At 37.2% G+C, this 72089-nt stretch overlaps 1 protein-coding gene across 5 annotated transcripts; it reads right to left on the bottom strand.

Annotated features, from left to right (window-relative positions):
- Positions 1-21105: 21105 nt before the first annotated feature.
- NUDT9 (nudix hydrolase 9) lies at positions 21106-58014 on the bottom strand. 5 transcript variants are annotated; one of them, XM_044680479.1, is made up of 10 exons: positions 57658-58008; positions 49445-49468; positions 49289-49299; positions 48025-48261; positions 46522-46617; positions 45176-45262; positions 35259-35370; positions 30599-30745; positions 28195-28279; positions 24337-25188 (listed from the first exon to the last, which is right to left on the bottom strand). In XM_044680479.1, exons 1-10 carry the CDS (start codon positions 57730-57732, stop codon positions 25013-25015), a joined length of 1050 nt encoding a protein of 349 aa, XP_044536414.1. In that variant the 5' UTR covers positions 57733-58008; the 3' UTR covers positions 24337-25012. The 5 variants fall into 5 exon arrangements, with proteins under 5 accessions (XP_044536415.1, XP_044536414.1, XP_044536416.1 ...); XM_044680481.1 differs by lacking the exon at positions 46522-46617; XM_044680480.1 differs by lacking the exons at positions 24337-25188; positions 49289-49299; positions 49445-49468 and adding an exon at positions 21106-21231 and having other exon boundaries at positions 48025-48264; positions 57635-58014.
- Between the last annotated feature and the right edge of the window lie 14075 nt (positions 58015-72089).

Genomic DNA, 72089 nt, shown 5'->3' with positions numbered 1-72089 from the left:
TTCTTCAGCTCACTTTACAGAGAAAGAAACTGAGGCAAACAGAGTTAAGTGACTTGCCCAAGGTCAAACAGCTAGTAAATGCCGGAGGCCATTTTTAAACTCATAAAGAAAAGTTCTCCTGACTTTAAGCCTGGCATGTGAACCCCTGCATCACCTAACTGCCCATCAAAAACATGTATAACCATAAAAAGAAGTAAGTTAATAGAACTCTAATCAAAGCAGAGCTATCATGACTTTTCTCTGAAACAAATGATATCTAGAAAGGCATATTTCTTTCCCCCAGAATATACCTCTTTCCAATTTCCTTAACCAGAATAAAAACAAGGAATGTGGTGACCGCATCTGTCCCTGAATCACAAACTAAAACTTAGCCCCAAAACTAGTTGTGAAAACAGCAAGATATTAAAAAGTCACCCTCACCCAAACCCAACCTATCCATAAAATATAAAGAAAAGAAATAAACTTGGATAATAAGCAAACAACAACAACAAAAAAGATCCTGACCATGAAGAGCTCCTACCATAATAGAAAAGCTCAGCACACAAACTCATGACAAGAGTTAAAGAAACAGATTTTAAAGATATCAAAATAAAGTTTTTAAAAAGCAAGTAAGAAGGGTACAGAAAAAATAGAGAAAAGAAATGAGAGCGAAAAGTGCAAAAATACAAGAAAATTATGAAAAGATTTAACAGCTTGAAAAAAGAGGTACAAAACTTCACTGAAGAAAATAATCTCTGTAAAATTAGAAATGACCAAATGGAAAAAGAAGTACAAAACCTTACTGAAGAAAATATTTCTTAAAAATTGGAATCAAGCAAGTGAAAGCTAATGATCCCATGGGACATCAAGAAACAATAAAACAAAATCAAAAGAATGAAAACTATAGAAGAAAATGAGAAATAGCTCATATATTGAGAATAAACAATTTAAGAATTATTGGATTTCTTAAAAGACATACCAAAAAAAAAAAAAAAAGAACTCAGGGAGAGCCAAAATGGTAAAGAAAAGGCAGGATCTCACCTGGTATCTCCTAAATTACCTCCCAATTTTTAAAAATGCTTTGAAATGAATTCTGTAGAGGCAGAACTCACAAAAGGATAGGAAAGACAAATTTCTATTCAAAGACAAGCTAGAAAACCAACAGGAAAGGTCTATTGTACCAGGGTGAAAATGGAATGTGGTTAGCTCAGACAATGTGCCAGCAAGACAGCAGCAGGCAATCTAGGAGCTGGCCTTGGGGGTGAGGTGGGGGGAATGAATAGGCACCAGTGACTTCCAGAGTTCTCAGCCCACAAATGATAAAGGGATTGGAAAATGAATTAGAAGGAGATTAGAGGAGCCCCTTTGCCAGGTGCAGGACTGTATTTCATTCCCTATAGATCATTACCTGTGGGGACAGCCTGATGGGAGGCAAAAAGCCTGAGACTCCATGGAGCAAAGCTGTGGAGGACACAGACCCTCAGTAAAATTGAGGCCACAGTTCAGCTAAAGTTAGACACGTAGTTCACTCCTCCCCTGAGATCTCAAGCCTCTTCCACTGTAATTGAATGTTCCTACAAAAATCACTGATGTATGCATTCTCTGGGAATCTGGGTTACAAATTGACATATTGATTTATTAGCCTATAGAAAACTCTGTGTGGACTCAATGAGGTAAACTAGGTTACATGGTACCACTTTGTCAATTATTTACCTTCATTGTGTTAAGTGGAAATATGCAAAATCCCCAGCTTACCTTCTCCCCATATAAAAATAGATGTGACTTTCAATAAAGAGCTTCTGGTTGCTAAACGTACTTCTAGCCCTCCTGACCCCCAATTGTTTCTGTGTCATTTTCCTTGCCACATTCTGGGGACTTTAGCTGATTCTGACAATCTGGCATTTGACAGAGTTGACAATTACCTGAGATGAATCATAGTCTCAGGGTGAGGAAGAGCATAGCACAGGTCAGGAAAGTAATAATAAATACAACTCTCCTTAGACCATACCACTTCAGAAGAACTGAAAACATATGGACACCCAAAAGTAGCTCTGAAAACAGCTGCACAAAAAATCTGAACCTTAGGACCGTGGCCTATCCACACGAGGAGCAGAGCCTAATTAGAGTTGGCAACTTGGTAAAGTTGGCACACACACTCAAAAAAATGTAAAGAAAACAATATCTTAAAAATAGAGTAGGATGAAGAGTAAAAGAGGTACAAAAATCTACTGAAAAGAATGCCTTAAAAAGCAGATTTGTCCATGGGAAAATGATGTACAAAAATTCACTGAAGAAAGGAACTTCTTAAAAAGTAGAACTGGTCAAATGGAAAAAGGAGGTACAGAAGTTCATTGAAGAGCAAAAATTAGAATTGGATAGTTGGAAACTGATGACTCCATGAAATAATCAAATGAAATCAAAATTTTAAAAAACAGAAGAAAATGTTAAATATCTCATTAGAAAAACAACTAACCTAGAAAATAAATGAAGCAGAGATCATCTAAGAGTTATTAAAGGCAGCCATGTAGATCAGTGGATAGAGAGCCATGCCCAGAGATGGGAGATCCTGTCACTCTTCTGCCTTGGAACCAATACACAGTATTGAATCTAAGTTAGAGGATAAAGATTTTTAAAAATTATGACCATAATCCATGATTCAAAAAAAGCCATGTGGGAGCAGCTGGGTAGCTCAGTGGATTGAGAGCCAGGCCTAGAGATGGGAGGTCCTAGGTTCAAATCCGGCCTCAGACTCTTCCCAGCTGTGTGACCCTGGGCAAGTCACTTGACCCTCATTGCCCACCCTTGCCATTCTTCCACCTATAAGCCAATACACAGAAGCTAAGGGTTAAAAATAAAAAAGAGAGAGAGAGAGAAAAAAGCCATGATCTAAGAGACTAGATATCATCTTTCAAGAAATGATCAAGGAAAACTGCCCTATATTCTAGAACCAGATGGTAAAATATAAATTGAAGGAATCCACTGATTACCTGCTTAAAGAGATAAAAAAAAAAATGAAAATTGCAGAGCTCCTAGGTCAAGGAGAACATATAGCAAGCAGCCAGAAAGAAACAACTCAAAAACCATGAGCCCAGTCAGGATAACACAAGATTAGCAGCGTCTACATTAAAGAACTGAAATATAATATTCTGGAGGGCAAAGGAGCTAGAACTTTAACAAAGAATCACCTACCCAGAAAAATCAAATATAATCTTTCAAGAGAAAAAATGAATTTTTGATGAAATTGGGGACTTTCAAGCATTCCTCATTAAAAGACCAGAGCTGAATAAAACATTTGTCTTCCAAATATGAGACTTAAAAGAAGTGTAAAAAAGTAAACAGAAAAATGAAGTTATTCAATAAGGTTAAGCTGTTTACAGTCTAACATGAGAAGGTAATACTTATAACTCCTTAAAAACTTCATTATTGTTAGAACAGTTAGAAAATATATACATATATATATACATATATATATACACATATATATGGAGAGAGAGAGAGAGAAAAGGTATGAGCTGAATATGAGAGGATGATATCTAAAAAAATAAAAATAAGGGATGAGAAAAAGGAATATACAGGAAGAAAGAGGGAGAGAGAGAAGTTATTTCACTTAAAAGAGACTTGAAAGAGTTTTTAGAGTAGAAGGGAATTTGGGTAAGGTAAGGGGTAGTGCCTGAATCTTACTCTAATTGGAATTGGCTCAAAGAAGTAATAACCTACACACTCAGCTAGATATAGAAATTTATCTTAACCTACAGGAAAATAGGAGGGGAGGCAGATAAGAGAAGAGTGGAGGAGGGAGAACTTGCTAGAAGGGAGGGTGGATTGAAAGAGGTAGAAGTCAGAAGCAAAACATTTTTGAGGATAGAGTGAAAGGAAAGAGAAAAGGCGAGAGTAAAACAAAAGCATAAAAAGAGGGAAAATAAGATGTGTGGCAAAACACAGTAGTTATAATCTGTAAAAAAAACTTTTACAGGCAGTGTCTCTGATAAATGTGACATTTCTCAAATACTTAGCGAACTGAGTCAAATTTATAAGAATATAAGTCATTCCCCAATTAATAAATGGTCAAAGAATATGAACAGGCAGTTTTATTTTATTTTATTATTTTATTTTATTTTTTAATTTTTATTTTGAATATTTTCCCATAGTTACATATTTCATGTTCTTTCCCTTTCCTACAAACTCCCCTAACCCCCCTTTAGACGACACACAATTCCACTGGGTTTTACATGTATCATTGATCAAGACCTAATTCCATATTATTGATAGTTGGACTAGAGTTATCGTTTAGTGTCTACATCTCCAATAATATCCCCATCAACCCATGTGTTCAAGCAGTTGTTTTTCTTCTGTTTTTCTCCTCCCACAGTTCTTCCTCTGAATGTGGATAGTTTTCTTTCTCATAAGTCCCTCCGCCTTGCTCTGGATCCTTGCATTGCTGCTAGTAGAGAAGTCCGTTATGTTCGATTGTACCAGTGTATCAGCCTCTGTGTATAATGTTCTCCTGGTTCTGCTCCTTTCACTCTGCATCAATTCCTGGAGGTCATTCCAATTCACATGGAATTCCTCCAGTTCTTTATTCCTTTGAGCACAACAGTATTCCATCACCAACAGATACCACAATTTGTTCAGCCATTCCCCAATCAAAGAACATTCTCTCATTTTGAACAGGCAGCTTTTAGATGAAGTAATCAAATGCTCTAAATCACTCTTGATTAAAGAAATTCAAATTAAAACAATTCTGAGGTACCACCCCACACCTCTCAGATTTCTGATATGGCAAATATTGGAGAGGATGAGGGAAAATTGAAACACTAATGCATTGTTGGTGGAGTTGTGAACTGATTCAACCATTCTGGAGAGCAATTTGTAACTATGACCAAAGGGCTATAAATCCATGCGTATCCTTTGAACCAGCAATACTATGTATCTCAAAGTGGTTAAAAAAACAAAAAAGAAAAGGCTCTAGGTATACAAAAATATTTATTGCAGTCCTTGTGGCAGCAAGAATTGGAAACTGAAGAAATGTCTAGCAGTTGGGAAATGTCTAGTATATGATTGTGTTGAAATATTGTATTATAAGAAATGGCAAACAGGATTCTTTCAGAAAAACCTGAAAAGACCTACATGAAATGAAGGAAAGTAAAATGAGTAGAAGCAGGAGAACATTATACACGGTAACAGCAATATTATACAATGATCAATTATGAATAACATATCTATCCTCAGCAATACAATGATCCAAAACAATTCTGAAGGACTTATGATGAAAAGAACTAATGAAATCTGAATGCAGACCAAAGTGTATTTTTTTAACTTTATTTTTCTTGGTTTTTTTTGTTTGTTTTCAGTCACAACATGAATAATATAGAAATATGGTTTTCATGACTACACATATATAAACTATATCAAATTGCTTGCCTTCTTAAGGAGGGGGTTGGGAAGGGAAGGAGAGAATTTGGAATTCAAAAAATTTTTAAATGAAGTTGTTTTTACATGTAACTGGGAAAAATAAAATATTAAATATTTTGTTAAAATAGTCTAAACATATCACAAGTTTCTCTTGGATAAGCACGTTTGTTATAATTTTTCATATTTAAAACAAATTATATATACACGTATATTATATTATTGTTATGTTATATATTATGTTCTATATTTTAAGTAATAAAAATAAATAGTTACTCAAAAAAAAAAAGAAATTATAAAAGAAAACTGTCCATATATCTTAAAACTATAGATCAAAAGACAAATTGAAAGAATCCAGCAATACCCTCCTCAAAGAGATCCCAAAATGAAGATTTTCTAGAATATTATATGGGGTTTCCTTGGCAAAGATTCCTGGGATGGTTTGCCATTTCCTTCTCTAGTTCATTTTACAGATGAAGAAATTAACAGGGCTAAGTGACTTGTCCAAAGTCTTGTAAGTGTCAGAGGTCAGATTTCAATGCAAGAAGATAAAGTCTTCCTGACTCCTAGCCTAGTATTCTATTCAGCTACTATCTTGTAGGGTTAATAATATAACAGTTTATGGCTAAACTATTGGAGAGGAATAAATAATATCAACAGAGATAATAGCGCCTACTTCCCAAAGTAGTTGGGGCGGCTAGGTGATACAATGAATAAAATCCTGGGCCTAGAGTCAGAAAGATCTGACTTCAAATCTGGCCTTAACCTGCCACAAGTCATTTACCTTGTTTGACTCAGTATCCTCATCTGTAAAATGAGTTGGAGAAGGAAATGGCAAACCACTCCAGTATCTCAGCCAAGAAAACCTCAAATAGGGTCAAAGAGAATCAGACATAATTTTAAAAATGACTAAATGACAAAATTCTGGGTAGCTTTGAAGATCAAAGGAAATAATATTTATAAAGCACCTTTTAAACCTTAAAATACAATCCAAATGCTAGATATTATTATTATTATCCTTAAAAAGATCATTCTGATTATGCCACATGTTATAAAATTAGAACCTTAGGATAACGTGGCTGAGAAGGAATAGTTAAAAGAGAAGGAACGTGTTTGGGATGGCCAAAGACATTTGAGTGAAACAGACACCAGCTGTCATCACTACTTTTCTGGAAAGTTGTTTTATTTTTCATTTTATTATAGATAAAATATATCTGTTTTATTTTTCATTTTGTTATAGATAAAATCTGCTTGCAAATGCAAAATTGGATTGACATTAAGGCTAATGTGTTCATAGAAGTTAAAGTTTTAAAGTGGGTCATATCTCCCTCTTGTGACCATTTCAGGAATACATATACTCTTCCTATCCAGAGTAAAACAAGAGAAAATGGGAAAATTTCCTCAAGTCAGTGGTTCATTGTTTAAATTTTCTGTTTGGGAAATAACTTTTTTATTAAATCTTCAAAAACCAATTTCTAAAAATATTTTCAAAGCAAATGAAATAATTCTTACATAGAGATAGTGTTTCTCAAAGAAGAGGCTGAGTTGGGGTGGAGTAGGAATTAGAATTGATTTATGAGAGATCCACAGGCACTAAAAGAGAGGCAACAGGGCAGAGTGGATAACAGCAAGACATGTTCAAGTTTTCCCTCTGACACATGGTAGCCTCTAGACCCTAAGATGGCTAAAGTAATTGAGAAATTCAGGAAACGTTTAATAAAATAGTAAAAATACCATACAACATAGTAATGTTAACTGGAGTTTTCTAAGTCAATAAGCCACCAAAGGGATCCATTTCTATTTTGACACCACCATAGATTAGAAGATACAGAAACAGTCCCAATTTGCTCTGGTGATTAGAGCTTCTTCCCTTAAGGAATGACCTATACGAGTGAAATGACAGATATAATTCCTTTCCTTTTCTAATGTTGACATGTTCCTTTCGCCTGCAGATACATGGGAAGGATGTCTTCAATTTACCTTCTCTGTGTGTGTGTGTGTGTTTCTCTCTCTGTCTCTCTCTCTCTCTCTCTCTCTCTCTGTCTCTCTCTCTCTCTCTCTCTGTGTCTGTCTCTGTGTGTCTGTCTCTCTGTCTCTGACTGTCTCTCCTCCCCAATCCTAATCCTAATTGTAAACAAGTTAATATGGCCATAGAAGGGTTTGGTGAGGAATATGTCAGGGTAGTTACAAGAATAATTTATTTTCTGATCAGACACTATGCAAAAATTCATGGCTGGCTATGAGATGCTGGAAAAGACCCAGAGGTCTGACCTGAAAGCATAGCCAGAAAAGTATTACAGGTTTTGACAGAATAGATCCTGACTGTGGCTCATAGGAAGAGACAGTAATGACTAGTTCTAAACTGGTGCCCCATTTTCTCTAATCCTCTTACCTTATAGCGTGGGGAGGAGGTCTAAAAGTGACAAATAAATCCTTTGATAGAAGCCCCACAAAAACTGAACATGTATCAGGACATGAAAATCCCATAAACAAATGCAGAAAAGCATAAATATTAAATATAGGGTATCCCTTCCACATTGTTACTTTTCCCATTGTAGTTTCAATATATCATGAGCCATCATAAGAAATTAAATGGGAATTTGGGGGGAGTTTTGCAGAAGCTACAGATACATTTAAAGTCCAGCTGATGACAAAGAAAAAGTTTGGAAACTCAGAATTGCATAAAACATATGTATTTAAAAATATGTAGGATATCAACATAGTTTATCTTTTAATACCATAAAAATACAAAATTAATTTCTTAAAATAAAAATAAAGAATTAAAGCTTACAAAAAGCAAGCAAAAACTAGAATTATAAAGATATCTTTAAAAGTTTAATAACTCAGAAATGCAAAAAATGTATGTACTATTACATTACCTCACAGTATGCATTTTAATGTTTAATAACATAAATGAACTGATACATAATTTTTTCTCAAAATTAAATTTGTAGTTAAAGAACTGTAGTTCTATAGATTGATTTGGGAATAGCCAGCAGGTTTATAATAATTTTACAAAGATTTTCCAAAAATCAAAAGGATGCCATGCCTCTAACTTCCACGGTGTGGAAAGGATACCTGTACTTTTTTTTTTTACAACATACTGCAAGGAAAATTGCTTTCAATAAAGGGCATGAGAAGCATAGATTAAAAATTAATTGGAAACTAAATAACTTAATCCTAAAGAATGAATGGTTCAAAGAACAAATCATAGAAACAATCCAGAGATAGCAATAATTTCATTAAAGGGAATGACAACAATGAGACAACATACTAAAATTGGTGGGATGGAGACAAGCAATACTTAGGGGAAATTTTATGTCTCAACACTTTCATCAATAAAAGATAGAAAAATTAGATCAAGTTGGGTATACAACTAAAAGAACCAAGAAAAACAACAAATTAAAAACCCATATTTGAATACCAAAATAGAAATTCTGAAAAATCAAAGGAGAGATTAATGAAATTGAAAGTAAAAAGAGATAGTAGTGAGAAGCAAAAGAGAAGGTGAAACAAGGTAAAAAAGAGAAGAGTAAATGTAAGAGAATAGAAGAGAGGGAAATACATAGCAATCACAGTTGTAGATGTGAATGGGATGATTTCACCCATAAAAAATAAGAGGATAGCAGAATGGATTAGAAGCAGAACCCCATAATAAATGGCTGACTAGAAACTAAAAGATACACAAAGAGGTAAGCAAGGGGCTAGAGCAGCTTCAGCCTCAGATAAAATTAAAAAATATAGTAGTAATGTGATCTCTGATAAAACAAAAACAAAAATGGACTTAATTAAAAGATATAATCAGAAAACTACATTTTGCTAAAGAGGTATCATAGAAAACAAAATAATATCAATACTAAATATATTTGTACAAATAGCTTAGAATTCAAATTCCTGAAGAAAAAGCTGAATGAATTATGAGAGGAAATAGTAAAAACTGTACTAGTGGAGGACCTCAGTTTACCCCTCTCAGACCTAGATGAATCAAACCTAGATAAATTAAAAAAAAAAAAAAAGAAAGAAGAAAGAAGTCAAGGAGATGAATCGAATTTTTGAAAAGTTAGCTATGACAGATCTCTGGAGAATACTGAAAGGAAATAGATGAAATTCCTCACCTATTCATGGCACCTTCACAAAAGCTGATCACATATTAGGGCAGCATTGGCAAAGTACTGGCACATGTGCAGAGCAGGCATGCAGGGAGCTGCTCCCTCTTCCCGGCACCCAAGAACATTTTTTGCATGCCCTTTCCCTCTGTCCAGCTGCCCAAAGTGAGCATTTCCTCTCTCCACTCTCTGGGGTAACATGGGGGGACTCACAAGCAGCTCAAAATTGCACACTGGGCATGCAAACTTGAAAACTTTGCCAGCACTGTATTAGGGTATGGCAATCTCACAGGCAAATAAACCCTTTGTCCAAAAACAAAAAACGATCTTCCTTAAGTTACCTGTTAACTCTTATCTTAAGGGGAGAGGGACAAAGTCTTTTGAAAAATTTTAGAGGAAAAAAAAACTATTGTATTTTTGACAAGCAAACTTAAAAAGCTACAATATAGCTATCCTTTCCAGACTTGTCATTTACAAATCTGATATAAGCACATTGTCTATGCTTGTATCCAAGTCACTGATAAAAATGTTTAATAGCCTGAGGCCAAAAAGTTCTTCATTAGAGATTTCCTTACAAAGATGATAGCAATCTATTAATGACTTCTATTTCTACATTGTCTAGTCTACTTCATCTTTTCCGTAAGAATGACCCACAATGTAAAATGCTTTACTAGAATTTAAGTTAGAAATAAGAGAAATGGACAGAAGATAAAATGAACAATCTGGGTTACAAAATAATAAAAGTTTATGCATAAACAAAAACCAATGCAGCTAAAATCAGAAGAGAAACCACTACCTGAGGGGAAATAGAGAGGAATAGCAACAAGTTTTACTGAGTCCAAAATATTCTGTCTTCTCTGTTGTCCTGACTTTTCTCTATCAGGCTGGATGGACATATGTAGACAATTTTCTCCTTCCTCTTCCATTTTTTTTTAAACCTGTACCTTCTATCTCTGAAACAGTACTGTGTATTGGTTCTAAGGCAGGAGAGAGGTAAAGACTAGCATTGGGGGTTAAGTGACTTGCCCAAGATCACAGAGCTAAGAAGTGTCTGAGGCCATATTTAAACCCAGGACCTCCTATCTCCAAGTCTGGCTCTCTATTCATTGAGCCACCTAACTGCTCCCTCTCTTTCATTTTTCCATTTCAAATTCTGGAAGACATATACACACACATTACCAGACCTTTTTAGATGCACTCCATCTTTTCCCAAGAGCTTGTTATTTCTTTATCTTTAGACCCTGGTCCAGGAAGCCATATGTCATTCTCAAACATCTTTCCACATCTACTTCTTTACTGAAGTCCCTGTTTTCAATCTGCAACACTGATGAAAATACTTGTGCTTTAGCAGTCCTTAGTTTCCTGCCCAGGGTTTCAAAAACCTTTGCAATGCTTTATAGAATCATTCAGGGTAATCACCATCAGGCTTGATAGTTTCAAGAGGCTCTTGATCATATTCAGGATATGAACCCTGGAAAGCCAGCATGCATCATGACTGTTTACATCAGGTTAATTATATGTGACTGTCTTGGTGTCCCTCATCAGTGAGTCTTCAACAACTACAACTCAGGTCATCTTTTTTTTGAAAAGCCCTGTAGAGCTCATCATCATTTCTTAGAACTGCATATTACATAACTCTAAAGGTGGCCCCTGGTGAGGTCTTAATTATAATAGAAGACCATAAAAATGTATAATTCTTATTTCCTAAGGGAAGTGAAATCAATTTTAAATATGAAATAGATTTTTAAACCTCTCCAAATTTCTATAATTTATCATAGCTATGGATACATGAAGGTGATATACTGATAATTCAACAAAGTACATTATTTTCTTTCTATTCTGAAATTTCCTCTGTATTCCTTTCTACCTTTATGATTCTTCTGCCCAAAAAAACTCAGGACTTCTCTTCTAGATCTAGAATTCTGAGGTTCTAGACTGTTCTATTCCTTCCCTAAAAGTTTCCAAAATATTTCTACATCTCACAAAAACTCAAGCAGCCTGATTCTTCATTGCATTCTTATAAGCCTCCCCATTATGGACAAACATTTAAGTACTTCCTATGTGCCAGCTGTTGTGCTAGACTCTGGGAATACAAATACAAGTAAGACAGTCCTTGTCCTCAAAGAAATTATATTCTATCAGAATGTAGTATATTAGCAATGAATACATCTGAAGTCCCTTGTAACTCTAAAATTCTGATTCTAGAACATGACATGAAACTATCCAAACATGCTAACTTACTCCATCTGATAACACCATAAAGGAAATAAGAAATATGAATAAGAATAGGTCTTTTTTTCTTATACCTTCTTGTATTGACTTTGAAGTGACTCAGTTCCCTCTGCAGATGTGAGACAAGCTCAAGAACACCCTTATGCAATTTGATGAATTTGGACTTGAATACTTTGACTATCTAAGGGAGAAGCAAAGGAAAAGAACCTGAGGAAAGAAAAAGAATTTCATTTCTCTCTACATTTTCCCCTTTCTCCTCACCATCATGAGATACAGATCTGAGAAATATCTCAGAAGTCACATGAGTCCAGCTATCTCTTTTTATAGATGAGGAAAAAGAGGACCAGATAAAATGAAGTGACTGGTCTAACGAAGGTCACCCAAGTGGCAGGGGATAGGACCTCTAGTGCCAAATTACCTCCTGGCTCCAGCTTACCTTCCGCTACATCACCAGCCTCCATTGAAATTCTCACCATGGAGCTTGATGCACAAAACACCCAGCAAATCCACCCCAAGCACACCCTGAGGGAGGACCAGGAAGAGAGTGCAGGGAAATGGTTTCAGACCCAGGTTTGGTGCTGTCATTTACTACTAGCCATGGGAAACCTTCAGCTTCTATTAACTTGGAATAATCATATTTATACTACCTCACAGGTTCATTGTGAGAATTAAATGGGTTAATATATGTGAAAACTTTGTAAGCTATAGAGTATTATGTAAATAGATCGATAATAATTTTCATGATTGATGTACCACATATAAATGCTATGAACTTATCTTTTTTCCTGGTATGTTTCGGGATGGTTTTACATAACAAGATTCTACAAAAGGTCTACCTTCAACCCAATGCCTCCATAACCAGGCTGAAATTCCCAATACTAGAGACATTAATGGATTAAATAATTTAAAAAATCAAATGGATTATATAATAAAGTAAAAAGTACTTATTTCCTTGAGATTAAGATTGAGAGTTAAAATTCACATATGTGGAACTATTTATGTGTATATAAGTGTGCACATATGTATTTGTGTATGTATGGGCAGCCAGGTGGTACAGTCAACAAAGTATCAAGTCTGAAGTCAGAAAGACTGATCTTCTGAATTCAAATCTAGCCTCAGATACCTAATAGTTGTGTGACCTGGACAAGTCACTTAATCCTGTTTGCTTTAGTTCCCTCATCTGTAAAATGAGTTGGAGAACAAAAATGTTAATCCTCTCCAGGATCTTTGCCAAGAAAATGGGGTTCCAAAAAATCAGACATAACTGGACAACAATAACAAATATATAACCAGACCTTGATATAGGGAACTTCAAAGATGGACACTCCATCCAACAATATAGTTTGACAGTGGCTCTTCAAATTATAATGTAAGAGAGTTTCTTGGCGCCCTGAGGGGAAGAGAAGAGATTTCAGTCACATAGCACATATTCATCAGAGGTAGGTCTTCCTGCCAACTCTCTAGCCTCTGTGTTCCATATAAATGTTCTCGGCTTTTAGCTGAGATCTCATAGAGGTAGTGGTCTTCACTTGATTATTTCATCCATTTAAATGTCTCTGGCAAGGGAATTTGAATCTCATGGGAAGACATTGTGGAATGGTCCAAAATCCCAAAGCCTTCTCTACCAAGTGTTATTTTGGCTATCCTTGGTTGTAAAGTTGTGTTATTATTCCAAAGGAAGAGAAATCATTCAATCCTTTCTTTTTAATTTACCTGGATTAAAAGAGGCTTCTGGCTGGGGATTGTTTGACTGAATCTGCTAAGGGATTTTTTATACCATTTAGAGATGTATCCTGTGCTTTGGCATCCCAGGAAGCTTGATCAACACCTTGTTGCCAGTTAATTAATAACTGTTAATTACCTTACTGCAGGCTCATTTCTCTGGTATGTCAACTTTATATGGGGAAGGGGTGAACAAATAGAAAAATTTCAAAAAGTCATTGACCAGCTATTAGCTAGAATGAACATTAAAGATAATCTAGTACAAGTGACTTCTTTTACATATAAGGAAACCAGACCACAGAAAAGGATGCAGGATTACTAAGTGATAGAACCAAGACGAGAGCTCTGATTCTTAGTCTGGTGCTTTTTCATAATTCAGAGGTTCTCACAATAGAAAATATTGCCTGTGGGTCTCAAGAAACAGTAGAAATAGCCTATATTTCAAAGCCCATATTTAACTCTTTCCATCAGAACTTCTCTGGTTTGTCTCCATACTTAGGATATAAAGAAAGTGACTATTATCAGGGGGTGGAGTACTTGTTCTGTAGATGGGCCGGTCTAGATGTGACTTGAAGAAAGAATTTAATAGATATATTTAGAGTCTCTTCTAGAGAGCTGAGGATGATGCAACAGTATATTAAGCTGCTTTTTTTTGTAACAATGGCTTTTGCATTTAAGCAAAATTATTAGAATACAAAATATAGATACTAAAGTCCATAGTACTGGTGAAGTCAAAGTGAGATCCATAGTCTATAAGTTGGTTATTTTGGTTCAGACCTTTAAAAATAATTCATTCCTTTCTCCTCTGTAAGCATGGCCATTTATATAGAGTAATTAATCCACAGAAATAGCTTTGAGTGCTCTTTCCATATTTACATAATTAGGAAAGATTAGTTTAAGCATATGTCAAGCTTCTTTTTAATTATCAAAAGGAGAAAACACTAGCCAGGAATTCATGTCTAAATATGATAGATTTATTATTACTGATTTATCAAAAGGTAATCTCAGTTTCTTTCACAGGTCCAGTTGACTCCAACTCTGGGCAAATGGACAGGGAAGGGCAGGAAGTTGGTCTACACAAACCACGATAAACAGTATTGTAATGCAAGGTGGCTAACAGAAACTTTTTGCATCTGTAATTTCTAACGGTCACAAAAAGTCAGTTAAACATCTTAGAAAGTTCAGAAAGTCAGTTGGAACTTAAAGCGATAAATAGAGGTGAAGTTCCAACTGACAGGGCTTTTGCCTTCTGGCTTTCGCTGTGGCTGGAGGCTTTTGCTTTGGCCTTTCGGCTTTGGCCTAATTGCTTTGGCTTTGACCTGTGCTTATTTTGTTTTGGGGAAATTTGGACCCATCTCATTTCTCTGGACCTCTCCCTGATCTCCCGTCTCTATCCCTCCCCTTCCCTGATTTCCTTTGGGTTCTGGTTGGAAGGGAGGGCTTAGTGATGGAACATTGTGGGTTTTAGTTTCTTTAGATAATTGGAGTATCCTCAAATAAATTATCCCTAGATTTGATAAGGACTTTATTTAAAAGGCAGTCAAATCTTCCTGCCTGGGAGAGCCGGACTCTGTCTAAACCTCTCTGCGACCCATCCCCCACCCTCACCCCTCTCCCTAGCAGCAATTAGAAACCCTGAACCCCCTCCCCTCCTGACTGACCCTGGTATTAATAAATCCCCACTTGTTACCTATTCAAACCCTATGGTGAGTCATTGTGTCGAAAATTAAGCCAAGGAACAAAAGGAAAGAATCATTTTCCTTTACTTCTTGAGACAACTGGGGCATCCATCTTGACAGGAAGTACCTCCCCTAGACTTCCTCCAGCCATCAGTTTGACTGGCAGGGAGGGGCCCCCTCGAGCCCTCCCTCAGGAGACTTTGAAACTAACAAGAGAAACCCTCCAGTCAAGCCTAAACGTTTCTTACTGGCCCTGGTTTCCTCCCTGGATTCTCTGTCTCAAGCCTCTGGGAATAAACCTGTTTGAGCTGCCTCTCCTACATACCCCATTTCCTTTATCTGCTATATACCTTCCCATACCTTCATTTCCTCCTCCAATCACCTTATAATCCCTTATTCCCCTTTATCCTTCCTCACACCTACTCTACTCAGCTTATTTACTATTATTTTTTGATAACAACAGGAATTACCAAATGACAAATCAGTTAAGAGTACAAATCATATTTGATTAGGAAAAGGGAAAAAAACTCACAGATCTGGGCTGCCATTATCTCTAAATTTAGTATGGACTTTTATGTTTATACATGTCCATTCCTCTGCTGTGTCTTGGGAAAACAAAGTTTGGGTAACAAGATAAACTGCAGCTACTTTATCATTGAATAAAAGCAACATGGTTTAGTGGATTGAAGTCGTCTTGGAGTCATGAAGACCTGGATTCAAGTCCTGCCTTTGACATCTATTAGTCATGTGACCCTGAACAAAACTACTTCACCTTTTAGTGCCCTAGGCAGCTCTCTAAATCTCTAAGACTATACGTTACAAAAGAGGTGTCCATCTGCATGAGTGGGGAGATTCCACCCCTAGCATGTTAAAAAAAAGTAGAAAACTAAGCATATTTTATAGGAATATAAATTGGTATTCTAAAATATAGTAATGTTCCAAACTCTTTTCTTTTTTAAGCAGAAGATACTGATGAAAATCTTTTATTTTGAAAGTATGGACTTAAACAATTGAGCATACTATTCTAATCAACCACTAAAACCAAGCAGTGAATCAAATGAATACTTTCATTATGCTGGAGTAAATAGTAAATGCCCAAGAATCATCCAGGTGTCACTAGTGATATTTAAAATGAATTATGTGCAGCTAGGTGGCTCAGTGAATAGAGCCAGGCCTAGTGATGAGAGGTCATGGGTTCAAATCTGCCCTCAAATACTGCCTAGCTGGGTGATCCTGGGCAAGTCACTTAGTCCCCACTGCCTAGCTTTTACCACTCATCTGCTTTGGAAACACTACACTGCATTGATTCTAAGACTAAAGTTAAGGGTTTTATAAAAATAAAAATTAAATTATGGAAGTAGAATCTAAGAACTTAGTAACAACCACTTATAAATACAAATTGTTATATATTGTTTAGTTTAGGCCTGGATCTTAACTCTTAGAAATCTCATACTCTGTACCAGTATGTAGGTGATAGAATAAATAGTACCATACATAAATACACACACACACACACTCACACACACAATCTGTTTTTCATAATCCTCATCAAACTTTGTGAAAATGAGCTAATTTATTTTATGATTAAATTGTTATATTGCCTAATGAAATATCTATACACACATTCAAGTTCACTATTAATTAAGTATTCATTCAAATGACCTCTCCAGTAGAAAGGGAAAAAAGAAGACAATAAAAAAACCACTACAAGATTGACTTTATTTTGTAGGTTCTACAGAACAAGTTATGTTTTGTTGTTGTACAAAATTTTTTATCTTATGTTCCTATTGGCAAAAATGAAATTGCAATCATGAAAAACTAACTGTAATTAATGAGATTATCATAGTATGAAATGTCACTCAATTTCAGACAACCAGAAAAGCTGTCAAAAAAGCATCAATCAATCAACTACTATTTAGTAAGTGCCTGTGTCAAATATTCTGCTTAAGTGCTGAGGATACAAATTTTAAAAATAATAATGTTTATAATAACACTTTAAAGGTTTGTAGGGCATTTTACAAATGTCTCATTTTATGGGAATGCTAATCTCCATTTTAAATATGAAGAAATTAAGGCAGACAAAGATTAAGTGACTTGCCTGTATCACACAGCTAGTAAATTTCCAAAGCAGGGTCTGAACTCATGAAAGACTTTCGGGACATCTCATATAAGCATACATAAGATAAAGAAAAGGAGAATAAATACAAATAAATACAAAATAGCTAAAATTCTAGAGAGGGCATTAGCAATTGTGGACAAGCATACTATCACAGCAAGTTTGTCTACAATGCTACAAACGCCTTCAGTTATTTTTACCAACATACATTTTCTGTGGTTATTCATAATAGGTGGGATCTCTCAGAAATTTCATTTGAAAGCTAATTATGTAAAGTTTTTCATCTGGACTTTGTTTTCTGACAACTTTAATAATTTTTAATATTTTCTAGTTTTCCCTGAATCACTCTTCCTAAGCACAATCATTTCAAGTTAATACTTTTCAAACTATTGAATGAAGTAGATAAATAAATACCCATTATTTGCAAAAGGAAACTATTTTCCTTCTCCATTATTCCATTTGCTGGTAAAATATCTTCAGATTTTTCACAACTCTGCTTATTCATCCAATAAATATGTATTAAGAATCTAACGTGTGCCAGGCATGGCATTAAGCACTATGATGGACACCAAAAAGGCCCAAGTCAATAAACATTTATTAAGCATCTACTATATGCCAGTCCCTGTACTAAACTCTGGAGATACAAAAAAGAGGCAAAAGATAGTTCCTGCCCTCAACCAGCTTACAATCCAATGGAGAAGACAAGAAGCAAATATGTACCAACAAGCTCCATATAAAATAAATAGAAACAATTAACAGAGAGAAGGCACTAGAATTGTTTCCTACAGAAGACAGGATTTTAGTTGGTACTGGAAGGCAGAGATTAGAAGGAAGAACATACCCACCTAGAGAGCCTGAGAAAATGCCTGGAGCTCGGAGAAAAGAATATCATCTGTGGAATAGCAAGGCCAGTGCCAACACATGAAGGAGTATGTGTATGGTGACAGTAAGAGATAAGAAGCCTGGGAAAGTAAGAATGGCCTCGCTCAGGAAGTGCTCTGTACAACCAGAGAAGACTTTGTATTTGATCCTAGAGGCAACAGGAAGTCACTGGAGTTTACCAAGTGGAGTGAGGGGTGACACATTTGGACTTATATTTAGGAAAATCATTTGGAGGCTGAATGGATGCTGGATGGGAGTGGAAGACACCTGAGGCTGGCAGACCCACCAGTGAGGTGATGAGGTGATGATGGTCTGTAGAAGGGTGGTGGCAGTATCAGAGGAAAGATCATATTAGAATTTCTGGCTGCCACATCACATCACTGACTCAGTCCCCTAAACCCCCTGGATCTTTTTTCAGAATCAGTATTTATTCATTCATTAACTTACCCACCTAATTTAAATTTGTGGTATTTGGGGTAACTAAGTGAAAGAATTTACCCTTATGATTACTGAACTTCATCTTGGACTCAACCTGGCAGCTAAATGGCAAGATGGATTGAACACTAGGCCTAAAGTCAAGAAGATCTGAGTTCAGATCTGAACTGAACTGTTTGCCTCAGTTTCCTCATCCACAATAAGCTAGAAAAAGAAATGGCAAACTATTTCAGTATCTTTGCCAACAAAAAACCCAAATGAGGTCACAAAGAGTCAGGCATGACTGAACAACAATAGATTCAACCCAAAGTTCTAGCTTGTCAAGAACTTTTTGGAGTTCTATTTTAGACATGTTTAGATTTCTATAAGACATCAAGTTTAAAATGTTCAACACGGTGGATGGTATAAGATTGGATGGAGCCCAAAAGAGAGTTGGGGCTAGATATATAGATCTGAAAAATCAAAGCTTTGCTAAAGTCTGGGTAAACTATATCCATATCATCTTCCTTATCAATCCTGTCAAAAAAAAAAAAAGGGTGGGGGGATGAAATTAGTCTGGCATGAATTCTTGACTTCTAAATATTTACCAATCATCTTCTATTTAATTCTTCCAAGATTGTTCCAGGATTCTCACTGTTAATGTTAAGCTCACTGGCATACAATGTGAATACTTGGTTTCCTTCCCTTTCTCTGAAAATAAGAACATTTGCCCTTCCTCCCTATTTTCCATATCATTCACAGACCACTAATATTGGCTCACTCGTCACAACTGTTGGTTCTTTCAGGACACTAGAATGTGGTTTCTCTGGGCCAAGATGGACAAAGCTGAGATACTTATGTATAACGCTCCAGAGAATCTGCTTGACAGTGTAGACGGTGCTCCCCTGGGAACACAGCCACACTTGGTACTGATTTGGTTGAAGCTGTAAGCATCTCCTGCAAGCAGAGAACTGGCAAATAGATGAGAATATAAGAACCATGGCATCTCAGAAGCTGCTATTAATCTAGGCCAGGAGTGACTGAGAGGCTTCTCTACATCCCCAAGTCCATCTTCTGCTTCAAGACCTCTGATGAGGGGAACTTCCCATGGCAGCCCATTCCACTTTTAAAAGCACTCCAAATAGAGATCATAAACAGACTTGTACGAAAATATTTATAGCTGCGCTTTTTGTGGTGGCAAAAAAACTGGAAAAGGAGGGTATGCCCTTCAATTGGGGAATGGCTAGACAAATTGTGGTATATGCTGGTGATGGAATACTATTGTGCTCAAAGGAATAATAAACTGGAGGAATTCCATGTGAACTGGAAAGACTTCCAGGAATTGATGCAGAGCGAAAGGAGCAGAGCCAGAAGAACATTGTACACAGAGGCTGATATACTGTGGTAAAATCGAATGTAATGGACTTCTGTACCAGCAACAATGCAATGACACAGGACAATTCTGAGGGATTTATGGTCAAGAATGCTACCCACATTCAGAGGAAGAATTGCAGGAGAGGAAACACAGAAGAAAAACAACTGCTTGAACGCATGGGTTGAGACGGACATGATGGGGGATGTAGACTCGAAACTACCACACCAATGCAACTATCAACAATTTGGAAATAGGTCTTGATCACATTAAAACCAGTGGAAATGTGCATCGGCCGTGGTTGGGGGCGGTGCAGGGGGTGAAGGGGAAAGTAAGAGCATGAATCATGTAACCATGTTAAAAATGAATATTAATGTTAAAAAAAGCACTCCAAATAACATGAAGTTTTTCTGGTGTTAGAAAAAATAAATCAATTCCTTTTCAAAATTAAGGGAGAAAGGAATGTGAGAAACACTATGCATATTTATTAACATATTTATCAGGGATGAATTTCAGAATAGATTTAGGTACACAAGGTGTACAATTCTAATTTGACTCTTTGAATCAGAGGTTAAAAGCAAGTTCTGTCTTTTCAATAAATACAATCAACTATTTGTGTGTTTTTGTAATAAACTTAGTCCTTAATGAAGATTTCTGGAAAATCAAGAAATTCATTTTTTAATAAAATTTATCCACAAGTATTTCACTCCCTTCCTCCCCTCCCCACAAAAGGCAACATTCAGGAGACAGACATGTTGATACAAATTATGTCTTTCATGTTTCCACCTTTCAGTTCACTCTCCGGAGGTATCACTGACAATTTTTCAAGTATTAAATCTCTAGCTGTTTATGATGTTCTCTTCATTCTCTTCATTTTGCCATTCATTGTTCCATGTAGATTTTTCCAAGTTTTTTTTTTTAATTAGCCTGCTCACTGTTTCTTATGGTGCAGTAGTATTCCATCACAATCATATATCACAGTTTGTTTAGTTATTCCTGATTGAAGGGCATCCCCTCCATTTCCAACTCTTTGTCATCACAAAGAAAGCTGCTATAAATATTTTTAGAACATATGGATTCTTTTCCTTTTTCCCTATATCTCCTTGGGAAACAGACTCAAATAATTCCAAATTGTTCTCCAAAATGCTTGAATTAGTTCACAACTCCAACAGTGTAGGAAATTTTATTTTTAATGAAAGTTTAGGTAGAAAAATAAGTTATAACCTTTCTATCCAGGTTGGGTGAGGGAGAAGCACTGCCTTGCCTTGGACATCTGGATCTTCTTTCATTGTTCTCTTTGTATTAGAAGCCTGCAGGAAGCTGGGAATGAAATTCATAGGTGTTTTGTTAGGTAGAGCTTTTTCCTAGGACTTAGGTATATTCATTTTATATGAATGAATCTCTAAACATTTTAGTCATCTTTTTTTGTTTTAAATCTGACAAACAGTAGAGGATATATAAAAATATTAAGAATAACAGAGAATTGCATAAAAATCCATAAAGTCCTATCATGTATGCTTGTTTGAAAAAATAAACATAACTAAATTCAACACTTTAGGTTCATTAGTTGTCTTGCTTCTCTGCACTTCCTTCTGAACTTGCTTCTCTCCCCTTCATTTTTAAAATATTTCAGTAACCCATTTTTTCTTTTTGGCTTCATAATTGCTGATTCCCATTTTCATCCCTTCTTACCCCTTGTGACCACTGTGGAGAAATCACTATAAGTATTATCAAGAAAAGCAAATCCATACATTTTTCATGTGCACAGTATTTCTGTGGATTTTTCTGCCATTGTTTTTAAAAGGAATTTTTTTCTTATTTGTATTAATCTGACTTCCTATAAAGACTTAAAAATAACACTTGAAGATAACTAAATGAAAACTATTTACCTCCAAAAAAACCCAACCCAAAACCATAAACATTGTTCATACTACCCAAATTAATCCTAATAAGCCATCAAGTTTTCAGGAGTTAGATCTTCCCAAAAGAAGACTAATAAATTCATTGTAATTAAGTAGCAGTCTTGCATAATTCTTACCCTATGATAGCAGTAAAATATTTTTCAGGAAAAGCAGAAGGCAAGAAAACCATAATTCAATTAAATAATTGCAATAAATCCAACCTTTACAGTCTATTTCTGTTTTCAGAAATAACACAGAGCATATGAAATATAAAATACAAATTAATTATTCTCTAAATGAAATTGATAAAAATTGCATTATATCTGGTAAAAGCCTGAGTTTTTACAGTTTTGCAGAAAAACTGAAAAGAGCTTTTAGTTCTAGACCATTTTTAAGTAACTCAAAATCAGGTTGTATCAACACTGGAAAATGAATACATGTAGAAAGGAGGTATAAAAATGAGCTGATAGGTCATAAATGAGTTTATAACAACTAAACTACTTCTTTTCGAAAATAAATGAATCAATAAAATTTGATTCATTAAAAATTACACAAATGCTTGCCCTGAAGGCCTTGAAAAAGAGGCATAATGAAATATTTATTCTATGAAAATGGATTAGTGGATAATTATTAAAACTTAAGCAAACTAAGATTTGCTGTTAATGCAGTTATGTTTGTTAAAAAAAATTAAGAATTACTTTTTAAGTGTTTGAAAACACCAAAAGGGTAAATGTCTGGCTATAGTCCTTCAGGTTATTAAGGCATTATCAAACTATAAAAAACCTTGGTGGTGAAAATGGGGCAGTTACAGTTAAAAAAAAAAAACTATCTGTAACTGTCGTTGTAGTTATTATAATACATAAGCAGCAAACGTCTTATCTTTCAAGTACTCTTTCCTTTCTGTCACAAATCCTAAAAGATTGATAGCTCTGATTTATTCCTTCTTTTTTATTAATTCTAATTAGTAAACTACTATTAATTAATCACTTAAGTGATAATTCTAGTGGGATACCCCCAGCATATTACATTACAACTGATTTTAAGAACAAGAAGCTTTATTTAGTAATAGAGTAGAGGTAATTATGCTCTAAAATGCTCTAGTTTCTTCTTAAAATAATATTTTTATGTTTTGCAAATGAATCAGGAAATTTAAACTATACTCTTAATCTAAATGTGATTTACAGTAGAAAAACTATCATTTTGCAATCTTAAAGAGCTCAAAGTAAAAACTCCACAATCTTAAAAGTATAAAGTTCTCTTCTGTTCTCTGTCCCCCCAAAAAAAGTAAAATCAAACTGCCTTGTAACATTCTAAAAACAGCAGCATATAAATACCTTAACAAGTGCCTATTTCTTGATCAGATATTACTCATTAATATTCTTTGTTTGCCCGAATTTACCCAAATAATAGAGGCTAAACGGAACCCCTCAGTTGTCTTAAGAGTAATTTTATTTTAAAGCCTCTCTCCAACACTATAAAGAAGTGATCTTTTCCTCAGACAAATGCAGGTAGCCTTCTCACACCACCAATGGCTGCTTCCAAGGTTTTTAGGCCCTTTCTGTGGTAACCACAATGCATAGAATCTCTATCAAAAGACCCTCTATAGCATATTTTCCCCTCCTTCTTAAATTACCCAAAATCATTCTCTTTCACTCAAGTCCTAAATTCTATTCTGGACTCCTTTTCCTCAACATCATATCACATGAATTGAACTAGTAGAAAAGAGGATGAATAGCTTTTGTCTATGATCAAAGGTAGACAATTATGCATTAATATCCTCATTTAGAACTAGGATTACATTTCCCAGTGTTTTAAAAGGTGGTTAGTAATCCTTTAAAATAATACAACTATATGGTTAGGGATAGAATCTGTAATCTCATTGGCATTCAGCTAGCTTATGGCCTAAACTATATTTAAAATAGTACTTACAAGAAGTTATGTTCTAAATTTCAAAAAAATTATTACAACTATATTTTTGGCAACCGTTGAGGGCTACCTGTGCTGTGAATAGTGTAACTTGCTTCTCTTCCTACAGCTTTTAAAAATCTCTATTTGTAAAGTAACCCTTTGTGGATTTACCACAACCACTTTGATTTTGATTCCAGAGATTGTTATTTCAGAATATATATCAATCAAATTTTTATTTCACATTATTAACATTCTTAAGTCTTTAAATTTCTCTCAAAAATTGAATAAACCAATCTCGAAGACCTGACTTTAGTCCTTAATTGATTTCAGTTCCTTATTAGTGAGGCATCCTGGTCTAGTGGATAAAGTACTAGAGTTGGAGGGCTAAAAAGACCTGTGTTTGAATTCCATATCAGAAAGACATTACTATGTGATCCTGGCAAGTCACTTAATCACTCTGAGTTCAAGTTCACTCATTTATAAAATGATAATAATAATGATAGCTAAAATGCTAAAAATGTAAATTTATAATTGCAAATCCATTTTAGTAATTTTAAGATTGGTTCATCATATATTTGTGTAGAGTGAAATAAAACATGAGATCAATCTAAATTACTCAATTTCTGGACAAGTCTTTATTGAGAAGAATTTTCTAAAATGGAAACAATGTGAGCTCTGGTTCTCATTATTCACGAAAAGAATAACTAAATTTTTTTCATAAAATTGATCCTTTTAAAGTCGAGAATGCCCCAAAAGGTGCAGCTCTTAAAAACAGCTTCCACATGATCACCCAAAGCTAAATTTGAAGTAGATACAAAAGGAATTAGGCTTTATAGGAGACTCTCTAATGATGTTGCTCCTTCTAGAGCACATGGTGTCCTAAAAAAAGCAGCAGTACTCCAAGCTTCAAGTGAACAACAAGAGGAAAAGAGTGGCAAGGGAGAACGACCCAACCAGCTGAGAAGAAAGTGGAGAAGACGGTCATCAGGCACATATGCGTTCAGTCATTTCTTTATTTAGGTCTGCAATTCTTCAAAAAGCAGCAGTAATTTAATTTGGTTTAAGCCATGCCTAAATATAACACGTACAAAAGGCTACTTTTTATACTCCTCTTCTCATAGCTAGAAAGCTTTTCTTCTCTTTTAGCATTCCACTCTATTTGCATTCAAACACAATTTCAGAAATGAATAAAACCACCATCAAAATAAGTGACCTGCCCTTTCTAATTCATGCTGTGTTCTCCACAACTGTTCATCTGAAGACCTGAAATATACACGGAGGTTCTTAGGCTATCATCCATGGCAGCCAGCATCTGAGTCCTCACTCCAGTGAGCTCCACGTTTCTCAGCCACAAGTTTGATGAACTGGGAATGGCTGGCATAAAGCTTCAGTTTATCACTGATGTCCACCCATTTCACTTTCCCAGCATCATCTCCTGCTTCCAGAGCCAGATTATCCATTGTCTCACCTGATGATAAAACAAAAACTATCATTGAAAAAAAGACAAAGTATTTCTTTTTTTAAATACTACCATATCTTTCTTCAAGCAATATTCCCAGAATTAAACTTCAATGCTGGGTAATAATGTGTGGTCAACAGCCAGTTTTCTACAGATTAGTTAACTCCCAACTGCCTAAAACACAGTACATGGAAAAAGTGCTACTGGGGCCACGAGTTCAATTCAAATCTTGCTCCAACACTATGTGTCCTTGGGCAAGTCACTTCACTTCACTGGCCCTCAGTTTCCTAAACCATTACACTTTAATGAGGGAGAAAAGTATATATTATACAGAATAAAGTGAATAAATACAAATAAAACTATAAGCCACTGATTCTACAATCCTTTTTAACTAAGTCCTTAAATAAAGATAAACCAATTTGTTTCTAAAAGTATCATAATAAAGTGGGTCAACTAGGTGGCTAAAGAGCCAGGCCTAGAGATAAGAGGTCCTGAGTTCAAATCTGGCCTCAGACACTTCCTAGTTATGTGATCCTGGGCAAATCACTTAGCCCCCATTGCCTAGCCCAGTGATAGGCAAAATATTCCCCACCGGCCAGACCAGGCTGTAGTTTGCCCATCGCTGCCTTAAGCAATTCCCTAATCACTACATCTGGATATGGGACTGTAATGATTAGGGAATTGCTTAAGGCAGTGATGGGCAAACTACAGCCAGGATCTAGCCCGAGGGGAATAATTTGCCCATCACTGGCCTAGCCCTTACCACTCTTCTGCCTTGGAGCCAATACACAGTATTCATTCTAAGATGAAAGGTAAAGGTAAAGGTTTTTTTTGTTGTTTTTTTTTTAAGTATAAAGAACAGATCCAAGACATTTCTGAGGGACTTATGAGAAAGAACGCTATCAACATCCAGAGAAAGAACTGTGGGAGTAGAAATGCAGAAGAAAAACAACTGCTTGATCACATGGGTGAACGGGGATATGATTGGGGATGTAGACTCTAAATGATCACTCTAGTGCAAATATCAATAATATGGGAAAAGGTCTTGATCAATGACACATGTAAAACCCAGTGGAATTGCACATTGCCTACAGGAGGAAGGTGGGAGAAGGGGAGGGAAAGAACATGAATCACATAACAATGGAAAAATTGTCTTAATCAATTAAATAAAATTTAAAAATAAAAAATAAAATAAAGCATAGAGAACAAGCACTTTTCTATTTAGGTTATCTGTATACTCTTAATTATCCTTCAGAATCAGATTGAATAAGGAAAACTGAAATGATTCAAAAATGTCATTTTAAAGTAATCTCTCCCCTCCTAAATGTTTCTAGAATGCTAGTTCTTAAACCCTGTTTTGGGTCTTGTATTAATCTAAGAATCTGATGAAGCTTAATGACAACCGTGATTTTTGTTGCTTATATTATTCAATGAAGGAAATGTTAGATTTCAGTTAGAGGTTAGTGAAAATAACAATGTATATTTTTTCCCTATACAAGTTTACAGACCTTTGAAAACTTTCTATGAACCTGGTAAAGAACCTTTATTCTAAAGGCAATTTATCTGAATTTTTTATTTGACCCTATCACATTCTACCTTTTCTCATATTTATTTGTGTATCTATATCTCTATTTATACACATTTGTGTTTCCCTTCCCTTCCCAATATTACTTTATATTTATTTTGTTTATACTAAGTATTTACTTATCTAAGTATTATTTTCCACAACAGAATATAAGCGTCTTACAATCAGGAATTATTACATTTTAGTCTTTATATCCCCAGGGCCTAGAATAACACCGATACCTGGCATGCATTTAATAATGCTTCTGAATGAAATTGATTTATGTTGTAATTGCTTTCTCTGGTCTAATTTTCTAATTACAATTCTAAAAAGTAAGTAAAAAAGAGGAGGTAAAATGGGAAGTCTGAAAAATCAAGTTAGTTTTAATCACAAAACAAAGTATTTACATTTTCATGTGACAAATCCACAGAAACAAAGAGCAAAGAATCTACTCTTTCCTTCAACACATTTTTTAGAATTACTCCCTTTATTTGTATATTTCTTTGTGTCAAATATTTGCTTCAGCAACATGAGCCATTTTGGTAAGCTTGGGAAGAAGTCATTTTGATAGAAAGTAAAGCTCTTGGGGTCAAGGACTATTTTATTTTGGTTTTTGTATCTAATGCCTAACATGATGCTTGCCACACAGTAGGTGCATAATATTTGAGGATTAATGACAGTGGCACTTGTTATTCTCTAGGAAGATAAAAGCAATTAAGATTAACATTTTATAGCATAAAGTACTTTTCACTCTTTAAAGTATTTTATATGCAATGCCTCATATTAGCTTAAGGCTCATTAGAGCTAAAAAATACCCCAGTTCAGTAAATAAGATAGGTATTATCTCTAAACAAAAGATAAACAAAGGTCCAAAAAGGTTAACTTAGCTTTTCATGGTCATATAGTATCAAAATTAGTACTTGAAACAAGACTATCTGATCCTAGTCTTTCCAGAATAATTTACACAGAGAAATCTTACCCAATTTCGCTGGCAAAATACTGAATGTAGACATGTAAGTTATTCACTAATGGGTGGAGATTTTCACTCACCATTTTCACTAACAGATTTAATCAGTGATCCATGAAAAAGCCAGCATTTTTGAATCACTAAATTTCCATTTTAATTTTCTTGAGGCATTTATGGCATAAATAAATTCAATACCTTACTGGCATAACAATTTGAAGCTTATTCTTATTAGAAGGAATTCTATATTTTGATTGTTCTATACAATCTCAAACATTTCAGCTAATAACTCACAAACTAAAAATTTAAGTGCACAAGTCTGATCTCCATGTGGCCTTATTCTTTCCATAACCACTCATCACTCTTACAGGGAACACCCTTAATTTTTGTTGTCTAATTAGGGCAATAATGCAAAAGATAGCAGATTATTAATATAATGCCTTTAACAAGAAAGGCATTCGATACATCGAATAAAATTCTCCTCCACCTGTTTCATCATGATAATTCACAGCTTCCGTCTCCATCCACGCATTATCAGTATTTCGAGGATCATCCACATATCCTTTATAAACCTGGCAAGAATGGATATAAAGTAATTTGTAAGACAAACAGAAAGAATACATAGCCAAGACTAGAAAAATTAATACAGGTATCTTTTCCACTTCACATAGGTTAAGGGGCACAGTACTCCTGCAATCTGGAAAATCCACATAAAATGTTTTGGCCCTCCCTTTGTACCAAAGAAGTCTGAGTTTTTTCTTTTTCTTTTATGAGATGCTTATAGTAAAATAAATTGAGTATATTTATGGTATTTAAAGATAAAATAAATTTATATCATGTAATATTATGTGTATATATTTTATGCATTTCTGAGTTTCCCAAATTTTTCTCTGTAATTTACTAATAATCTTTGCATGTTGTTTATAGTGTCCACAAAACTAAAAAAATTCCCACTTAATATCTTACCCATGATACTGAAGCTGTGACAGAGAAATTCACAATCAAGCTTGTTCAGATCCAGGAAAAAAATGTTCATTTGGGAATTTTTTTTAATGTATTATTTTTTTAAAATCCAAAACACTTACTGAATACAGTAGATTAAAATGAATGAATGTACTTACATTGTTAAGTTCTCAATAACCCTTGGGAGGTTTAACAATATAGGAAAGAAACTCCTTCATAATTCAGACTCTACTAAATTCTGCAACTGGTATAATTCTGATAGAGGCTGTATAATTAAGAAGTTCCCTATTTTATTTGGATTCTATATACATAACTTAAGAGGAAGGCAGATGATAACTTTTTTAATATAAAGTCCATTATCTAATGGTTAAACATTCTGACTGGAAGAAAGCTATATATGAGATATGAAAAACAGTGGCCCTAGGCATTAGGAGATTACTAGTTTAAGAGATATAGGACTTTGAAATTTGAGCTGAGTAGAGGCAAGAATCTTGCCTGGGTTTTCAACAGTTGTGTTACAGACCAAAAAGTTGTTCCTGATAATGTTTAAACAATCTTATTTTCCTCAGAAATCTGGGTAAACAAGGATGGCTGTCTCAGTGTGACACAGGATTGAAATCACTGTGATTATGCCTCACTGTACATAGTTTGTATCTTAATATACATTTTAAACTGGGGGCAATAGGTTTGTGTATATCTACTGTTTTAAAAGACATAAGACTTGATCTATTTGGCAAATATAGTTGGAAGTTGCTGAAAGAAATATATAACACCAAATTGAACTCTTCTTCTTGCTACACATCTTAACCAGGCAAAAAACAAGATGCAGATATGGCCATGAAAAGAAACTGAACTGAACTCTTGGAAAACTGTTATTGGTGGCCATGTTTGACTCAAAAGAAAAAGTTGGAAATTTTCAAGTGTTTTGCTATAACAAAATTTTCAAAGGTTATATGGTTATAAGAATTGTGTAGTTGTCAAATGAAAAATGTGAATGTATCTTTCTGAATTTAATGTAATTGAAATTATCCATTTTTCATCTCACGATGCTTTCTATCTCATTTATTCTTAAATTCTTCTCCTATTCATAAATCTGATAGGCTACATGTTCCCTATTCTGCTAATTTGCTCATGGAATCTCCCTTTATGTCTAGATCCCTTTGATCTTATCTTGGTTAATGATACAACATATAGTATATATGATAGCATAAACTAAATTTAGTTTCTATTAGAATACTTTCCAGTTTTCCCAACAGTTTCACCAAATAGTGAATTCTTATCCCAAAAGCTTGGATTTTTACTTTTGTCAAACACAAGGTTGCTATAACTTTTATTACTATTTGTTGTATGTTTGTTCTGTTCAACTTATCTACTTTTCTAATTACTTAGCCAGTACCAGAGTTTTGATAATTTACTGTTTTATAATACAATTTAAAATCTGGTACTATTAGACCTCCTCCCTTTACATTTTTTTCCCATTAATTCCTCTGATATTCTGGACCTTTTGTTCTTCCAAATGAATTTTGTTATTCTTTTTTTCTAGTTCAATAAAATAATAAAAAAAAAATCCAGTTGGACCATCAATATACAAATTTTTACTGTTCATGAAACTGCTGTTATTGACCAAAGCAACCAATATTTAGTGATATAAATCACTTCGATCAAAAAATTGTTTTTTTTTCCCCATTGGGAATGTCAATTATTCTAAATTTTCATTACTTATAGCAACTCTAAACTTCAGTTAAGTTTGGAGAGACCAGTAGGATGGACTCTAGAGCCCTTAAAACTTTAGAAATTTTATAGGCTGCCAAGAAGCTTTTGGTTATCCAGAGGGGAAATTTTGTTTTTGCTCAGCAGAATGTCTGGCATGTAGTAGACACTTAATAAATGTTTAAAGACTAACTAATTGTTGAAAAGCAATTTCTTACCACTAAATGTTCTTGACTGAAGAGTTTATGCAATTGCTCCTCCATCTCCTGCTTCTCAGCAGTGGATTTCTGTAAGGAGTTCATAGCTTCTTCACCAAACTCTCGTTTCAAGGTAGCACTGATTTTCTCTCCTGGATCCACCATTCCCTAAGAGATACATTTTCAAAAAGTACATCTGAGTATCTCCTTATCTAAAATGTATGTTTACATATCTCAAAATTCAAATGTACATATACAACCACACTCCTTGCGGGTAGATTCTATCTTTCTATCCTCAGTACATTAAATTCTAGATGGCTAATTGGTTTTCATTCTAATACACACCTCCCTGTCAAGGAGTTTGCCAGAAGGAAGTTACTTGATCCATGTGGTGAGTTATGTAGTAAGCTTTAGTTTGAGCCTTTGCATCATCCAATAGAGAATGTAGTGCAGACTTCTTGACTATCTCAATGGAAGGCTTGGCAAACATCCAAAGGAGAGTAAGAACAATCTAAATAGTTTAGAACGAATTTTTTGTGATAGAACAGTAAAGTGGAGTCTTGCTCAGAAGACCACAGAGCAGCAGAGTCAACAGCAGGTTTGAGTTCAGGAGCTTAGAGTCAGAAGCTATAGGGAAGTCCCTAGAACATAATGACTAAGTCATAGATGGCTTAGAAGACATAGTTTCCCATGCTGAAAAAAATCACAGATCCTTCTTGGTCTTGTTTCCTATTCATTGTGCCTCCTCGTGGTGTGGAGATGATCTTCTCAAAGTCTCTAATATATAAGCTCTGAAGACCCTACCAAGTGTTAAAGATTTTTTGGGTGTGGGCCAAGAAATGAACTTTGCCTCCTTATCATCCAGCTATTAGTTTAGTTCAGAGGATCATGACTACAGAAGTAGACAGCAGGTATTGAGTATTTTTGCCCAAAGAGTCTCATTAAATATCCTGAATCCTTTGAAAATATTCAAGATGCTGCAGACTTCTGAGTAAAGGAGATGCCTGGTCAAATCTGTATATCAGGAATATAATTTGTCAGCTGTGCATGGAGAACTGACTAGAGAAGGGAGCCAGAAAAAGACATTGAGAAAGCTCCTGCAGCAGTCCAGTAAGGCAAGAAGAGATTGCAGTATGTCCCATAGTAGTGGCTGTTTAAGTAGAAAGAAGGAGAAAGATGTGAGAACTATGGTGGAGGTAGATTTGGTACAATTTGTCAATTGATACTACATGGTGAAGGAGAAGAAAGAATCAAAGATGACCTAAGGTTATGAATGTAGTTGACTGGAAAAACATCTGGCACCTTACTAAAAATAAGTTTGGAGGGGCAGCTGGGTAGCTCAGTGGATTGAGAACCAGGCCTAGAGACGGGGGGGTCCTAGGTTCAAATCCGGCCTCAGACACTTCCCAGCTGTGTGACCCTGGGCAAGTCACTTGACCCCCATTGCCTACCCTTACCACTCTTCCACCTATAAGTCAATACACAGAAGTTAAGGGTTTAAAATTTAAAAAAAAAAAGGAAAAAAATAAAAAATAAAAATAAGTTTGGAGGAAGGATGGCTAGTTGGGAAAGTTTGAGAAACCAATAATATATCCAGATAGAAATACGTATCAGGTAACACATAACTAAAGTTCAGGGAAAGTTGTTAGAAAAAGATACATAGATTTTGATAGAAATGATTGCTGACTCCATTGAAACTGATCACTAAGAGGGCAGGAAAAAAAAAAGAAAAATGGCCCAAAAAGAGATCTAGGAGAAACCTATATGGAGTTTGTGTGAGAGCAAGGATGATCCAGGAAAAGAATGGTTAGACAAATGAAAGAAGAATTAAGAGCAAAGTCAAAGAAGTCAAGGAGGGGAGAGAAGATCCAGAAGGAGGAAGTCATGGTGAATAGTATGAAAATCTGGACAGGTGAGATAGGATTAAGCCAGAGAAAAGACCATTAAAGTTAATAGTTAAGGAATTACTGGTAATCTTGGGAGAGTAGTTTTAGTTGAATAGTGTTGGCAGGAAAACAGAGGGAAGCTGAGAAATGACAAGAGATAATGAAGATAGAGGCAATGAGTGGAGATGTCTTTTTTCAGAGTTAAATCAAAACATACTATTAAGTTCAAATTAATTTAAAATTTAAAAAAACATACCTAGTTATCTTTCTTTAGTAGTCAAAAGCTTGCAGCTCAAATCCTTGATTATCTATTTCCTAGTCATATAGCCACGGGCAAATTACCTAATTTCTCTGAGTCTCAGGGTGCTTCCCTGTAAAATGACAATACTTCCTGGATGACACAAAATAGTTCTATTGACTGAGGACAAGGCATATAACCTTTCGATACCCCAGATAACTTTAGAAAGACAGGGAACCACAGGGTAGGTGCTAATTGACATCAAGAAGTCTGCAAGCACAGTACCTTGCACAGAGTAGGTTATTCATGTTTGCTGAACTTTAATTTAATTTTAAAGTTTTCAAATCATTTTCTCCACAGCTCCACAAAGCAGTAGAAATATTATTATTTCTCATTTTACAGAAGAAATAAACTCAGGAAGAGGAAGTGAAACTAACATTTTAACCCACTTCCAATACTATCAGCTAAGGAAGTTAAATAAAAAACATATACACAGGAAATTCATTTTACACTCTTGATTTTAACACCACTTCCTATCTTAATCCAAATGGATGAAATCTGATACTAAAGTGACTAAACTATCTTCCTTGCCTATGCGCCCATTGAAATAGTCTTATGTTCTTGCTGTGATTATTGGTGAAGTTTCATTTTACTATACATTCTTTTATCTGATTAAAAGACAGAGAAGAAAGAATAGGAAGAAAATGCTAAATTTTTAAACTAAACAGGTCTATCCAGTTCTCAGAATCTTTTAATCTTTAAGAGTCATTTATTCAACCAGTATTTAACAAGTATCTATTATATACATAGCATTACAGTAAATGCTATGAGGAATATGAAGGAAATATCTCTGCAAGGGCAAAGAGGTAACTGGAAAGAAGACATATAATGCATGAAAGATATCAGCACTAAAGAGGAAACAAATGATGGCAAAGAAGATCAAATAAGATGGCAAACCTAAGATAATATGTAATTAAATATATACTGAAGCCCCAAATGAGTAATAAATTATATGCATAACAAGGAATGAAAGATCAGAATAGGCTGCAATAGTTAGGGAAGGTTTCATAAAAGCTGAAGCGGGCTACAAGAAGTAGAATGGACTTAGATAAGTGAAGACAGCTAGAAGGTCATTCAAGAGTGGGTGATAACATGAAAAACTGTGTAGTAGTGGAATAACAGAAATGTAGAAATAAATAAGGGCAATGTAAAAGGTTCTCCAAAATTTAAAAGGTAAACTGGGAACAGATTAAAGTAATTTCTATATTGAAATGTAAAGATTTGGAGGAAAAGCACCTGGATTCAAAACCTGGCTCTGCCATTTCTGTGTAATTTGGGCAAGCCTGGACCTAGATTTTTTCATCTATCAAATAATTTTTTCATCTACCAAATAATTACCAAATACTATTGTATAAGACACTTGTATTATAATGATAGTACAAAAGTAATAGATCTTATGGTCTCCTCCAGACAGAATAAGTGAATGGTTGTAATGTATTTTGTAAACCTTAAAGCCTATATAAACATAATTATTTGAAACAGCTAGGTGGCTCAGTGGATAGCTGGAGTCGGGAAGACTCACCTCCTTGAATTCAAATTTGGCCTCAGATACTTATTAGATGTGTAACCTTGGGCAAGTCACTTAACCCTGTTTGCCCCAGTTTCTCGAGCTGGAGAAATGGCAAACCACTCTAGATTCTGCCAAGAAAACTCCAACACAACTGAAAATTTATTGAACAACCAAAAAAAAAGTAATCATTATAACTATTATAGTAATAACTAAAAGATTCTATGATAAAGGATCTTTTGCACATTTTGAGTTTTTATTTCTTTTTATATGTTTGACTATTTTATCAGTGGTTACTAAATAACAAAGTGATGACTATAGCTGTTATTTACAGTTTTAAGTTTCTCTCGAGAAACAGTCAGTGCACAAAAAGAGAGAGAGAGAGACAGATAGACAGACAGACAGATGGCAAAAATAGCAAATGGTACAGGAGAGCTACTTAACAGAGTATATGGAGGTGAGTTAAGTATAAAGGGACCAGGCTGAGAAATGTTTTAAATGCCAAAGAATTTTACATTTGATCTGGAGTTAATAGGAAACCCAGTAGGCTTACTAAGCTAGATGATAAGGTCATGCCTATGCTCTAGAAAAAGCACTTTGGCAGCTATGTGGATGATAGAATGGACTGGAAGAACCTTAAGGTAGGTTCCATTAGAAGATTTTAGTGCAGAACAGAACAGATGACAGCTTAAACTAAGGTGGTACTACACAAATGAAGAAAGAAACATACAGAAGAGATCCTGTGAGAGCAGAAAAGACAACTGAATATATGAGATGAATGAGAGGAAGGAGAATGGTGGTATCCTACATAGTGACAGGGAATTTTAGAAGATATCCAGGTTTAGCGAGAAGATAATGAGTTCTCTTTTGCACATTTTGAATTTTTACTTCTTATTATATAAGTTTATTTGATTATCAGTGGTTATGAAATCAAAAACAAAATTTTAGTAAACCTGAAAAATATCAATTGTACTAAGTTTCAATTCTTACCCCTGGGATTGCCCATTCTCCACAGTCTTTCCTTTTGATTGCTACAAATTGTAAGATATTTTTCCCAGAATGAGGGTGAATGACTTTATTTCCACTGCTGTCCCTTTTCCACCTGGAAATAATAAAAAAGGTCTTTTAACCTAGAGCAAAGTAGATAAGAATCTACATAAACCTCGAGAACAAATAATCATCATAGCAACCTGTTATTATAAGCAAAGTATGAATCCAATTTCATTTAAGCTGGCTAGCTTCCATTTGTAAATTTAGTATTATAAGCAAAGATGATTGTATGTATTTAAATAATATGAATTTATTAATGACAGTGCAAAACTAGGGCAAAAATCTATCATTCTTAATACTGTAGTCCTAACATTATTAGTTTTCTTACTATTCAGAATATATGTGCTTCTTTAACATCCAGGGCACTATAAAGAAGGCTCTCTATTTTTATAGCACAAACATAGATTTGGGAAGAAAAGGTTTTATTTAGAGGTTTTATTTTCAGAGAATTATCGACCCTCAAAAGTCATCTAGTCCAACTGGCAACTGGAAAAGGGATTTTTTGTCTAGTTTTCTCTTAAAGACCTCCAACAAGAGGAAACTCAAACTCACTATACTAAGACCAGCTTAGTACACTTTTGGTTGGCTCTAACTGGACATTTTTCATACCTCAACTCAAAAACTACTTTGCTACAACTTGTAACCACTGTTCATAATTCTGCCATCATGCTCCTCATCCCTTCTTTGCCTCAAGTTTCTTCTCCAAGTCAAACATTCCCTATTCCTTCAATAATTCTGAAATGGCATGGTCTTGATGCTTGTTTTCTGAACAACTTTCATGGTCAACATCCTTCCTCAAATGTAGTGCCCAGATAAGAACCCAGTCTGATCAGGAAAGAATACAATAGCAGGACTATCATCTCCCTTACTCCAGATTCTATACCTTGCTCAACATAGCCTAAGCCTACATTGGCATTTCTGGCTGCCTTATCACACTGGCAACTCACACTGAACTTAAAACTCACTAGATTTTTTTCAAATAATCTGACTGAAAATAAGTCATCAGAAATTTTAAGAATAAGAGAATTAAGATCCAGCACCATTTGCTTTTATTTTGGAGATTCACTCCATATTATTAGATTGAAATCTATTTTATTAAATGACAATACTTTCCCCTGGATGAACATAGTCAGTTTTGATGGGTAGGTGATTCTTGGTTGTAAACCCAGTTCCCTTGCCTTCCAGAATATCATATTCCAAGTCTTGCAGTACTTCATTGATCCTGTGTAATCCTGACTAAGGGTCCATGATATTTGAACTGTTTCTTTCTGGCTGCTTACAGTATTTTCTCCTTGACTTGGGAGCTCTTGAACTTGGCTGTGACATTCCTTGAAGTTGTTATTTGGGGATTTATTGCAGGAGGTGATCTGTGGATTCTTTCAATTTTTATTTTGCCCTCATTCAATAATATGAGGGTAGTTTTCTTGGAATATGATATCTAGGTTTTGTTTTTTTGTTTGTTTTTGGTCATGACTTTCAGGTAGTCCAATAATTCTTAAACTGTCTCTCCTGGATCTATTTTCCAGGTCATTTGTTTTTTTTAATGATATTTCATATTTTCTTCTTTTTTTCATTCTTTTGATTTTCTTTTATTGTTTCTTGATGTCTCGTTTAGTCATTAGATTCTACATGCCCAATTCTAATTTTTAAAGTTTGAATTTTTTCCATGATCTTCCTTTTCCATTTGATCCATTCTTGGTACCATTTTCATGGCACTCTTTTCTTCACTGAATTTTTTTTGCCTCTTTTTCCAGTAGGACAATTCTATTTTTAAAGACACTTTTTTCTTCATAGGATTTTTGTGCCTCTTTTTCCAATTGACCAATTTTGCATTTTAAGCTGTTATTTTCTTTTTGTAATAATTTCATTTCTTTTTCTAATTTTTCTTCAATCTCTTATTTAATTTTTAAATTCCTTTTTGAGTTTTTTCAGAGCTTAAGAACAATTCAATTTTTTTAAGTTTTCCTTATAGTAGCTTGAATCTCGCCTTTCTCTATTGGTTCTGCTCTTTGCTCTTTTTTCCCTGTTAAGTGTTTTTCTCTGTTGTTTGCTCATTTTCCCAGCCTCTTTTTTTTTTGGGGGGGGGGGCCTGTGGCCTGGAGATTCTATTAGCTGCTTACTGATTACATCTTCTCTGCTGGTTTGTCCTGGAGCTAAGTCTTCAACACAGACCTAGAGGCTTGTAAAGGCCTAGCCCCATGGACTTTTGGACCTCACTTTGGGCTGGTACCAGGTCCTAGAACTTCAAGGGGTGAGTCTGAGGTGCTCTTTTGCTGGTATAGCCCCATTCTGGGATCCTGAAGTTAAACTACAACCTAGAGCAGTAGGTGGGAGGACAGGGAAGGGTAATGGGGGAGGGGGTGGAGAGGAGGGTCGGCCAGTAATCCTCTGTGTTCAGTTTTGCTTCTGTCCCCTCTATCCTGTGAAAATCAGACTCTCTCTCTCTCTCTCTCTCTCTCTCTCTCTGCCTACCTTTCAAGTTGGTCTCAGTAGGTGAGCCCCTGACTCCTGTCTTTTTGAAGCACTTTTTAAAGATTGGTCTGGAAGGATCATCAGAGCAGTTTCAGCTTTTGTTGCTACTAAGCTGCCATCTTGGCTCCACCTCCCATACTGAAAGCTAAATCCATATAAGAGTTTTTCTCAGTCTCTAAAAATCCTAGATTTCAAATACAATATTCTCCCCCAAAGCAATGTTTATCCTCAACCAATAAATTTCTATTTGTGTTGAAGGCTTGACTATTCCAATTTCACTGTTCTCCTTTCTTCCCTGTCTCTCAGTCCCCATAGCCAACCAGATACTAAAGCTTCCACAACATATCTCACATCCCATTCCCTTTTTCCTACTCAGATCCACCACCTAATTGAGGCCTTTATCACCTTTTTCCTGGCTACTACAAAAGCCTACTAACTGCACTTCTTGCCTCAAGTCTCTCACCTCTCCAAAATCAATCAATAGTCATTTATAAAGTACTTCATATGCTTGGTACTGTGCTAAGTGCTAGAGATTTTTAAAAAGGGGGAGGGGGCAAAGAAAAACAATCCTTGCTTTCAAGAAGCTCATAATCTAATGGGGAAAACTACAAAAAAAAAATACACACAAACAAGCTATATGTGGTCTAAGTACAAAATAATTTACAGAGTGAAAGCACTAGAATTAAGAGTAAGGGAAAAAAAAAGAATAAGGGTTAGGTGAATCTTTTAGAGACCATGTACTGTGCTGTGCCACCCCCCCACCAAGAGATTGAGTGCCTCACCCCACCCCACCCCCACATAGCCTTACTCCAGAGAGAGGGGAAGGAGAAAGGGAGGGGAGTGGCCTGAGTGCTCTGCTCAGGAGAGGGAGTAAGTGCAGAGGGGCAGGGAGGGGAGCAGCTCTGCTTGAGTCCCTCTACCTTTCTAATAACTAACTCTGCCCACTCTGCCCAGGGATAGTGCATGTGCCCACAGAGAGGTTTCTGCATGCCATCTTTGGCACATGTGCCATAGGTTTGCCATCAGAGGTTAGGGAAACATTCCTAGAAGGTAGCATTTTTGCTATGACTTGAAGAAAGTCAGGGAAGTTAGGAAACAGAGGAAAAAATTATAGGTATAGAGATCAACCAGAGAAAATGCCCAGAGGGGACAGCTAAATGGCAGTGAATCTATTCACAAGCAAGTTGCTTCACCCCATTTGCCTAATCCTTGCCCTTCTTTTACTAAGATAAGAGAGTAAGGGTTTAAAAAAAAAAGAGAAAGAGAGAAAATGCCCATAGTTGAAACATAGTGTGCCCTATTTATGGAAAAGCAAGGAAGCCATCATCACTAAATTGATGAGCTTTTTCTAAAGCATAGATTTGACAATGTATGTGTACACAGGACCAAAGAATTTTATATTTGATATTGTACTTAAAAGGGAGCCACTAGAGCTCAATGAATAAGGAGGTACTATGGTCAAATTTGGATTTCAGGAAGATCACTTTTACTGCTCAAACTAAGGCAGCTTCAGTGGAGAGATATTTGAACCAGTATATGCAAATACCAGACCACTGTATCAGTCTGTGTATGCACTGATAAGAATCTATACTACAATGTGAGTGGGCAGAGGAGGACAATATAACATAGATGGAAGGGTAGAAATAAGACTTGCCAAGAAATTAGCTGTAAAGATGAAGAAGAATGAGGAGTCAACACTGAGGAAATGAAGCATGGATGATGAGGAGGGTAGTAGTGCCCTCAGGAAAGTTGGAAAGAAAAGGAGGGGTTAGAGAGGGGAAATAATGAGTTTTGGGACATATTGTGGGACACAAAGTGAGAATTTTATTGTTCAGTCAATTTCAGTCGTGACCAACCAACTCTTTATAATCTTCATTTGGGGTTTTCTTAAAAGATACTAGAGTGGTTTGACATTTCCTTCTTCAGACTTAACTTCCTGAATTCAAATCTGGCCTCGGACACATACTAGCTATGTCTTTCGGCAAGATACTTAAATCCTGTTTGCCTCAGTTTCCTCATCTGTAAAATGAACTGGGAAAGGAAATGACAAACCACCACTCCAGTATCTTTGCCAAGAAAATCCCAAATAGGATCATGAAGAGTCAGATAAGACTGGAAAACAGCATTTATATAATACTAAGGTTTACAAAGTGTTTGATATCTCATTTTATCCTCACAAGAAGGAGGCGAGTGCTATTATCTCCAATTTATATCTGAGATAATTGTGGCAGAGACAGGCTAAGTGATTTCCCGAGGATCATATAACTAGTTTCTGGATCAATATCTAAAGTCAATATCAAGCCTTCCTGATTCCAGGTTTAGGGCTCTATCCACTGTGTCATCTAATAGGGTTAGGAGTCTTAAGGCAGAGGGAAACATAGAATGATAAAAGGTTATATTCAGATAAAGAAATTTCAGACTTCACAAACATGGAAGCAAAACACTTATGGGTGATAGTAAGATCAAGGGTATAACCAACTTGGTGTATACCTGAGGTAGAATAGAAGAGTCTGGGAATTAATAGACTAAGGAACACAAGTTGCTGTAGAACTTAAGTCTATATAAATTGTGCAGTAGTGTTGGCTCTCTACCAAGAGAAAGGAGCCTACTTACTGAAATTCCAAAACAATGTCATAAAATTTTACTTTTATTATAAGCCCACTGGATAACCACTAAAAATTATGTTAAAGTAATGACTCCACTGAAATAATTTTTATTTGACCAATCAACAAGTGTTTACTAGGCAGAAGATGACAGCAAACAATATCCAAGAAAAGAGTCAAGAGAAAAATCTACAGCTTCAAATATTTATACAAATGCACAAAGCTCAAGCTTCTAGCATGATCAATTAGGAGTCCTAAAACAAGAAAGCAAATCTGGCCTTAAAGATATCACTTGAGCTTAGACGGATAAGACCTATGGGACTAAACAATACACGAAAAAAGTTGATGAGAGGGGGGACATAACAGTTTTGCAGGCTTGGGCTGAGTTCTTATGTCAGTTAGGAGTTTAGAATCTTGGGAAAAAGTTTCAGTTGTACCTGGGAACTCGTGGAGGGAACCAGGGTCCAGCTGAGCTGCTTCTTCTCCTTCTTGAGATTGAAAACCTAGCCTAGCTCTGGAGTGTTTTTTGAGATTTGTTTATTTAGATAAAACCTTTGAATCTCCATACCTTACCTCATTTCCTACCTTAATTTCCCTTAACGAAATGTCTGAAATGTCTGATAGGAGTGAATAAGGAGAGTGAATCAGAGAGTTAGTTCAAATCTGTGAGAGTTTAGCCCTACCCTTGCAGTAATTTATCTAGAGAGGTTTTGTAGCCATCATCCTAATCCCTTTTTGATTTAAAAATCACCTTGAGAGCTGAGTAAAGGCAGAACTTTTCTAAGACTCCAGTCCTGCTGCCCTTCCCCCACCTGAGGTTTCTCTAAGCAGCTGTTAGGGCTTCCTTAATCCTTTTACCCTGACAATCTCACCTGAGAAGACAATAAACCCCTTTTGTGTTTAAACAGACCCTTTAGTTACTTTGTTAGTTAATTAGTAAGAAAGAGAAGAAGAGGAATAGAATCAGCATACTCTGGGTTTGAGGGAAGCTGGGTATCCATCTTGAAGGAAGTAGATTTCAAAACAAGTTCCTTCCTGTGATATTAACTAAAGCCTGTAGTTAATTTCAATCAGTCTATTTCCTTTCAGTGTTTGTCTTTAGTCTAAGTCCTAGTCTGTATGCCCTGCTGCTGTTTGCCTGTTTAGATTAGTTCATCCTTTCCCTGGCAATCCTTGTTACCTCAGTGTTATACTCCCTGAACTCAGACATTCCCTTATTTCTCCTACCACCTCAACTGCCATCCTTCATCATTGAACCTTCCTTAACCACTATATTGCCTTAACTTCCCTACTACCTAGTCTATTCACATGAATACCTTCAGCCCTGGATCCCTTGCCTTGTCTTATTCCCTGATCCTACCAGTTATTACCCCTAGCTTCAGCCTCATATTATATCTTGCATCTCCCTATTACATCCTACCTAATTCCCATATTACCTCCCTAGCAAGTCCCATATAACACCCTTCCAAATCCCCATAACAAAAGTCTGATGTCAAAAAGATATATTCGTGTGAGGAAACCAAAGAATTACAGAAGGTAAGCATGGTAGAGAGACCCTGAATGAAAATAAAAAAGCACTATTGCCTTGGGATTTCTTTAAATGATATTTTTGGTGATGAGTTTATCAGCTCCCAGGGGTTCAATTATCATCTCTATGTCAATGACTCCCAGATCTTTTTATCCAGTCATTGTCTCTCTTCTAATCTCCACACTACATCCCCAAATAGAAGCCTACTTGACATTTCAAAATAGGTGTGCCAAGGAGTCTTTCAAACTCACTGTCTTTCAACCCATACCCTCCCCTCTTCTGAACTTTCCTATTATTGTTGAGGATACAACCATGAATGAATGAATTAATGAGGTGAATGAAGAGATGAATGAAAAAAGTATTTATTAAGTATTTCTCAAGAAGTGAGGAAGCTTCTTCCCTCACGAAATTTATATTCTGGCTGAACAAGTTGTGGCATATTACTGTAATGGAATATTGCTGTGCTATAAGAAATCACAAGCAGGAGGATATCAGAAAAATCTAGATAGATCGACATGAACTGATGCAGAGCACAAACCCAGAAAACAGTGTACACAGCAACATGCAATACTGTAAGATGAGTAACTGTGAATTACTGAACTATTCTGAGCAACACAATGATCTAAGACAACCACAAAAGGCTGTATGGTGAAAAATTCTATCCACCTCCAGAGAAAGAACTGATGGAGTCTGAATGCAATCTGAATGTCCTCCACTTTTTCTTCATGGGTACTTTTTTTTAGTGTGTCTTCTTCTACAACATGATGAATATGGAAATGTTTTGTTTGATAGCAACATGTATAATCAATATTAATTGCTTGCTGCCTCAAGCTGGAAGGAGGAAAAGAAGCGAAAGAGAAATTGTGGTTCTGAAAGTGTCAGAAAATTAAAGCCAATAATTATTTTTACATGTAAATGGAGAAAAATAAACTAAACATCATTGTAATTGTGCAAAAAATAAAGTTCACTTTCTAATAAAGTAATGCAACACAGATATGGAAACTAGAGGTCCATTTTTTCCCCTATAGAATTAGACTATCTTTCTGGGTAAGTTATTTTTAGTTGTAAACCCTATATCATTTGCTTTCTATTATATTATATTCCAAGATCTCCAATCCTTTAAGGTGGTGGCTGCTAAATCTTGACTGATCCTGATTAGCAGATTCTCTTCCATTCTGGACGCTTGCATTACATTCACTTTAACCTTGAAGCTCTGAATTTTGGCTACAATGTTCCTAGGAGCTTCAATTTTGGGTTTTCTTTCAGGAGGTAACCAGTAGATTCTTTTTATTTCTACTTTGCCCTCTAGTTCTAAGAAATCTTGAGTTTTCCTTTAAGATTTCTTGAAATATACTGTCTATGCTTAGGTTTTGTTTTTTTTGTCAAGATTTTTAGGTAATCCAGTGATTCTTAAGTTATCTCTCCTTGATCTATTTCCCATATCTTTTGTTTTTATTAAGTAATAACTTACATTTTCTTTGCTTTTTTCAACCTTGACTCTGTTTTAATATTTCTTATTATCTCCTAGCGTTATTAACTTCTCTTCAGGTTATACTAACATGCAGGGAATTTGCTGCTTGGGTAAGGTTTTCTATCTCTTTTGACAACTATTAATTCACTTACAGATAGTATCTATATAACAAATATAACAATTCTCTTTTTGGTCTTGATTTGTGATTTCATTAATGTAGGAAATGTGTAAATGGAATTAAATCTAGCCCATTCATAGTCAAAAATCTACCCATCCTAGGCATAGAAATAATGTCACCCTCACCTTCCTTAGTGGGGAGGGGAGACGAGTTACCCACACGTGACAATAAGTAACAAATCAAGAACAAGGGACTGTCCTTTGGGCAGTCCAAATCAATGTAGAGACTGCCACTTGTCCATTTGAATTAGAGGTGGACCCACGGGAAGTGACGAAAGACACTATCTCTTTAAGTAAGTTAGTTACTTCCTGTTGAGGCAGTTCCCGCTCTGAACCTGGTGCTGAAGGAGTTCCTGAGATCACAGAACGCTTACACTCTGTATTGTCACGTGGGTAAGTTAGGCTGACTTCCTTGGCCTGACTGGGCCGCTTCTAAACTCTACCTAAGCAGGCGCCAGCCTATCTGGCTGTTGGGCCTTGTGGCTTACAGCCTTTTAACCTCTCTCTGTCCAGGCCTTTGGCCTGGACTAGCCTCTCCCTTTCTCTTTATTCCTATACTTTACCTTCCTGATTGTAAATAAACTTGCCTCAACCTGATGCTGACTTGGGTCTGATTTAATTACGGAATCAACCTGAATTGTTGATTCCTGGCGGCCACACTTTAAATATATATCTATAAATACCTAAAATTTCCCTCTTACAGAAATTCCAGATGAGAAAAGCTAAGGAACACTAAAAAGTAAAGGCAGAATTTTAATCTAGGTCTCTTCCTGACTCTAAAGCAAACTCTGACTAGTAGGATAAATTCAAATAGAATCAGGGAACACTAATCCATATATAAGGACAGCTAGGTAGCACAGTGGTTAAGAGTACTGGGCCTGAATTCAGGAAGACCTGAAATGAAATCTGACCTCTCAGATATTTACTAGCAATATGATCCTGGACAAGTCACTTAAACCTATTTGCCTCAGCTCTTCATCTATAAAGTGAGGTGGAGAAGGAAATGGCAAACCACTCCAGTATCTTTGCCAAGAAAATCCCAAAAGGGGTCACAAAGAGTCAGACATAACTGAAATGATTAAACAATAACAAAATCTATACATAAGGAACCCTGTGGGACATATACTGACTAAATTTTAAAATTCAATATTATCTGTTCTATTGTATATTTGCTTATTTTGTTAAATATTTCCCAATTACATTTTAATGGGGTTTTCGCCACACTTGGGAGTGGCGCTACATCAGACACCTCTGCACTATACTACTGTTGTACATGAAGGTACAGGGCAAATATAATTATGTAATATAAAGCTACAGTGTATTTAGGATAAGTTTTTGATTCAAACAAATATTTACCATCAACTATGTGAAAGACTGTAAAATGAACTAGAGAAGGAAACAGCAAATCACTCCAATATCACTGTCAAGAAAAACCCAAATGGGATCACAAAGAATTCACATGGTTAAAAAAATGACTAAATGACAAGTGCAAAAGATAGTATGCTGGGCACTATAAAATATTGTAAGCAAGAGTTTAAGGATGAAGTCTATGTTTTTACTCATTCTTTCATTTCTTTACTTTTAAACTTTAAAGTTTCTGATTTACCTAGTAATAATGGGATCTGCAGCATGGTTTGGGCCCCAACGTCCCAAAAGTCCCCGGCCTACCAGTCCTGTCCGACCTGCTGGATTTCTAAAAGAGAAAAATAAGACAGTAAATTGGAACTTTATATCTTTTTATTTTTCAAAATCAGTCTCATCGGCATAATCCAAAAGAAAGAATAATATAGAGGAAAATCATGTGTCTAATTTTATAGTTTGTATCTATTAGTCATTTAATTTATAATCATGTCTTATAATTTATAACATATTATTATAACATATGTAATATTATATCTTGCTCTACTCTGGTTTACCTACTAGATTTGATCCAAAATAGAGATTTCACTACATAAAGATGTTACATGTTACAGCAAATACTGTGGTTCTCTGCTTTAGATTCACACTCACAGGTTGCATTATAATCAAAATTCAACTCCTAAGAATGATCAGGTAAGATAATAAGCATTCATCTTTTTAATGGTGTGACTTTTCTAGCCAGATGATTTAGAATAAATCTGATTACTCTCTTTTCTTCATAACTCTCCATTCTCTACCCTGTTAAAAAATGTAATATCTATAATTAAAAATGTAAATCCTTATTAAGTATGCAAAATATGTTTCACTTTTTAAAATATCAGTTTTTTTTCCTACCTGAAAAGTGTTTTATTACTCATTAGATACAGTGACCAGCACAAAGCTGTGCAACATTGAATAATAATGGTGATATTATACAAAGTATTTTATAGCAAAATCTTGGAAATGCTGATTTTATGTAAGAAACAAAATAACTTAAAAGTTTGACTGAGACTCAACAAATGTTAATAACTTGATGACTCGGCAACTTTCTCCCAGTTAAAATGTTCTTTGAAAACCCCAATTTCCATGTCATGCATTGATAAAATTTCCTTATTAACAATATCCAATTTGCTACTAGTTCCCATGATTTCCCCATGTGTGATTTCATTTTCAGGTTAGGTTTCTTTCAAATGCTTATTTCCCTATAGCAATTAATTTGCTTCTTCTTTTTAATATGGACAGAGTTCATTCCATAGCAAAGATGTGAATCCCCAAAATTAATAATTTTAAGGAAAAATTATTTGTTTGTAATAGAAAATAGTTTTAAAATAAAACATTTCAAAACCTATTTTAAAATGTGGTTTTGCTGCACATAGTAGCAAAAAATAGTTTAATTTTCCTTCTAATATATTTCATTAGATTGCATAACTTCAAAATGTGCTCCCATCAGACAATTACACTAAATTTACAATTTTAAAAGCAATTTCCTGCTAAGTTACTTAATGAATTAGTTATGCTTCCATAAACAATTCATTGTTCATCCATAGCACCTACCTAGGTCGACCATTTTCAATCTCATACAAGCCATTCTGGCTCTTTCGTTCAACATGTCCATCCTTTTCATTAAACTTAGGAGAAAAATTTCTTTCACTACAATGAAAATAAAAATCAGTGCCTAATAAGTAAAGATAATTTAAAATTTCAAGGCATTTAAAAACTCAATCTGTTAGTCCTCAAAGATAATTAATGCTGACATGGAATTATTTCAATCTGCTTTTAAAAGTTAACTTCTATTTTCCATGTTCACATTCATATCCTGCTTCCAAATAAGAAGGAATAAAACTCATTTTATAGTTGTAATTTTTACATGGATCATTTGTGCAATTTACTAATAATAAATATAGTTCACACATCATAAATTTAAATATATACTCATTAGCAGATTGTATCTTAAATTTATGTCCCAACATCATAAGGCAGCTAGATGACACAGTTGACAAAGTCTCTCTTGGGAGAAAGGTGGCACCAGCAGCTAGAGGAAGAGAACTGTGTTTGAGCCGAGACTTCAAGGAAAAAGAAGTGAATCTCAGGCACAGGGACAGCCAACACAAAGGAAGAGAGATGGGGATGAGAATGTTTTGGCCAAGGAAAAACAAAGCTAGTTTGTCTAGGCAGCAGTTCAAATGAAGGGAGATAACATGTAGTAAGGATGACAAGAGGAGTTTATATTTGATTCTTGAAGGAATGAAGATCTAATGGAGTGACATGCTTAGACCTAAAATATCCTTAGTCACTAGAGAAAAGTCATTTTGGCAACTGAACAGAGCTTACCTAGAAGGAGAGACCAAAAAGCTATTTAATATTCCAGGTTAGAGAGTGTGAGGCCTAAACTAGAGTAGTGGTAGTGCAAATGGAGAGAAGAGGAAGGATACAAGAGATGTACTGGGGGACAGACTAGATTTGACAATTGAACGGATTATGCTGTGGATCAAAGGGAGCTGTTGAGGATGAAACCATGGTACTGAATGGTATACTCTCAAAAGAAATAAGGAATTTGGAAGGGGTAGATTAGAGAGGGAAGGAAGGGGAAGACAATGAGTTCTATTTTGAACATGTTAAGTTCAAATTAGTCAATCATCACAGATATCTTGGGCAGTTTGATGCGGATAGAAAAACAAGTGGATTGATCAAGCTCCTAAAGGAGCTGGGATTATTTCATTCTTTGTATTTGCATTACCAGTGAAAAAAACACAATAAGAGTGAAGATAATAGATAAACGGTTTACTAGTTGAATTCATCCAGAGACCCAGAATTAGAGAAATTGAGAAATCATAGACAAGTTGTGATCTGCATAGCTAGAGTAGGCAGGATCAATTAAATCCTGGAATCATTCACTGATTGAAGAGCTAAAGAAGTATTCACAAATGAACAAGGAGCTAAAAACAAACATGAAAAATTAACAACTGCAAAGTTCAGTACTCAAACTCCCAAAATATTAATAATTCCATTACCTCTTAATCAGGGCTCATACTGCTTTTTTATATGTAAATGACTTACCTGATTTGTGGATCTGCCCACATGGGTCCAGCCAAGACAGAGACTGCAGTATACTCCACAGGATTATACTCCTGCCACTCAACAAGCCAGCCCACTTTCTCATTGGGTACCTGACTACGTTCAACTTTTGAACCTGGATAAGGTGATGTCCGAGCCTTGTTGTGAGAATTTTCATCAGCACCATTTGAACCTGACATAATGACTGAGCTTAGATGGAATGAACGTGATGAAAAGCAACTACTAAAAGAAAAAAGATAAAAGGTGTTATATAACACTCTTCAAAATTAAAAATTTTTTAAAACTGCCTCAGAAGGATCTGAAAATATAACATTTTCAAACACTTTAAAAACTGAAACTGGGGGCAATTAGGTGGCTCAGAGTATCAAGTCAGGGCAAGGGACAAGAGGCCAAGTTCAAATATGGCCTCAGACACTTCTTAGCTGTGTGACCCTGACTAATCCCTAATGTCTAGCCCTTATGGCCTTGGAACTGATACGCTGTATTGATTTTAAGATGGGAGACAAGGGTTTTAAAAAAAACAAATCTGAAATTAACAACACCGTCTCATATTTCCCACGTACTCAACAAACATGAATTAGGCACAATATTCTCCTCCAGAATACTCTCTCTCCTCAGTGTTTTTCTGGCACTTCTTATTCCAAGTCCTCCTCCTACCTGTCTGATTACTCTCTGTCCCCTCTGGTGAATTTTCATCCAGATCACATCTACTAATCTTAAGTGCTCCCCAAGGCTGTCTTCTGGGCACTCTTCTCTTTTCCCTCTAGGCAAATAATTTCCAGAACTATATATTTAACACTAGTTTTCTGGATAACTCCAACTGGACAATGACTCATAAGCATCTCAAATTCCAGCATGTCCAAAACATATTCCCACTTCTTTGTTCTCTACTTCCCAACATTCCTGAAGTCACCAAGGCTCAAAGCCTTAGTCTCATACTCAATTCATCATCTGCATTCACTCAACATAGCCCATCTGAGATTGGGCTGTCAGGGCTACCTTCATTCCCAACATTACTATTCTCCCCTTCTCTTCATTAACACACAGACTACACACTGGTGTAGACCCTCATCACCTGTCATCAGGACTATTATAATAGCCTTCTGATAGGTTTCGCCACCTCGATTCCAATCCATTATCCACTTAGCTGCCAAAATGATTTCCCTAAAATGCAAAGCTAGGGAAAGGAAGGAGACCAATGTCCTGTTCAATGAATTGTAGTTCCCTACTGCCTTCCTTATATAACTTGGTATATGCCTTTCATAACCTGGAACCTCTCTTATTCTTTCCTATATTTTATTCCCCCATGTACTTTACAATCTGCTATTCCTCATTTACAACATTCCATCTCTAGACTTCCAACAGCCATTTTGCCACATGCCTGGAATACACTGTCCCCTACCTCTCTACCTCTTACTATACTTGACTTCCTTCAAAACTCACCCCAAATCTCATTCCCTTCCAGAAGCCTTTGCTAATGGCTCCTCCCTCTTTCTCCCCTCTATACACACTGAGTGCCTTTCCTTTGACAATACCTTCCATTTATTCAATATATATATATTTGAAGTACATAGTTATTTTCATGTAGTCTCTCCTATTAGAATGCACAATCCTTGAGAACAAAATGTTCATGTTTCTGCCCTTATTTATAAGTTACACAACAGGAGCAGCTGGGTAGCTCAGTGGATTGAGAGTCAGGCCTAGAGACGGGTTCAAATCTGACCTCAGACACTTCCCAGCTGTGTGATCCTGGGTAAGTCACTTTGACCCCTATTGCCCACTCTTACCACTCTTCCACCTATGAGCCAATACACCGAAGTTAAGAGTTTAAAATAAATAAATATATGTTATACAACAGAGTACCTGGAACATAATATGTGCTTAATAAATGCTTGTTGAATAACTGATTGATCTATGTGCTCATGATCCTCAAGCAGATAAATAAATGAAACAGTTTTTGCCCTCAAGAAAATATTCTAGTATAAGAGATAGACATATTTATGTATATATATATGTATATATATGTAATCATCATATAAAACTAAGAATGGCATGATTTCTATACCTGTAATTTTCCCTGTCCACAGAATGGCTATATTAATTATAAATGCAAAAATTACTTCAATAAAATGTTCTCACTAATTCTCCCTATCCACATAATGACTGTGAAATTTCAAAATACACTAAAATTACCTCCTTAAAATGTATTTTAATTTTGCTTTAATCGAAATAAACAAAAGTTTATTCACAGAATCTGTAGGGGAAAAACTGCCAATCAAAATGTTAATACTGCTTAAAAGAACTATTTTCAAGTACCCAAAAACACTTTATGAAAACCTCTTTACTTCCCCCAAGACTGTTATACTAAATACATCTATCAAAGCAATTTCCCTCAAAAACACTTTAAAAACACATGGTACAAGTCAAACTATTTCTTCCCCACACTCAAAGACCTTCAACAGCTCCTCGTTGCCTATCAAATAGCTACATTTGACTTTTCTAGCCTTGGCTCCTAATGCTTAATGGCTCTACCTATATGGCTCTAAATGTATATACCATATCTTGTCCCACTTATATGACTTGCTAGTTCCTTTTTAAAAAATATTTTAGGGATCAGCTGGGTTGCTCAGTGAATTGAGAACCAGACCTGGAGATGGGAGATCCAGGTTCAAATCTGACCTCAGACACTTCCTAGCTATATGACCCTGGGCAAGTCATTTAACCTCCATTGCCTAGCCCCCGCCATTCTTCTGCCTTGAAACCAATACATAGTATTGATTCTAAAGACAGATGGTAAAGGTTTTTAAAAAAATTTAATAACTGCTTCAATATAATTGATTTCCTTTGTGATCCTGTATTTTATTTATTTTATTTATATATTTATAAAATGAAAAAAGGTCCACAGACTTCAAGAGAATGCCAAAGGAGTCCAACACATAAAAAAGGTTAAGAATCCTAGAATGACTTTCTCTAATACTTTCAGCAAAACTCCTACCCATATGTCAAGACACATTTTAGATGTCACCTCCTTTAGAATGAAGCTTTTCCTGATCTTCTAAATTAGATATTACTTTATAAATTTAAAAAAATGCATTTATGTATACCTTTACAGTTCCAAAGTATGTTCACTCATTGAACCAATATAAAACCTATACAAAGTCAGTATATATTACCTAAATTGCTTCCTTATTATACGATTATCTTCATTTTAAAGAAGGGAAAGCCAAGCATTAGAGAAGCTATGATTTGCCCAGTTAAACAGTTATTCATTAAAAAGAAAAGCAACGTCTAACTGTGTCTTCAAAGAAAAGCACTGTTCCTATATCCCCAATGCCTCAGAACTATAGCATTATTTCTCTGTTATGCCTTGCACTTTAGTTACATATTCACCTTCTCCTCAAGGATACCACTCCCTTGTTCCCTCAAGACACACCCACCTACAATCTATTAGCTCCCTAAAAGTAAAACTGAATCTTCCTCATCTTTGTATCTCTCCTCTGCCAAAGAAAAAATAATTTTGTAACCAAAACAAAATATACCACTTGGCCTCAATGATTTAATTCAGCTAGAAGAAATGAACTACTGTTTTTATCTACTATTACACACAATACATTGAAGGAATAGTAATGAGTTGTGTTCTCAGCAGAAGGACACCCTGAATCATTTTTTGAACAGATATATATACACATACATATGTATTTTTAATTACCAAAAGAGCAAAAGAAGTACCGAATGAATAAATACATATTCCTACAATCTAGGCCAGTGATGGCGAACCAAATATGACTCACAGCCACCCCACCTCATCTCAGTTCATTACTTGAAAGGCAGAGGGTCTCTCTCAGGCAGAGCTGCTCCCCTCCCCCTCTCCATTGTGCCTGATGACATTTTTTCACATTTCTCACCCCTCTGCCCAGCATCCCAATGGGAGTGCTTTCTCCCTCCTCTGTGTTGGGTAAAGGTGGGGAGGGTGTCACATTCAGTGGGGGCACAGGCATCGCAATGGGTCAGTGGGGTGGGGTGGGAGTGGAATCTGGCACTCCTTCTCTAAAAGGTTTGCCAATACCTATCTAAGCTGTTTAATTCATCAACTGTATGAGGGAGAAGTTTGGCCACAATGCGAAATTAAATAGGTAGCTGTTTACTTTACAAAGGAAAAAACCTTTTCCTAATTGTTAAATTTATAAAAATGTAAGATTGTAGCTTTAAAGAGATGCATTTGCCTTGTAGGTTCATGTAAATTTTTTCTGTATGATCTAGAATATTAATAAGAATTCAAGAGGGAAGAAATTCTCTGTAACAATAAAGATGAACAAGTCTAGCTTTTAGCAAATTTCCTCAGTACTAAGAGGTGGTACCTTTTCATGGTTAACTGAGTGTGTGCCAGGAGGTATGGCTTGAACCATCCTAGCTCTGGCTCTTGGCTCCAAGTCTCCTTTACCCCTCTCTCCTCTTCTCCCCTCCCATCTTATCACTGTCACTGCTTCCTCAACACACACAAAAAGTGATAGAAATGGCCCAGATCTGTGATTTCAGTGGTTTATGCAACTTCTCATGAGGCAATTCCCTCCATCAGTGTTCTACAGAGATCTACATAGCAGCTGCTGAACAAATGAAATCTCAGCCTGGGAGATACTGTCCTTTGAAGTTCAAGCATATCCAAATCTATCACCCAATCAAGGCTCTACAGCCACCTTCTGAGAACATTCTGCTCTCTGCCTCAATGAGTTTAGTGTCTGGCTCTATCAGATTATGAGCTCCTCAGGAGCAAGAACTGGCTTTTTGCCATTTTTATATTCCCAGTGTATTTTGTATTCCTTCCACCCTACCTCTTGCCTCTTATTAAGGAATGCTCTCCTCCTCCACTTCAGTCTCATATATATTTGCCAAAGCAAACTCTGCTATATATGCACTCTTGATTTCATTCATCCCATCTTATTCAGGGGATTGCCCCCTCTATCTTCCTCACATTCACACTAATCTTCAATCTTTCCTGACCTTCAAATAATACCCACAATAGTTCTACCATCAGTCATTTGATCCAAACAACCAATCAATCCATATTTAAGCGCCTACCATGCCAGGCAACTAAACAACAATTGGGGCAAACCTAATTAGATACGTACTGCTCAACCATGGATCCCTAACTCCAAGCATACACCAAGGAATTCACCATTTGGGAATCTCTGAAAGGAGAAAGTAGGGAAGCTGATAAAGTTGTAGTCTACACCCTATGTGCTAAACTAAGAGATCTACATAGCCAAATTAGTGATTTGTGTATTTATCTGATTGTCTTGTAATTATGATACTGCCTTGCCCACCTTCCCTATCTAAATTCTTGAGCAGTCCTGGCCTGGCTTGGATTCTGGTATTTCTGCTAAGAATATAAGAATCTGACATAAATTTCAATTCTAACCTTGAATAGTCGGAAATTATTTTGGGGATCTCTTGGGTTCTGGAATTTCTAGTCTAGTTAAAATCCTGGTAATTCTGGTTTGTGACACTGCCTGTTGATTCAGAAGTTAAAATCATTCCTAGTTGAATCTACTCCTAATATGGGAACTCTGGTCTGGTCAAACTCAGGTAAAAATAAACAAACAAAACAACCTATGTTCTGTGAGTGATGGCAAATCTTTCAGAGATTTGCCCCATCTCCCCATCTCCCAGACCAAGTGCTGTGTCTGCTTCCCCCAGAGGCTGTGGGCTGTGCTCCTACCCTCAACAAGTCTGGCACTCCCTGCCCCACCCCCCTTTCCCCACACAGGGGAGGGAGAAAGTGTTCCTGGTTTGCTGTTGGACAGACTGATGTGAAAAAATGTGGGTGATGTGAAAAAATGTTGTCAGGCATGGTGTAGAGGGAGAGAGGAATAAGCCTTTCTAGTAACGGACTGGGGGGGGCAGTCGCATGCCCACATTGAGTGCTCTGCATGCCATCTTTGGCACCCATGCCAAAGGTTCACCATCATTGTTCTATGGCAGTGGTTCCCAAACTTTTTTGGCCTACCATCCCCTTTCCAGAAAAAATATTACTTAGCGCCACCTGTCACATACTATCACCACCCCATTCACTGCCCCCAAATGCACCTATGGCCATCACCACTCACCCCTGGATCGCTTCAGCACCCACCAGGGGGCAGTGGCACCCACTTTGGGAATCACTATTCTATGGTAACAGCAGAAGAGTATTTTTTTAATTGTAAAAATATCCCTAATAGGATAACTATAACTCCACTTCAAACTAATTAAGACTAAATTTGTGAAGTGAGAGGAAATCTGCTTACCATATATTCCAAGCAACATTAACAACTGATAACCCCATTAAAAAGACCAAGATATTGATTCAGGGACACATATCTCTTGAGTTTGAGTGAACAAACTGGATAACCTGTGAACAGACACAGAATTTCTAAGGGAAAATGGGGCAACTAGGTGGCACCGTAGCTAAAGACTGGACATGGAGTCAGGAAAACTTGAGGTTCAAATACAGCCTCAAACACTTACTAGCTGTGCCTCATTTGTAAAATGAGGGTAATGATAGTACCTGCCTCCAAGGATTGAGAGGATTGAATGAGATAATTTTAATGCTCTACATGGCACATAGTAAGTGCTACATAAATGTTAGTTATTATTGCTGTTATTAAAATGTTTCCCAGAAGCAGACAACTTCATGAAGTAAAGTTAAACCAGGAGGTTTAGAAAGAAATCTTCTGCTTAAATGTACATTAAGTGAATGTTGCATATGGGTGTTCGACTAAAACTTTACAATTATCCAGCACTGAAATTGCACTGGGGAGTTAGGGAAGGGTGTAGAGATTAAACTTGAAGGGATATCTGATTGGGATGTATAGAATTGGTTGCCAGGAAAAGGTTGATTTGAAGAAGTTTCATGTTTTGTAAAACTTGTAACTGTTATTATATTACTTTGCTTTATTGTTGTACTCAGTGCTTCCTAATACTTGTATTGTTTGTGGAATTGGCTGCCAGAAACTTAAGGTATCCAGAGAAGAGTAGTACATAAAAGAATGTGGTAGAGATGCATGTATTATGTGATACATGACCAAAGAGGGTAATGTCATAAGATAATGTACCTGTTTTTGAAAGTGAGTTTTTGGGAGAACATAATTGACTCCATTTCGTTCTGTATTTGCCATTTTATTGTGTATGATCCCTGAATACTTCAGTATTGGACCAACTACAACTGGTTCTCTTTGCTCTCCTAACTAGTACAAAACAACTTAATTGATTTTTTTTAAAAGAGGGGAAGATTTCAGACTCCCTACTTTAGTAAAACCAGCTTATAACAAGGACATATTTCTTATCTATTTCCCATAACTAATAATGCATATTCTCCTTAACAAGCATAATTTGCTTCTTTGTATTGAGTAGCCATCTTTTTTTTGTTTCATATAATTTATAAATTGTTGTTGTTGAGTCATGTCCAACTCCTCACAACCATCCTTTTCATTCGGTTTTCTAGGAAAAAGTACTGGAGTGGTTTGCCATTTCCTTTTCCAACAGACACAGTATTTGAGGCCAAATCTGAACTCAAGTCTATGTAAGGTCTCTCTACCTTGCCATCTAGCTATCTCATAATGTATGAACACTAGTATCTTAATTCTGAAGGGCATACCTTCCCATCACCTGCTGATGGGGTGGATCACACATATAATAAAACCTGTGCATTACTCAGTCAAATCAATGTCTAAATTCATGCAACAGGTTCAATTCTCTCCCTATGCAATTGATTCTCAGATTTATATACCCAGCCCTAATCTCTCTCCATACATTCGGTTTAGAATCACCAACTGATACGACTATTGGTAATTCTGGACAGGGCATTGAATGTCCTCAACATATCCAAACTAGAACCTACTACCTTTACCTTCTCTTCTGAATTTACTGTTCAGAGCACTACCATCTTCCTAGTCTCACCCTGGAGTCATCTTTTCCTCTCCACTTGCTTTCATCGCATGGATCTGACCTGTGGACAATTCACATATCTTTTATATATAGGTATGTTCCTTTCCTTCTCCCACAGCAGCCCTCACAATATGACCAAGTTATCATCACTAACTCCCCTTCATCAAATATCTTGGTTGGCTTTTAATTCATAAATTGGCCCCCTTCCTATATTTCCAGTTTATTCCTCTCTATTTATGATTCAACAACACTGGTCTTCTGGCTGATCCTTGCATACAGTACTTTTATCTCTCCACTCATGGAATGCCCTCTCTTCTTGCTTGTCTCCAATATGGATTCTCTGGTTTCCTTCAAGACTCAGATCAAATCCCACCTTCTTCAAGAGGCTTTTCCTGCTCCCAAGAAGTTCTCCCTGCCTCCTGCCCCATTGCTAATGCTTTCCCATTGGATTACCTCCTGTTAAAGGGTAAGTGCACAGTTTGCAAAATATCTTCTCCAATGGAATGTGTGCCCCTGAGGGCAAGATCCTGCTTTTTGTCTATGTATTCCTAGCTTTTAGCACAAAGCCTGGTACATAATAAATACTTGTTGATTTAATGACTAGGAAGATAAGTCACTTGATTCACTCAGGGTCTAAAAAGCTAGAGGTTAAGCGTTCTGTCTTAGAATCAATACTGTGTTCCTTGGGTGAAAACTGATGTTCTTGAAATAGTAAATTATGGTCTTTTCAAAAGTTTTTTTGACCAGAGGGATGGGCATAATTATGATCTATTTGTTCATGTGAGTTTTGAACAGAGAAAATGGTGAATAGGACACCCAACTTCCACCCCATATGTGTATAAACATACAACATACATGTCTATACCATGTATTTTATATACGTATACACACACATATATATACAAGCACACATTGTTTACACACTAGAGATTCATACAAACATAAAAAAAGTACCGGTTGTGACCTTGGACAAGTCACTTAACCCCAACTGCCTAGCTTTAGCATTCTTCTGCCTTGGAAAAGATACTTAACGATTCTAAAACATAAGATAAGGATTTTTTTTTTTTAATAAAAATAAAAAAGTAATGATGGAGGCAGCTGGGTGGCTCGGTGGACTGGAAGACAGGCCTAGAGATGGGAGGTCCTGGGTTCAAATTTGACCACAGACACTTCCTGGCTTTTTGATCGTGGACAAGTCACTTAAACTCTATTATTTAGTCCTTGGTGCTCTTCTTCCTTGGAACCTATACTCAGATTTGAGCCTAAAATGGAAGGTAAAGGTTAAAAAAAAAGTAATGCTACTCCTAGATCTTGGTAATAAAACCTGACAGCAAATCTGGAAACAAAGTCTTACATTAAAACACAGTATCTATGGGAATTAATGGAGTAGTTGTATTTTAAACTTTGGGCAAAAAGTTCAAAGGTAAACTGTCCCTTCTGGAATTACCCAATCAAAAACAGAGGCGAGTCCTTCCACCTCTCGTCTAAGTATCTCCATCCCTCCTCCCACCTGTGCCCAGCAGCCGGTGTCTAGGAGGAGTTCGTTAAACACTAAGGAAATAGTCTTTGATGGACTAAACTAGGCTGATTTGAGGGTTGGGGTGGACCCGAGCAGCAATGGGGAGAGCCCCTAACAAGAGCCCCGAGGCTCCAGGCCCGGCTCGATAAGTACCTGTAGGGAGGCCCCCCCAGGGCCCTGACGGTCACGCACGACAGGCTCACACTGAGGGACACGGTAGCTAAAGCCTGGGCCAGGCCGCGCGCTGCCATCAGCGTCCCGGAGGCGCTCCGAAAAGCTAGGCCGCTGCGGCCTCGAGCTGCCGCTGCCGCCACTGCCGCCGCTGCGGCCTCGGCCCGGCCTGCCGCTGCGGCGGGCGCTAGGACCGGCCGCTCTCCAGCCCTTGAGCGGGGGCGGGCTCCTCATCGATCTCAGTCACACCCGCTCCGCGGTGGCTGCACCGGCGGAGACCCCCAGGCAAGTCTGGGGGGCTCCCAGGGCAGCCCAGCCTCGCGGCCGGGGAAGCGCCCGCGACCCCCGACCCCGTGGCGACCTCGCCGCCCGACCTCAACCCCCGACCTGGGCTACGGAGCGTCGTGACGTCACGACGCTGCTTGGCGGCCTGCACGGGACCTTCCGCCCTTCATCCCGGAGTCTCCAGCGCGCAGGCGCGTAGGGCCGGGCTGGGAAAGGCGGAGGAGCGGAGGGGTTTAGGATAAAGGTCCGAGAGTGAGAATCCTTAGCTGAGGGAAGAGCTGGGCCTCCGATATACTACGGGATGCGAAGCGAATGGCATTCTGATGAAAAGGATGGAGAGAAAGCCAGTTCTGCAGAGGTGGGGGAGTCGGGATGCCGAGTGCCGCAAGGCGTTGTCACCGCAATGGTGTTACTGACCTGTTTGTTCGGTATTTTGTATTTTGTCACTAGGGACTACTCCCCAGATGAAGAGAGGGAGATCTCTTTGATGCAATGAACGTAATATCTTTCAGTATCTTTCAAACTAGGGCCCATGGGAGCCATAATGGATAGAGAGCCAGACCTGAAGACGGGAGTTGCTAGGTTCAAATGTGGCCTCATTCACTTCCTAGCTGTGTGTCCCTAGGCAAGTCATTTAACTCCCATTGCCTAGACCTTACTACACTTATGCCTTGGAATCAATACAATCCTAAGACAGAAGGTAAGGGAGAAAAAGACACAAATGAAACTTGCAATGGGGGGGAGGGGAAGGTTACTGTATAAAAATAAAAATGGATGTCCTCATTTCTGAAATAGCCATAGTTGGGAGTGAGCAGGAAAAGCAGGGCCAGGAAAAGCAAGATTCCTGAAATCTGTTTATGATTTGTTAACAACCTTTTGCTCTGGGGAACCTGTTTAGATGTTCCTTCCAAACCAAGAAGTTAAGATAATAGGAAAGGTTAACCACAAATCAAAATAAGTTCCTGGATAATGGGGAAATTCCATGAATAAAAAATAAAAGAAGAAAGCATAAATTTCAGACTAGTCAAATGACCCAGGTTCCTCTCACTTGTAGTGGAGGGAGGATCTGTGGCATCCCACATTGAGGTAAACTTTAACCATTTTTATTTTTCCTTTCACAAGGGAAGGAAAAGGGTTGGTTGCAGAAATGACCTCGATTGGTAAATTGAGTCCAAGAGGCAGCACACATTTTGAAGAGGTGAGAGGAGAGAATCCAAGCTCAGAGCCCTAGGGGCTCAAACATAGTTTTAGAGAAATGGGTAGCATGATACCAATAGGAGACTGTGCTGTTTTTTGTAGGACCAGTAAAGTAATATTTTCTAAATTACTGAACAAGAGGAATGGGTAAGTGGCTGAGTTGGGTTGAGAGCCCTGGGTTCAAATCTGTACTCAGACACTTACTAACCTTGTGACCCTGATCAAGTCACTTAATCCCCTAATGCCTAGCCCTTACTACTCTTTTGCCTTGGAATATCAATTCTAAGACAACAGGTAAGAGTTTTTCAGTAAATAAATTAAGAAGTGAGGGGCAAGGAAGTCAAGGATTTAAACCAAATGGTTTCCATTAAGGCACTAAAAATGATAGCTGCCCAGTTTTTGAACTATGCCCAAAGAGCGCTAAAAGAGTGCCTGCCCTTCCATCCAACCATATCATTGCTGGGATTGTACCCCAAAGAGACTATAGGGGAAAAGACTTGTACAAAAATATTTATAGCTGCACTCTTGGTTGTGGCAAAAAATTGGAAAATGAGGGGATGCCCTTCAATTAGGGAATGGCTGAACATATTGTGGTATCTGTTGGTGATGGACTACTACTGTGCTCAAAGGAATAATGAACTGGAGGAGTTCCATGTGAACTGGAAAGACCTCCAGGAATTGATGCAGAGTAAAAGGAGCAGAACCAGGAGAACATTATATACAGAGACTGATACACTGTGGTAAAATCGAATGTAATGGACTTCTGTACTAGCAACGATGCAAGGATCCAGAGCAAGGCTGAGGGACTTATGAGAAAGAAAACTATCCACATTCAGAGGAAGAACTGTGGGAGTAGAAAAATAGAAAAAAAAAAAAACAACTGCTTGAACACATGGGCTGATGGGGATATTATTGGGGATAGAGACCCTAAAGAATCACTAGTCCAACTATAAATAATATCGAATTGGATCTTAATCAATGATACATGTAAAACCCAGTGGAATTGTGCATTGGCTGGGGGGGGGGAGAGTTTGGGGGAGAGGAAAAGAACATGAATTATGTAACCATGGATAAGCTTAACAGTGAAGGACTCAGTGAGCTGCCTCTTGATTCATGGTAGCCTACAGTAAATTATTATCAGTGTTGTAGCTATTCCTAGCATGCAGAAGGGCCAGGCTTGGAAAGATACTTCATTTGGAGAATGGTTCGTAAAAAGGGGACAGAGGTGTTATTTTAGCCTAGGTCTAGATACCCAGCTGTAATTTCTGGGTATCTCGGCTGTTATTAGTGAAAGGGAAGCAGATGTCCACTTTTCCCTCACTGAACCAGCAGTGCACAGGGCCCTGAAACTGATGAGATATTTAGATATACAGAAAATATCTCTAATTACAAATAAATTAGGAGGTGAGGATTAGGAAAAGAGGGGTCCCTACTTCTAATTTTTCTATTCTCACACCCGCCTGCCTATGTTTGTCGCAAGACAAATTCTTCAGTTTCTTGAGGCTCCCTGACACTGATTTAAATCACTCAAAATCTAAGATCTACCTGAATAAAAATCCTCCTTTTTACTCCCAAAAGCTGGTTTCAAGGGTTTCATAGCAGGGGCTCAGAATGACAGTTTACTCAGCAGGTTTTGACCCTGGATTGGATCCCAAAGCCCAAACTAACTTAGAATAAAGCCCAGGCAAGTTGGCACACACAGACAGCAGGGATAACCAGATCTACTTCAAACTGCTCTCCAGCTGATCAGGAACCACAGGGAAGGACTGAAGGATTGAAGGGTAGTCCTTTGTTCTCCAAAGACTGGAGATAGGAAAAGCTCCTAGAAGCAGCTCTTCCTCTCTCTGCTTGGGCAAGATGAGGATCCAGGCTAAGACCAAGGACGAATTGACAGTTGCCTATCCATTTTACCCTTCTTTATCCCTTGGCTTCTAAAATACTTTCTCCAAAGTTCTTGGCGTGTGCCAATGCTAGTTTTGTTATGCTTCTCTCTATAATTTCCCTATTACATGTGGAAGAGGGCTTTACATTATCTGCTTGCCAAGATCTAGCAAATGTATCTCCCAGGGGATCTTCTTTAGGCTTCCCCTCTCTACATGGCAGTGCAGGTGCTAGAAAATGCCAGTAGCCTCACTTCCTTGGCTTCTTGGGTGAAGCGTAAATCTCTCTAGTAGGCCCTATCCTGTGTAGTTTATTCTTTTCATGGCTAATTTGGGCTTGAATCTGTTGTGCTGTTGAGATGATCTGTCAGGCACATGTTTGCTCAGACATATCATCCCAACAGGATGGGGCCCCTTTTAGTGTGACTATATACAGTTGAAATGAGTTCAGCTACTATGTAGATCTAAAGATAATCCTTTTCTCCCACCCACCCCCATACTGAGTTGGATGCAATTTCTCAATTTGCTGCCATTTGACCAGACTAAAACATATAGTACAACATGGATAATGCTGATTTGTGGTTTTCTGAGTCAATATGCAGCCCACAGGGTTCTTGACCTGTTGGGATGGTCCTCATATGCTGTCTGGGTTCATTGCCCATTCATCTTGTTCCAGTTAAGCAGCATTTTTTCATTTGTTATTCTTCATTATACTAGCAGTATTCTGTAAGACTATAATGTCAGAGTCAAATGGGAGTTTAGCCACTGTCCATTGGTAGCAGGTGACAGAACTATTAAGATCACCTTGGGGCAGGACAATAAAGTCCTGCATTACTTGCCCAGTAAAAGCAAGTCAATCTTGGTTCTCCCCAAGTAGGATAAAACAGAAGGCACTGGCTAGTCTGCCAGAGCATACCACCAAGTATGCCAGTGTGTCTGGCACAGCAGTCAACCATTTCCACGACGTAATTTAGCTCTCAGTAGTCTCTCCTTTGTTGCCTAATAACACTGACCTTTCTCACTTGGGTTGTTGAACTGAGGAGCAGTGGTATCAAAATCAAATAGTAACAGAACCCTATGGGTTGCATGTTAGAAAACCAAAAATTAGCATTATTCATGTTGTACTATATGTTTTGTTAAACTTTTCCCAATTACACTTCAATCTAGTTCTGACCCACACTTGCATCAGTGACAGAGAATGACTTCATTGCCTAATAGATCTTATATTGGAGCAGCGATCTTTCTCTCCCCAACTGGTATTCTATATTGCTTTCACCTCCATGAAAGAGGCCAGTGGAGAGTTCTCCTTATCCCACCCTTAGTAGAATAAGACAGGCAATGGTGATAACTATGTCTCTTTGCCCCTGTAAGGCAATTTGGGAGGTCTGTGCTAAAGGATAAATTCTTCATTAGATATTGCCACCATGATCCATTTAATAAGCTAGAACAGTAACCCTAAAATTACAAGGGTAGTAAGTTTTTGTGGGCATGTTGGCATTACAGTCACCTTGCCTCCATTGTCTAGGATACCAAGAAAATGTCACATTCCCCCATTTTGTCCTTCAGTAATGCCTGAGGCAGATGGCCTATTATTCCCTCTGTAATTGAGAAATCATGCCCTACTTCTGTTACTGTTTACCCAATTTGAAGGGGATGAGATTAGAATGGAGGGCAGATATTTGGGGTTTATCTTCTGCCCCTATATTGGAATGAATTTCAGTCTCCCAGAGCTGCTTAGGATTCACCTACGATCCTTTCTAAGGGTGGCCTGCCCTCCCAGGCCTGGGTTCTCTTTTTCCTGGTCTAGTTTAATGAACCTTTCCTCCCTAATCAGTTGGATCACCCTTCTTAGGGTCTTCCTGGGTCAAGAACATTCCTTAATATCTATCTTTCTTCCCCAGGAAAGTGTGAGGGGTCTGATGTATGCCCCCCAAACACTGTGACCTAGCAACCACCAGGATGTGACCTTTTGAGAAGGAGCTTCTGAGGAGGCCCCTCTCTCCAGTCCCTATTTCCTCACCTCATGCTCCTAGAGATTAATCTTAAAGGAACTTTTAGAGTATTTTCTAATCTGGATGGATACAATATGAAACCCAGCCCATCACTGATGAATTCATAGTTGCAGTGCCACCGGGCTGACCTTTCTTGTGCTGTTGTTTTTTTGTTTTTTTTTTTTACATTCAGGAAGTTTTATAAGGGAAAAGTGTAAATACCCTAGGCTCCAGGTTTATTAGCTTTGGCATACTTGCATGGGGAGGAGGCAGGAAAAAGGAGAGAGCTGAGGCCATCCAGATTTTCACCAGCAAGCAGACACTTAAAGTTCTTAAAGGAACCCTGCCTCTTATCCCAGAAATCTCTTATCTAGTCTTATCTATTAACAAAACACCACCACTACCACCTCTCTTCCCCTCTCCTTTTAGGACCTAGACTAAGGCATCCCTGCTGGGCATGGGTGCCTACATGTAAGAGGAACACCAGGGAGGTGACCTGGTTGGTCTTCCAGCTTGGATACTCTCCTCTCACCTCCTCAAAATGTGTGCTGCCTCATGGACTGGCAAATCGAGGTAATTTCTGCAAACAACCCTTTTCCTTCCCTTGTGAAAGGAAAAATAAAAATGGTTAAAGTTTACCTCAATGTGGGATGCCACAGATCCTCCCTCCATTACAAGTGAGAGGAACCTGGGTCATTTGACTAGTTCAAAATTTGTGCTTTCTTTTATTTTTTATTCATGGAATTTCCCCATTATCCAGGAACTTATTTTGATTTGTGGTTAACCTTTCCTATTATCTTAACTTCTTGGTTTGGAAGGAACATCTAAACAGGTCCCCAAGGGCTTATAATCTTAGCATCATGCTTTTCAGGTTTTTCTAAAGCTGCAGAGTGACCACCTCCTTCCTGTAACAATTGATCATCCTTCCCAAGTATGCTGAGGCTCCTTCTCACTATACCCCCATACCTCTGTGTGGAGCCTGCCATCAAAACAGGTAGTTAGCCAGCAGATGCTGTTTGGGATATTTCAGACTCTGCCCCATTGCTCCCTGCACCTTCCACTTTAGAGATTCTACCACTATGAGAAGTAGTCCTGGCTCCCTTGGGATTCATTTCTTGTTCCCAAGCCACACATCACTCTAAACTCAGGAGGCCCAAGAGTCAAGTTCTCTTCTAGCACTCTCCTTATATAGAATTTTGGACAAAGGAGAAACATGATACCAAGAGGAGACTTTCCTATTCTCTATAAGAGCAGTAAAGTAAGAGAAGTTTTTTAAACTGCCTAATAAAAATAAGGAATGAGGGCTGGGGGCCTGCTAGGTGGCTCACAGTGGATTGATCCAGGCCTAGAGACAGGAAATCCTAGGTTTAGTCTCACTGTGTGACCCTGAGCAAGTCATTTAACCCCACATTACTTAGCCCTTACAACTCCAGTGCCTTAGAACCAATACATAGTATTGATTCTCAGACAGAAGGTAAGGATTTTTTTTTTTTTTTAAGGAATAAGAGATGGAAAAATTGAGAAATTTACCCTAAAGGTACCATTCTAGAAGCGACCCAAAAATGTTAATGTTTTAGACTGTGTTTATTAGCTTTGGCATACTTGCATCCTGTGGGGTAGAGACCTTACTAGTCAAACAGGTTTCCAACAGTTATTTAAAACTGTTATAGAAATCAAATGTTTTCATTAACTTTCTTTATGGACTCTCTACTAGAAAGAACTCAGAATTTAAAATCCAAGAAAATAACTAAATTGTCAGTATAATTATTCTTTTGCTTAATTTTTTAGAATGTTGGTTACTTTTTTAATTTTAATTTTTAAAATAAACCCTTACCTTCCATCTTAGAATCAATACTGTGTATTGGCTCCAAGGCAGAAGAATGGTAAGGGCTAGGCAATGGGGGTCAAGTGACTTGCCCAGGGTCAGACAGCTAGGAAGTGTCTGAGATCAGATTTGAACCTAGGACCTCCCATCTATAGGCCTGGCTCTCAATCCACTGAGCTACTCAGCTGCCCCAGAATTTTGGTTACTTTTAAAAATTTACATTTAGTTTATTTTGATCATTTAACTTTAAGAGTAGGAAGCAGAAATCAAGGCATAGATCCCTGGAAAATCTTAATTAAGGTTCCAAAGAAAGATAAAGAGTGACAGAAGAAAGACTGGCACTTAGAAGCTGAGACAAAAATATGTCTGACTCTGTTAGGTTCTGTTTTTCCCAAGAGTGATTGCAAGGCAAATCCAGATGCAGAAATCCATTAAAAGGACACAGTGATTCATTTGTCCAGACCACTTCAGCATAAAAGGACATACAGAGAGGTGTTTGGATGCTGGGGACAGAGTTAGGTCAGGATCAGGCTGATCAGTTGTTCCAGAACCCAGAGAGAAGCTGGGTAGTAGAGCCAGACTCAAAACAGAACTTTAGTACATTTATACTGGGCACTTAGATGAAGACAGATGGGAAACAGCAGCTTTGCCAACCAGATCACAGATCCAAGAGAAAGTGGTGTTCCTGGGTAGGGCAGCCCTAGCTGGTTATGGTAAGAATAAAGTTAAAAAGTCAGAAGCAGCAGCAAGTAGTATGGCTGAGATCCCAGGTGGAGAGCAGGACCTTGTTTCTAGTATCTTGTCCAGTCTCCAAAGACCTAATAATGGTAAGAATCTCATACTAATTGAGGGGCCTGTGATTTCTCTCTGAACTAAACCAACAGAGTTTTCCAGCTAAACTAAAAGGGCCTGAGTCCTATAGCAACCTATTCTTGCTCAGATCCAAACCCAAGTCAATAACTTGCAGAGATCAAACCAGACTGGCAGCAACCAGACTTTACCTTGAATTAGACCACTTTAGGAGCACTTTGCAGGTTCCCAGACTAAGCTGTCCCTAAGATCCTAAAATATCCCAAGAAAGCCCAGACTATCCTTCCCAAAGGGCCCCACAACCTAGCCCTAACATTAAGTCTGAAATCAGAAAGTAGGCTGGAATAATAAACAGGGGAGTGAGGGGGGAAGACTGTCACCATAAAGAACTATTTTGGTAGTAGGGAAACTCAAGACACACAATCTCAGAAGAAGGAAAATTTTCCAGAATATCTATAAGCAAAATCTCAAAAGTAAAACACAGTTTGGGCACGTATTCAAATAGAATTTCTGAAAGAGATGAAATGAATTTTTTTAAGTTTAAAAATGTTTTTATGAAATGAGAGTGTTTGGGGGAGGGAATTAGAAAACAAATGGGCTATGAAAGAATGAATTAGAAATGGAATTAACAGCTTGGTACAAGAGGTACAAAACTCTCTGAAAAATAGAATGAACCAAACAGAAGCCAGTGATTTCATGAGGCAATAAGAAATAATAAAACAACATCAAAAGACTGAAAAGAATAGAAGAAAATATAATAAGATATTTCATATCAAAAACAATTGGCCTGGAAAAGAGTTCAAGAGGAAAACATTTTAAGAATCACTGGACTGTCTGAATGCCATGACCAAAAAAAGAATTTGGAGATAATATTTTTTAAAAACTTAAAAGACAAGGGCAGCTGGGTAGCTCAGTGGAGTGAGAGTCAGGCCTAGAGACAGGAGGTCCTAGGTTCAAACCCAGCCTCAGCCACTTCCCAGCTGTGTGACCCTGGGCAAGTCACTTGACCCCCATTGCCCACCCTTACCACTCTTCCACCTTTGAGACAATACACCAAAGTTAAGGGTTTAAAAAAAAAAAAAACTTAAAAGACAACTACCCAGATCTTTTAGAACTAGAAGACAAAGTAGAAATAAATACCAACCCTCTTCTTAAACCCCCAAATGAAAACACTCAGAAATATTATACCCAAAATCCAGAATTTCCAGTTCAAAGAAAAAATACAAGCATCCAGAAAGAAAGAATTCAAGTACTGAAAGCTACAATCAGGATCATACATGATTTATCAGCCATCTCTATAAAAGAACAGAGAACTGGGAATGCAGTACTCCAGAAGGCAAAGAATATGGGCTTATAGCCAAGAATAATTATCCAGCAAAACTGAGTGTAATGCTTCTGGGGGTAGAGGATTTCTAAGCATTTCTGATGAGAAGACCAGAGCTGTGTAGAAACTTTGAAGTTCAAGCACAGGATTGAAGAGAAATATAAAGTAAACATGAATGAACAATAATAAAGATTAAACAAGAATAAACTGCTTAATCCAAATATGGGAAGATGATACACATGTCACCTTGGAGCTCTATTATAACTTATGGGGGATTTGGAAGGATGTTATCAGGGACTTGATAGGGAGGTAATATGGGAATTAAGTAGGATGTAATAGGGAGATGCAGGATATAATATGAGGCTGAAGCTATGGGTAATAACTGGTAGGATCAGGGAACAAGACAAAGAAAGGGATCCAAGGCTGAAGGTATTCAAGTGAATATACTAGGTAATAGGGAAGTTAAGGCAATATAGTGAATAAGGAAGGTTCAATGATGAAGGATGGCAGTTGAGTTGATAGGAGAAAATAAGGGAATGTCTGAGTTCAGGGAGTATAACACTGAGGTAACAAGGATTGCCAGGGAGAGGATGAACTAATCTAAACAGGCAACCAGCAGCAGGGCATACAGACTAGGACTTAGACTAAAGACAAACACTGAAGGGAAATTAACTGATTGAAATTAACTACAGGCTTTAGTTAATATCACAGGAAGGGACTTGTTTTGAAATCTACTTCCTTCAAGATGGATACCCAGCTTCCCTCAAACCCAGAGTATGTTGATTCTATTCCTCTTCTTCCCTTTCTTATTAATTAACTGACAAAGTAACTAAAGGGTCTGTTTAAACACAAAAGGGGTTTATTGTCTTCTCAGGTGAGATTGTCAGGGTAAAAGGATTAAGAAAGCCCTAACAGCTGCTTAGAGAAACCTCAGGTGGGGGAAGGGCAGCAGGAATGGAGTCTTAGAAAAGTTCTGCCTTTACTCAGCTCTCAAGGTGATTTTTAAATCAAAAGGGATTAATTAGGATGATGGCTACAAAACCTCTCTAGATAAATTACTGCAAGGGTAGAGCTAAACTCTTACAGATTTGAACTAACTCTCTGATTCACTCTCCTTATTCACTACTCACAGACATTTCGGTAAGGGAAATTATGGTAGGGTATGGAGATTCAAAGGTTTTATCTAAATTAACAAATCTCAAAAAACACTCCAAAGCTAGGCTAGGTTTTCAATCTCAGGAAGAAGAAGCAGCTCAGCTGGCCTTGGTTCCCTCCACAAGTTCCCAGGTCCAACTGAAACTCTTTCCCAAGATTCTAAACTCCTAACTAACATAAGAATTCAGCCCAAGCCTGCAAAACTGTTATGTCCCCCCTCTCTGTACTACAGTGGGTCATAGTTGATGGAAGTAGTTGATTCTGTTGTATAGCTTTATCATCATAAAAAAGGGAAAAAGAGAAATTCACTGAGGGGTGAGAGGAAGAAAGGAAAGGAAAGTTAAGTAAAATCATCTCACAAAATCTAGGTGCTCAAGTGGACATCTTTACAGATAAGGAGAGAGTAGGTGGAGTGGCTTACACATGAATCTCACTTTCAACTGAAGGGAAATTCAAATGAAGGGAAAAATACAAAATTTTGAGTTACTCATAATATAAACTAGTTTTATAATTACAAGTCTGTTGATTAGGTATTGTTATCAATCACCAAATCAATGAATGACATCGAGGTAGTGACTGTAGTTTTATTATGCTCAAGACACAGACTTCACTGACTAAAGTCATTTTCAACAATTTTATAGAGCAGATTAGAGCAACCAATAAAATGGAATTTTACATATAGCAAAAAGAGACAGTATGGGTTTCCCCAGGAGGAAACAACAAAAAGGGAAGATAAAGATGTCGTTATCTTCCTCAGCAAGGTCCAAAAATTCACGTGTCAAAACTGGAACTGAAGTATGTCCCACTGATCCAGCAATACCACTACTAGGTTTGTGTCCCCGAGAGATTTTTTTTAAAATGGGAAAGGTTCTGTTTTTACAAAAATACTTATAACTGTGTTTTTTGTGGTGGCAAAAAATTGGAAAATGAGGAGGGGGGGGTCCCTTGATTGGAAAATGACTGAACAAATTGTGGTATATGATAGTGATGGAATACTATTGTATGAGATGATGTGGCTTAAAGAAGCAGAGACCCGTTAAGTTAACAGAGGCAAGGCTTAAAACAACAGGTTACACAACAGGAGCCCCATCACAGCATGGGCTTCATCACGAGTTTCAACGTGTGAGGGGAGAGGTTATGAAGAGGTAGCTGTGTCTTTAGGAAGGACTCTTCTGACTTCTAAAGGTCAGGTAGGAGAACCTAATGGTTTGCTTTCTTGGAGATAAGAGATCTCTCAACCCACTGGGCCTATGGCAATAACAAAAAGTCCTTGAGATGTTATTCTGAACTCCTAAACAGGTTTTCCTTCTCTACCCTGAGAAGAACAAATTAATTCTGTCTTTCCACACACTATTATGCTATAAAGAGTGATGAACCAGATGATTTCTTTAAGAACTGGAAAGACCTATGTGATCTGAAGTGGGAGAACATTATGTACAGTAACTGAAACATTGTGAGACAATCAAATGTAACAGACTTTGCTACTAACAGCAATACAATGATTCAGGACAATTCTGAGAGACTTATGAAAAAGAATGCTGTCCACCTCCAGAGGAAGAACTGTTGGAGTAGAAAAGCAGATGAAAACATCTGATTTATCAACTTGTTTACATGGGTATATAATGTGGGGTTTTAGTTTCAAAAGATTACTCTTACAAAAATGGACAATATGCGGGGCAGCTGGGTAGCTCAGTGGAGTGAGAGTCGGGCCTAGAAACAGGAGGTCCTGGGTTCAAACCCGGCCTCAGCCACTTCCCAGCTGTGTGACCCTGGGCAAGTCACTTGACCCCCATTGCCCACCCTTACCAATCTTCCACCTATGAGACAATACACCGAAGTACAAGGGTAAAAAAACAAAAAACAAAAAACAAAAAACAAAAATGAACAATATGGAAATAGGTTTTGAGTGATAATATGTGTAAAACACAGTGGAATTGCTTGTCAACTGGGAGGGAGGAGGTAAGAGAGGAGGGAGAAAACATGAATCATATAACCATGGAAAACTGTTTTAATATTTTTAAAAATAATTTTTAAAAAAGAAATAAAGTATGTGTCCCAGACTTCCTTTTGCAGACTTCAGTGGAATGCATGACCTGTTCTTAGATACCTGGTATAGAGGTTTTTTTAGCATAGTGCTGGCAAAAAAAGCCTAAGCCAGGAATCTTTTATGGCACTTCAAAGACAAAGCAAAAACAGAAGTATAAACATCTATCTGACATCTGGGATGGGGAGGAGGCATGTTATCACCTTCATCCTTAAAGAGAGCCCAGACGTCATAAGATTTCTATACATCATTGGTTCCTCCAAATGCCCAGGCAAATATAGCCTAGGCCAGCTACTGCATGAGTCTGTATCTCACCCACAGTGGGGCCCGGTCTCAGTGGTGACATCTTGCACCTTACAGTCCCTATACTGGACTGGCTGGTTGCAAAACTTGGCTTGGATGCCATTCCTGGGGCCTGGGTGGTTCACCCTCCTCACCTCAAAAGCGCATAAAATCATAGCTATCTCTAATTTGCTTTACCAAAAAGTGGAAGAATACGCACAAAGAGAAGAGGCCTATATTCAAGGGTGTGCTGCAGCCTACTCATACAAACTCTCAAAGAGCCAATTTTTAAGTTGTTTTACACTTCATAAATTGGCAAATACTGACCAGGGCTTGAGTCATTGTGTTGTGGATTATCTAGACTTAAGAAAATGATAGAGAAAATGTCAATAATGCAGGTTAAATGTAAAAAGTTGTCATGTGTGCTTTTTTTTTTTTTTTTTCAGAAAGCTAGTTGTTAAATATTTACTAGCACACTGCTGTTGGTACTCCTGATTTAAATTTCCTCCTGGGCTGCATTTGTCTTAGACTCTAGGACAGTGATGGGCAAACTATGGCCTATGGGCTAGATGCGGTCCCCTGAAATGTTCTATCCAGCTGTGACATTATTCCTAATCTGACGAATACAATGAAACTTTGAAAGAGTTGCCTTAGAAACAAACTGACAGATGAGCATTTCCTTTCCTTTGGCCCTGTGAAGTGAAAGTGAAGGGAGGAAGGGAGGAGGATTGGAGGAATGGCAGAAAGGAGAGAGGAAGGGAAAAGAAGGTAGTTTCCCCAGCCACGGCAGGGGGAAATTGACCAGAGCCCTTCTGGGGCTCAAATAAATGATCAGAGAGCAACTTTAGGGTTTTGAATAGCTAGGTTTTATTTAGATTAGGAAAGGGAAGGTCTAGGGAAAACTAGGAGGTAGGAAGAAAGGGAAAAAGGTGCCAAGAGATCAGGGTCTCAGGGTAGAGAGTGCTCCAGGATAGAGAGAGCAGAGCTTCCAACATAGAGAGAGGAAAAAGGGACCAAATTTTCTCTTTTATACTTTCCCTGACACCTCCCACAAAGGAAGTGGGAGTTGTCAAGGGAAGCTGTAGAAGAAAGAGTCCTGGGAGACATAGTCTTCCAGGGCTTGTAATAATTTCAAATGACACAGCCCCCTCTTTAAAAAGTTTGCCCATCACTGGTCTAGGACATCAAGCATTATAATACTGAAAGGCAGTAAGAAGTTAGGTTAAAAGAGATGGACCAAGATTGATTAGTGCCTTTTGAATGCACTGTGGTTCCAGTTGCATAGTCAATCAAAGAAGCTCCTTTTTACCACATGGTAAACAAAACAGAGTCAGTTACCTGCATATGCTTCAAAGTCCATGGTGGTGTTACATTAGCTAAGCATTCTAAGCGTACTCATGAGAGCTGGGCTCAGTGACATCTGGTTGGGGGACATGTCAGCATGCTCATGGGCAACAAGAAGTTATGCCCTAGAATAGGAGAGAAAGAAAATTAGTGAGAATCCTAGATGGGAGAGTGCTGGAGAAGATAGGGTAGGAAAATCATGTCATAAGATGAAGTATTCACTCTTAATAGGAGACGCAAGCACTCTGAAATTCTAGATTAGGATATCCAAAGTCCTCCCCAGATCTAAATTATGTGATT

Source organism: Gracilinanus agilis, chromosome 6, assembly GCF_016433145.1.
Source record: "Gracilinanus agilis isolate LMUSP501 chromosome 6, AgileGrace, whole genome shotgun sequence".
Lineage (NCBI taxonomy): Eukaryota > Metazoa > Chordata > Mammalia > Didelphimorphia > Didelphidae > Gracilinanus > Gracilinanus agilis.
Note: the sequence above shows the minus strand (reverse complement) of the source record. Positions and strands in the feature narration are given on the sequence as shown.

Coding starts and splice junctions, on each gene's coding strand:
- NUDT9 (XM_044680479.1), bottom strand. CDS start 57,732: ATGGCAGCGCGCGGCCTGGCCCAGGCTTTAGCTACCGTGTCCCTCAGT. Junction 49,469..57,657: donor TGTCGTGCGTGACCGTCAGG/GCCCTGGGGGGG, acceptor TTTTGAAGGAAG/TCAAGTATAGTAAGAGGTAG. Junction 25,189..28,194: donor GAATTATCATGATGAAACAG/GTGGAGGAGAAT, acceptor TTTTATCATCAG/GTGAGACAATGGATAATCTG.